Source organism: Saccostrea cucullata, unplaced genomic scaffold, assembly GCF_032062105.1.
Source record: "Saccostrea cucullata isolate Sc308-1 unplaced genomic scaffold, CSIRO_AGI_Scuc_v1 ctg3744, whole genome shotgun sequence".
NCBI classification, from domain to species: Eukaryota; Metazoa; Mollusca; class Bivalvia; order Ostreida; family Ostreidae; genus Saccostrea; species Saccostrea cuccullata.
This window is the reverse complement of record NW_026921571.1, coordinates 52,413-122,052: the sequence shown is the minus strand read 5'-3', so window position 1 is coordinate 122,052 and position 69,640 is coordinate 52,413. Positions and strand designations below refer to the sequence as shown.

The 69,640-nt window shown below is 33.3% G+C and overlaps 2 protein-coding genes across 2 annotated transcripts in view; both read right to left on the bottom strand.

Moving 5' to 3' along the window:
- Positions 1 to 31,326: 31,326 nt before the first annotated feature.
- On the bottom strand, positions 31,327 to 47,548 carry LOC134260374 (uncharacterized). Its single transcript, XM_062742944.1, has 4 exons — positions 47,216 to 47,548; positions 42,019 to 42,106; positions 41,553 to 41,726; positions 31,327 to 31,475 (listed from the first exon to the last, which is right to left on the bottom strand). The coding sequence occupies exons 1-4, from the start codon at positions 47,546 to 47,548 to the stop codon at positions 31,327 to 31,329; spliced, it is 744 nt and encodes a 247-aa protein (XP_062598928.1).
- A 12,383-nt stretch (positions 47,549 to 59,931) lies between these two features.
- Positions 59,932 to 69,640, bottom strand: part of LOC134260372 (neurogenic locus Notch protein-like) — a 20,349-nt gene continuing 10,640 nt past the window's right edge. Inside the window, exons 8-24 of the mRNA XM_062742943.1 lie at positions 69,240 to 69,434; positions 68,545 to 68,665; positions 67,395 to 67,520; positions 66,921 to 67,015; positions 66,327 to 66,448; positions 66,042 to 66,187; positions 65,828 to 65,944; positions 65,578 to 65,672; positions 65,057 to 65,189; positions 63,943 to 64,127; positions 63,676 to 63,748; positions 63,315 to 63,434; positions 62,383 to 62,490; positions 62,135 to 62,242; positions 60,715 to 60,822; positions 60,205 to 60,315; positions 59,932 to 59,945 (exon numbers count right to left, since the gene is read on the bottom strand). Coding sequence (XP_062598927.1) covers positions 59,932 to 59,945; positions 60,205 to 60,315; positions 60,715 to 60,822; positions 62,135 to 62,242; positions 62,383 to 62,490; positions 63,315 to 63,434; positions 63,676 to 63,748; positions 63,943 to 64,127; positions 65,057 to 65,189; positions 65,578 to 65,672; positions 65,828 to 65,944; positions 66,042 to 66,187; positions 66,327 to 66,448; positions 66,921 to 67,015; positions 67,395 to 67,520; positions 68,545 to 68,665; positions 69,240 to 69,434 — 1,977 coding nt within the window. The remainder of the gene's footprint in view (positions 59,946 to 60,204; positions 60,316 to 60,714; positions 60,823 to 62,134; positions 62,243 to 62,382; positions 62,491 to 63,314; positions 63,435 to 63,675; positions 63,749 to 63,942; positions 64,128 to 65,056; positions 65,190 to 65,577; positions 65,673 to 65,827; positions 65,945 to 66,041; positions 66,188 to 66,326; positions 66,449 to 66,920; positions 67,016 to 67,394; positions 67,521 to 68,544; positions 68,666 to 69,239; positions 69,435 to 69,640) is intronic.

Genomic DNA, 69,640 nt, shown 5'->3' with positions numbered 1-69,640 from the left:
TGAATCCTTTATACATCGATAGAAAAAAAACCAAAGATCTACATGTTGTGTGTACTTCAGCAAACGATGTCATCAATTAGTCAGCTGATACATTAAATCTCATTGACGGTACAGCCAGTCGTCTTTTGTGACAATACCGGTATATTTTCGCTCACCTGAGCCGAAGGCTCAAGAGAGCATTTCTGTCCAAACTTTATCTGTCGTTGTCGTCGTTGTAAACCTTAAACATATCCATCTTCTTCTCAAGAACCACTGGAGTATTTCAACTTAAAATTCGAATTGATCTAATTTAAGAAAATGCACTGCATGTTTAGAATAAAGAAATATCACCGAGAAAGCAGTGACTCTGGCCATCAACGACATTTGGCAGGTCTTCATCATGTTTCCAAGAGACCAAACTGACATGCAAACAAAACAGTTTTGAAGATTGCAGGTAACTAGTCACTCAGCGTCTGCTCTTTCTTACTTTCATTTTCAGAATATTTACAAGAGGAATAACTCTTGGACTATCCCATGCTTTGGCAATCGTACATTTAGAAGTTGACTTGACACTCGACATTGATAAAAATATTTAACATAGGATGTCATCAATTTGTGTGTCATCAATATGAATAAAGTCATGCATACAGTTTCAATGTTGTCATCTCAAAGTTCTAAAAAAATTGTTCCGAGTTATGTTATATCGTATGACACAGGTTGAAATAAGCTTCATTCCTTATGATTTAATTTCAGTGGGTCCAATGAGACAATTTTTCCTCCGGAAAAAGGCTTCAAATTCAACATATTTTAAAAGTCAATTCGTTTTTAAAATGTTACTCATCGTGAGGTACACAATTTATGTTATACAAATTTGATTAATATTTTACCCAATCAAATATTGAAAAAGAGACGAAAAATAATAATGTGTAGATTTTATGAAAATTTTATGAAATTTAAACATAATTTTCATATTATTTATGAAAAAGATCATGTCGCATAAAAATCGTACAAATAAAGTTTCTGACTATAAGATTTACGATCACAAAAAGTTGTAATTCTCTTCAAAATAGACGTGCTTCATGTTAGCGAAGGTGAGCGCGCGAGTATGAATGACTCGCTGAGCTGACCACGTGACGTTACACCTTCCATTACAATTAATCCATCAGGCAAGGCGTGGATCTGAGAGTTTTTACAATTTACCAACCTAAATGTTTTCGGAAACCTCCTAACAAATTATCGCATTAAATACATAAATACAATTATTATTCTAATAATTGTTGTTTAAATCTGCGTAATGTGCCGTAGGTCGCCATTTTTTTCTATTGTTTTATCTGCCGGTTATCTACACCATAACGCATGGACGGAGCCTTCATAACCTGTAGGTTAACCTATATGAATTGCATATGAAACAAAACTCATGTGTACATAATATATTGGCAAAAGACAACAACAAAAAAAAAAGAATTAGGTCCATTTTTTAAAATCAGAAATGATATCTTGATTTAAAATCCGTTTTAAAAATTACAAAGAAATTTTCATATATACCACACTCCCGAAAGTACCTTAGTATTCCGACACATAACATGTTCAGTGATATTTGGGATATGGCTGGCCTTCTTTCTGTATGGAACGCCGTAACTGCCTTATGTGGACTTTCATTATATGCTTGTATTTTATTATTATATGATGGTATTTTATCTTTATATGATGGTATTTTATCTTTATATGATGGTATTTTATCATTATTTGATGGTATGTTATCTTTATATGATGGTATTTTGTCATTATATGATGGTATTTTATCTTAATATGATGGTATTTTATCATTATATGATGGTATTTTATTATTATATGATGGTATTTTGTCATTATATGATGGTAGTTTATATTTATATGATGGTATTTTATCATTATATGATGGTATTTTATTATTATATGATGGTATTTTGTCATTATATGATGGTATTTTATCATTATATGATGGTATTTTGTCATTATATGCTACTACTTTTATTCTTTATACTACTTTTCTTCTTTATACTACCTTTCTTCTTTATACTACTTTTAATTATATGATGACCGTCAAGCGAAAACCACCCTTAAGTCAAAATTTTGACATTTTGAGTTGTTTAGTGATCCTGATAGACAGTTTTCTCCTTTTTCAAATGATATGTTTTTGTTCATAGACTAAATATTAGTGAAATTTTTCAAATAAAAAATACAAATTCTCCCTCATGACGCTGTGATTTATCGGATAACGTCGATTACTTTGTTCTCACATTTCCATGGTTGTGTTATAAAACATGCACAAGAAAAACCACCTTGGACAACAAATGACATTAAATAAGTGATTTTTATTTAATGATTTTATAATTGTTCCTTTTCATGAGCGATATTTTAAGCATTTTAGAAGAAAAATCAGGTTATTATTACCCCCCCCCCCCCTTAAAGATGTTTTGTTTCTTTTTACAACCATTGGTGTCAGTTTATTTTTCCTTTTAGGGGAGGAGGTCTATTGTGCATTCAATTCCCTTTATCTTTTAATATGGTCTATGCTCGTAAAATCTAGACGGAAAACTCGGATTCATCTAAACCTAGATACTTTAAGCCCCCCCCCCCCCCTCCAATACACAGTTCAGAACAGATAGATGGTTTGAATGCTTTTTTGTTTCATAAGTTTTTTTCGTCTTAGTGATTGAACAATTTGAACAATTTCATGATCATGGTATGTCGAGTCGACATATGAATGAAAGTAACTGTTGCTAATTGATAATACGTAGATGTATATTGTCGATATCTAAATTTAAAAGACCACAGAAAAACTTTCCTGTTTTCCTGAAATTATATCTGCTAATAAGGGGCATTCTGATAACAAACGGCCCTATAATTTTCCTGAAGAGATTGATTGTATACCGTTTTATGTTCCTCTTGAGAATATATTTACTCATATGGAGACGCCAATGCTTTCCAGTGGAGAAAAATTTTATCCTATACTCGGCACTTAGGGCCATTGAGCAGGTAGGGATCTTTTTTGTGCCAGCGCCTACTGCGGCTTTGGAACTCAAGGGCCGGTCTCCATGTCCTGCGGTGGGATGCGAACCCGCGACGAGAGTGAGAAAGCATATTATTTCACACATGAATTAAATCAAGGCGTTCGTAAAAAATACTTTCTATTCTTGCTTTTTTTTCAAATAAACATTCTTTTTTTAGCAGTTTGAGGAACACATTCGATTGCATCTTTCTATTAATCTCGAAAGAATGGCCTATGCAAGAGCTTTATCGAAGTAATTGTCCTCTCTGACACTACATAAAAAATGCATATAATACACATTGCTGCAATATAATTCATATCCAGTGAAACTTTAAATTTGGCACTGAACTTCCAGTAATTGGAAGGACCCCCCCCCTTTCCAAAAATGTGCATTTGTCGCGCCTTGTGGTGGAAAGCAAGTTTACAAATCAATCAACTTCTGTCCGATTCTACATATTTTACTTATTATTACCAGCATCCACCAACTTTTATCAATGTACAGGACTTACATAGGAAGTAAAATTTTTGACTGCCGGATAGCAAGTCTTCATGATGATTAAATATCTCATTCAGGAAAAGAGTGATTTGAAAATAATTGACAATGTATTTTACCTGCTTGATTGTAGCCAAGAATTTTACTAAAATTAAGACAATTACATGCATAACCTTATAATTACCTACACGCGTATTTGTTACAGCTTCGTTATTTGCAGGGTGGCTAGGTCCATATTTTTTTGATGAAAAAATGACCAGGATGAAAATTTCCTCACAGGATAAAATTTTTAAAACGTAAAATTTAGAGGCAGGAGTACTGCTCCTTTCTCTTTTAAGCACGCGTTTCGTGCACCTGGCGTGGCATTCGATCATTTTTATATACATGTATAATTGTATATAGATACATGTATGAAATATGAAGCATTGTCACATGTACACTTTAAAATAATAACCCTGATTTCGCCTATAGAATCTAAGAAGTTTCCTTGAAGTACACGTTCGCGATCGGGAACAATGACCAAAATATACGATCCTCGCACATTAATTCTCGACAGATGCGGATCTCTATTTAATTGACATGATACAATTCGTGCAAAAATCATTGAAATAATTCCTTTTGAGAGAGAGAGAGAGAGAGAGAAGGAGAGGGTTTTATATGTACATGTACTAAGTATACCATACATGGCCAAATATGTACTCAAAAAAATAATGTATATTGGTCAAAGCGTCCCCTGATTTTAGTCAAAGCGCCCCGTGATTTTGGTCAAAGGGCCGATCAAAGCACCCCCTAACATATTTTTATAGAAAAAATCCCGCCCCCAAATATTGGTCAAAGCGTCCCCTGATTTTAGTCAAAGTGCCCCCTGATTATGGTCAAAGCGCCCCCTAACATATTTTTATAGAAAAAAAAAGTATCTGGGGGCAGTATTTTTTTTTCTATAGAATTATGTTTGAGGGCGATTTGACCAAAATCATGGGGCGTTTTGGCTAATATCAGGGGACGCTTTGACTAGAATTAGGGAACGCTTTGACCGGGAGGTTTTTATTACGGGGCACTTTGACTAAAATCAGGGAACGCTTTGACCAATATTTGGGGGCAGTATTTTTTCTATAAAATTATTTTTATTAGGGGGCGCTTTGACTGGCTCCCCTAGACGCTTACACTTATAATCGCGGAATAGCGAATTAGTGCAATCGCAACTTCTCGGGCCTTTCCGGCTAGCGACCTCGAAAAACGACCTCGAATGTATATGGTAGACGCCATGACAACCCTTCTTTTTTACGATCTTTGAAATAAATGCATGGAGACCTTTTATATGTGGAATATGGAGTTTAACTTTATTCAATGTAATGATAAAGCTTAGAATATACTATAAAAGGGGTTTCTAAATTAGTCCATCCTATATTTGAATAAACACGAAGATGTATAAAATTTTAACATCCGGTGATGTTAATACATTCGAGGTTGTTTTTCCGATCTCTGACGAAAGACCCGAGATGATGCGATTGCGAATTAGTGCTATAGAGACAAGCGTCTGGATGATCGAGACTACAAATAATGACGAAAAAGAAGTAGCATATAATGAAAAGTAGTATAAAGAAGAAAAGTAGAATAAAGAAGAAAAGTAGTATAAAGAAGAAAAGTAGTAGCATATAATGACAAAATACCATAATATAATGATAAAATACCATCATATAATAACAAAATACCATCATATTATGACAAATACCATCATATAATGACAAAATACCATCATATAATGATAAAATACCATCATATAATGACAAAATAGCATCATATAATGATAAAATACCATCATATAAAGATAAAATACCATCATATAATGATAGAATACCATCATACAAAGATAAAATACCATCATATAATGACAAAATACCAGCATATAATGACAAAATACCAGCATATAATGAAAGTTCTCCACATAAGGCAGTAACGGCGTTCCATATTTTTGCGTGCTTCCACAACAAATTTACCTCTAGCTACTTTTTAGTGAGTGCAGGTTCAGTGAAATTCTCAAGTTGTGGAATTTTATTTCCGGTACCTAATTTACGCGCAGATCGCTACTTCGACCGTCAGAAGGGCCCGAATGCTGTATAATATTCTCGGGTGTAACCGGCTCTTGGGTCAAATGAAAATCCGCTTGAATAATAGATAAATCCCAAATACCATTAAACACGTTTACTTCGTCCTCTATCAATCGGCCTATCTGTGATTTGTGAATTTTGCGACAGTTCAAGAAAATCAAGATCCAAGTTCATTGCATTGCACGTTCGTCCATTGTCGCCTTATGGCTGCAAGTGCGCGAAATGCACAATAAAAAGTAATATACATCATCTTTCTGTCTTATTAAGAAATCTGAGAGTGCTATGGTACATGTGACTTGCCGTATAAGTTTTTAATTGGTTTTCTTCAGATACCCTAAAAAGGTTACAATGTCATGAAAAGACTGGGCCTTCTCGTGACCTTTTAACCGTTCTATAGGGTATCTTGAGAAAAACAATAAAAACTTGTACGGTAACTAATTCATGTATAATTTTACATGTCAGATTTTTGCATAATTTTGTTTTGATATTAACAAATTAATGCTTGCTATGTATATTTATACTATTTGTTGTACATTATCTTTAACTCTGCTTTAAATGACAATGTAATTTATATTAATATATATATTCCTAATGAATATAAACATAATGTTTAAAATGAAAAGAATTTAAAACAATGCCGATTACAAACACTACTCTTAAATATTGAATATGGCCAAAACTACTCAATAATATTTGACAAACTGCAATGTTAAAAAATACGAAACAGTAAAATTGATATCGAATTAAATTTAAAATAAGAAATTTTACATTCAACTTTTTAAAAAATACGATTAATATACGTATCACCAATTTTTATGCACACAATTATTCTTATGATAGTGACAATTGATTTTTCACATACCAAACCATAATTTTATAATTGCATGATTGATAATTCCAGATAATTATTCCCTTGAGCTATGTTTAATTTAGTTATTTACTCTGACATCGTACTAATTATAGTTAATTACTGATAGTGAGCCGGGCCTAATTTTTTTTCATGCCAAATGTCCTAATTAAAATTATAATTATAATTAATTAATACCTCCAGGAACAAATGTAAAATTATTGAGTATTCCTCTAGGTCGCAATTCAAAATTATCCTTAATTATTTTCTTGAGTATATAAAGAGTCGTATAATAATCATTCGTCAGTTGACGGTTATCTGTAACTGGAGAACAAAATCAGTATATCTGATACAGCCTGCCGTTTAATACCAAAGAAATTTATTTTTACTTTAAAGCCTTTATTTGTATATTGATACTTTAGGTATACCAGTGTAAGGGATTTTGTGATAATTTTTTTAAAGATTAAATCTTATCTGTTTATTAAAAAAGTCTTACCTCAAATAATTTCAAAATTAAAATGGCATCCACAAAAGCTAAATCCTCTAACAAGTGGATTCAGTATTGTGTGGAATACGCTTGTGAGGTAAGTGTCTTTATCGAATCTTTAGAGCAGGTCTTTATTAATGACAGGGCTGTGAAATGCCAAATACCAGAAATACCTTTAGAAGAATTGCGTTCCTTCTTGAATAAGCACTACAAGAAGCTAACAAAAGACAAAAAAGCCCAGGTATGTATATTTATTTCAGAACAAGTTAAGAAACAGTCTGGGAAAACAAAACCAGAGAAAATGGCAGAAAGAGCAAAGGTCAAGAGTTCAAAAATGCAAAGTGCAGTACGTAATGAAGAAGAGGAACTAGGGCTTAGCCCTGTCAGGGATGCAAAGAAGAGAGGCAAGCAATGGCTGACATGTTGTTATTGCTTTACGTAAGTTTTATTCGAATTATTTTACAATTATAGCTTACGTTTAGTTTCCCTCTTCACGTGTTGCAATTCGGCATGAGGTTATTAACGATCTCTATATTTCTGTAAATCACTTTATACTCACGATACCTTATCCATGAGTCACCTCTTTGGTATTTATAAGCGAGACAAATTTTTCGGGAGCTATGGTTTTTAGCTCTACTGGTCAGAGACCAGAAGAGCTTATGCGATAGTAATGCGTCCGTCGTCCGTCCGTCTGTCTGTCCGTCTGTCTGTCTGTAAACAATTTTTCAAAATGCTACTCCTCCTACAGTTTTGGTCCGATTTCAATATAACTTGGCACACAAGTAGACTACACTAAGATACATAATTTTGTGCATTGGTTTCCGATTTCGATGAACGGTGTTGCCGTGGGTACTAAAAATAGAAATTTCTGTGAAATTCTTTCAAACTGCTACTCCTCCTACAGTTTTGGTCCAATTTCATTATAACTTGGCACAAAAGTAGACTTCACTAAAATACATAATTCTGTGCATCGGTTTTTGATTTCGATGAACGGTGTTGCCGTGGTTACTAAAAATAGAAATTTCTGTGAAATTCTTTCAAAATGCTACTCCTCCTACAGTTTTGGTTTGATTTCATTATAACTTGGCACACAAGTAGACTACACTAAGATACATAATTCCTTGCATCGGTTTTTGATTTCGATGAACGGTGTTGCCTTGGTTACTAAAAATAGAAATTTCTGTGAAATTCTTTCAAAATGCTACTCCTCCTACAGTTTTGTTCCAATTTCAATATTACTTGGCACACAAGTAGACTACACTTAAATACATAATTCTGTGCATCGGTTTTTGATTTCGATGAACGGTGTTGCCATGGTTACTAAAAATAGAAATTTCTGTTAAATTCTTTCAAAATGCTACTCCTCCTACAGTTTTGGTCTGATTTCATTATAACTTGGCACACAAGTAGACTACACTAAGATACATAATTCCTTGCATCGGTTTTTGATTTCGATGAACGGTGTTGCCTTGGTTACTAAAAATAGAAATTTCTGTGAAATTCTTTCAAAATGCTACTCCTCCTACAGTTTTGGTCTGATTTTGATATAACTTGGCATACAAGTAGACTACACTAAGATACATAATTCTGAACATCGGTTTTTGATTTCAATGAACAATGTTGCCATGGTTACTAAAAAAAGAAATTTCTGTGAAATTCTTTCAAAATGCTACTCCTCTTGCAGTTTTGGTCTGATTTCAGTATAACTTGGCACACAAGTAGACTATACTAAGATACATAATTCTGTGCATTGGTTTTTATTTTGATGAGTGGCATGGATCATTTTTCTATTTATTGCTGATTTAAAGTCTCAAGTCCCAACTGCTACTTTTCTCTTCCTTTGTTTTAAGTATAAACCAGTAGAGCTACAGTCTCGTCAGAGACTTCTGGTTGCTGTATATAGTCATTACTATACAAATATACATTAACATGCAGTTTTTGTAGGCAGAGAGACTCGAGAAGTTACGCAGAAGTAGAATGCTTGCGAATAAAAAGTGTTTTATAGTATTTTGATTGTAACCATTTTGTTTATGTTCAATAGATACATAATAGATCGTCCAGACAGGCTTAAGACCCACATGCAGAGGTGTAAGGCGGGGCCGAAAGAAAGGCAGGACGAGGAGAGAGACGCCTTCATTGAACAATCCCTCTCAGATGTACGGTCAGCGACAGTAAATATGAGCAAACATCTCTATGTCAACCCGGAAGATATAGCGGATAAAAATTATGGAAGAAAAGACGTGCTCGAGATTCTTGGGAGGTATGGTCATCTTGAAATACCGACAGAGGCGCGGAAGTACATCCGAGGAAAACAAATCAAAATGACCAGGACCGAATGTGAGCCATCTACTAGTATACAGCAAGACGAAAGATTACCCTCTTCATCGGGATATTTTGGTGTGGAAAAGCAAAGTATGGAATGCTCAGATTCCCCCCCCCCCCCAAATTTGATATAACCTCTTTTGACTGCAAATAAAATTACTTTATGACATGATGGATAATGAGAAGGATATTTCTATTCGAAGTTTTTTTTTATGTTTCAGGCTTCCATCCAAAACGGGCAACAAAGGTTAATGTGGTCCCATCTAATCCCGAGGAGTTAGATAAGAACTGGAGTGATGCTATAAATTCCCCAAGTATGCGTTGGCTTACATCCCGATCGAAGCGATGTAAACATGTTTGTGATGTCTCAAAGCAAGTCCAGGACACATCAGAACAGCTTGATAACATACCCCCAAGGAAGCAAGGTAAGGCGCATATTCCTTTCGTTTCAGATGAAGAGCAATTATCCCTAGAAGAATTGAATGCATCTGATTATTCATCAGAGGAAGAGGTTTTGATACAAGAAAAGTATGAACCCCATTCTGGAAAAGGAGGTAAGAGAAAGAAACAATTCAAGAATGATAATAAAGGGCCTTCAAAGCCAGCGGAGATTGCTGAACGCGTCGACATACTTCGAACCACTGCTGAGAAAGAATTGAACGAAGTCGAAAAAGGTAAGAAATTAGATAGAGATAACACAGCTTTACTTAACAGCTACATAGCTTGTGAGATCTGCCTGCGTCAAGGGCATCGGTCGGGAAGTGTTCAGAACTGGAAAATTCAAAGCTACCTTAAAGCACTCACCAGTGAGGAAACCAGACAAGAGTTTAATGGCCAAATACACCAGATAGTTCCAGTCGATTACAACAAAAACGGTGGTAAAATTCGTGCGAAGATAATTCTTGATCTTCGCCTACAGTCCTTTTTGGAAAAATACCTGCGAGTTGTGAGGTTGAATATTGTTCAGGAAACGGGGTCCAAGTGTGAAAGTGTCCTTTTGCAGAGAAATGGCGAGGCTTTCATGAGAGTCAGTGATGGTATGATTGAACTGCAGCTTAAACACGGCTTTCAGCACCCATGGACATCAGTGGATGCTAGAAGGTGTATCATAATCTTCTCTCAATCCCTGCCAAAAGAAAAAGAAAAACTTATTGGGGATTTCCTGTGTCTTCGGGAGACCACAAGGGGCAGGGAAAACCAACAGGCTGTGCGGTTTCACAGCAGAACAAACCAACGAGAAGAAAAGTCTAAACCATGGAATGAAATGAATAGAACAACTGCAGACATTGCTGGGAAAAAAGGTAAAAAGGAAACACCAAATTGACAATGCTTAAGCAGAAAAATGGCGAATTACACGTAAGGTAAGATTTAAAGATAAAAAAAAGTAGCGTATCACACGTGGAAGACGCAACAACTAGCTTTGAAGAAGAGGGAATTCCTAAACCGTCAGCATTTAGGGGGTATGACATTAAAAAAACAAACAGAAAAAATATTCAGGGAAACGAGAAACAGGTACGGAACGTAAAGATGGTGGAAGATTTTCGCTGAAACTGGAGACATTTGCTGTTAGAAAGGAGAAAAAGACCTGGGGACACACAATATTCCCAGACTTTACAATGTTCCTGCAAACATATCCAAGAGTAAAGCAAATAATTTACTTTTTATTTCCAGATCCATTGGTTGACATATTTTTCTGTTTATGTTTATATAATCAATGTCTTAGCAGAAAAGGAAAGAGATGGGGGCCACCCCATTTGACGTGAAGGAGTGCTGGTACGCGTGCTCGTGAAAAACCGCACTTCTATTCTCGGCCCAGTTTTAGCTCCAAAGTCATCAAAGAAAGTCCACTGGAAACAGCAGGTGAGATCTGAAAATCCCTCTTTTCTCGTTTATGAGTTATTACAGTAATGCACGCATAAATTTACCTTTATTAAGGTAATCCGATCCTTCGGTCTGAAAATCAGGTATTGAGTATTTGAAAATGCGTACAAAGATGTCTCTAAATTCTCAAAGTAAAATATATTTACCAAAGGTGTTTCTTAAAACTCCATCTTTAAAATTTATCATATTATGTAGGGAAAGTTAGTGAATCTCAAATAAATTTTCAGGAAATGAGATTAGAACTACCTACTGCATATTTTCCAATTTCGTAATTGATCAATAAATACATTTTAGGATTAAAAATCATAGGTATCCAGACTTTTAAAGAAAATTGCATGATTTTTTTTTTTACTTATTCGGTACTTTTGTTTCTCCTACGTATTTCCATCGTTTTATAATGCAAAGTGTATGAAGTGTTTCCTATCAAAGAAAACAACGTAAATCATATCTATTTTCAAATCATGCTCTTATAAACATTAGTAACTAAGGCTTAATAAAACTAACTTCGATTTTTAAAAAAAATATTTAAGTTTTATTTACTTTTAAGAGGTACAAATGTTTTAATTACGTTCATAAAAACTTGGTAGAACATTGAATCATTCTTAGAAGCATAAAATGAAAATTGTTGCATGAAAAATATAAGTTTCAAGCTTTATTTAAAGACTTTTTGAATTAAATTATAAATTAGAGAGTTATCCTTCTTGCAATTGGCTGAGGATAGGATATCCTTAAGCTGGTTTTTAAGAGTTTTTTTTTTTTTTTAAATATAATTATATTTATTAAGTATGGGATAATTATAAGCTGTTTCTTTATTCCTTTCTTTTATATCTGATTATCTACGTATTTATTAATTGATTTATTTGTTCATTAGCATTATTTGATTTCTAAATTTTGTATAAAAACATAAAATTGAATAAAAGGAACCTCTTTATACCCATCTGTCTTTTTTGTTGAAATAAATTTGCAGATCTACTCTCGTTAATGGTCAGAGAGATTATGTACATACTGTAAAAGTGTTAATTTACGCTATGTACGCGGTCACAATTTTTCCGCGGAAATTTGTCCAAGCGTACTTAATGTAAATGTAAAGCATTTAGTGTCAATCTAGAAAATCCGCGTAATTTTCTACCCGCGGAATAAACAGAAATGGAGATTCCGCGGAATTATGACCCCGTGGAAAATAGTACGTCTACAGTAATTTAAATTTTTTACATGCATCTTTTTGAATTTTCATCTTTCCTTCAGACAACATTCATTTCAGTAATTATAAAGAACAAATCGAACAACCCAATAGGCAGAAAAGTCCATTCTTAAGAATTAAATTGAATTATTTTTTTTTCTTTTGAGAATGTTATTTTATTTTCATTAGATGTAATGTTGTAATTCTGCCCTATTCCGTTAGGAAGCTTTGAGCAAATCCCAAACCACTTTCTGCAGAAAGAGTGACCCCGCGCGGGCGACTCTATTCAAAATAAACTTGTTTTATATAACATTTTATATAACTACACTTTAATTTCAGATCTTTGATGGGAAGAACGCTATTTAAACTAGAAGGATTGTTTGTGTGAAAATTAAGCCTCTACCATCCCTATCATACCCACTTCATTTCATTTAAGAAATAAGGTATCATTTTGAAATATCTATCGGGATATGAATACGGGTTGGTCACGATATAAAATTCCATAAAGCCTGAAGGGGTTAATGATGAATTTAATCTCGTACCAACCCATATTTATAGCCTGATGATAAAATGATACCTTATTATTTATATTTACATTTGTGACTGATTCATACTTTAAATTTGCCTGATCACATGTGGCTTTTACTTCTTGAAATTCATTATTTTTCAAACCCAACGGTATGTATGTAATCCACTGAACGCGCGTCGGTCCTTTATGACGTCACTGACAAATTACGTCGAACGTTTATCTATGCGCACATCTATGACCTCTTGACCCAGTGTTATATAAAGGAAAACATTTGCAAATGAAAATATTTAATATTGTCTTATTACTGTGTTTTATAATTGCGTTGTATTTGCATGTACAAGACAGTTATTAGGTATGTCCCTTTTTAGTTGAACATTTATTTACATTTGAATTATATAGCAAATCTAATCTTGTTATATACCTCAAATTTTTAAAAATCTTTTTTTGTACGTGCCACATTAAATTTAACAATCATTTTGCAGTATTTTTCAATATGCCACTGCAAAATTTTTGTATGTGCTACCTTAATGTTTACATTATTTTGATATTTCATATCACAGAGAGATCCCCCTGCCATTGTTATACAAATTGTTACCTGGTGATCTCCCAGCTTCTAAATGTACATGTATTCGTCAATGATGTCTTGCTTAGTCATTATAGAGATCCCGCTGCCATTGTGATACAAGTTCCCCAATAAATCTCTGTACGTTGATCTGGGACGTAGAAGTTAAGGCAGATTATTTGTAATTAGTTGTTATCTTCGTCATTATTAAATGACAGTATTCATCAAAGTATGTCTTGTGGTGTTTTAAGGACGTAAATATAATAAAGTTGCAGACTAATAGAGAACTGGTTTACACACATTCTTTTCAGTACAGGCATTTGGCTAACGTAGGATAAATTGAGGACATAAATATATCTTTGTTTAAATATTCTGAGTGTAATGTATTTAAAGCTTAATAAACATGCTGAATTCTCATTCATTAATTATCTCTAGCAATTAAATTTCACTGACAGAACAACAAACTCTTTACAAATCTTATTAATTGGTACATGTAATACCATGCTATGTGAATATATTCAGCATCAAAGAAAAAAAGTCATTGATAATCAATAAAGCTTAGTATTTGTTTCCAAAACTCTAACAATGTTAGTAATGCGATAGTTTAAGTATTGCTGATTAGAAAAATACTGGTGGATGGCATCGAGGCTAGGTCCTTTACAAAAAAGTACCATAGCTAACTAAAGTATACAGTAACTGTTATGGAATTGGTACGAGGGAAATAGCAATTTAATTTTTTTTAACAGATATTCCGATGATAAAAAACAAAACAAAGGTAGAGGCATAACTACAAATGCATTCAGTTTATCACATTGTATGATTAGAAGTGCGTCGTGTCTTAAACAATTAAATTATTTTTAAAACTTTTTTTTACTGACATTTCGAAGAATTAACGTTGTCTTTATTTTGCTAAAATTCAACTTTTTTTTTTCAATTTTTTTGCTAAAAACCTTGAGTTTGAACCATTAATCCGCCGTATTTCATGTATAGAATATATAAATATAAATTTTTAAATTTATTTGATGGAAATTTTCAGGAAACCTATCGCTACATTTACATATATCTGTCATCATTAAATTTGGTATACAGTATCCTTTAATAAATGGCATGTTTGCAAACCTGCGGCTCAGATACAAATCAGTCAATGATGATATGTCAGTTCTGTAAAATCAATAATCAGGATACTCCACATTTGAAATGGAATAGCGGAAAGTGATCGAAAACACGAATGCGTGTTAGACTTCATAATCTTCATTACTCTATGATTGGTTTTACAATTTTTAAGCTTATCTAATGCAAAACAATGGAATAACTAACACATTTTAAAGTTAAAAAAAATAATTAAATTGAAAAGGATTTATCTTGAATCTTACGTCACAAATGTACCAAAAATTTCCCAAAATTGTAGTGCCTTTTAAAGGAATGAAATTGTTGATACAATAACCATGGCAATATTATTCAGAAATTCAGGATTATAGAAATTATTGTAGCCTGTTGTGTGAAATATTTTGTTTAAATTTAAAACCGATGAATGCGTAGTATTTTTTTAAGTAAACACACAAAGGAATATTTGGACCAGATCCCTTTTTTCTTAATGTTTTTTTCTTTCTTGATATTGCATTTCACCAAGTTTTGTTTACTTCTCCACTGCAATAACACATAATCATGGCGGCTGCCCATTTTAACTATGGCGCAGCTCGTTTAAAGCTGAACACGATTTGTAAAAGAAATGTATCCGCCATTTTAGTTCCCGAGACTCGCTACCCTGCAGACCCATATAAATAGGGCAAGAATTAGAGACTGTTCAGTTAATCAGTGGACATCGGTGTAGACAGACGTATGCTATACATAAAGGAATTGACGCGGTAAATATTAGTAATATTCTTAATCACAAAAGGGTCCAGTCTTATATTCCACCATATTTCAAGTTAAAGACTACGCCTGGTATTTCCTACAAATATACATCGACCATTGCTTCCAAACTTTTCAATTACAAAAATACTTTACATGGCCTGGATATCGACTATCTGAAAAATAATCCCCTTTCGTGTTCATGTTCTTCTTCGCCCTATAACTATAGTCCCGCTGGACACGTTATTACAGGTGACGTAAATATAGTTCGTAATGAGGAACTTACATCACTTATTTTAAAAGGTCCTAAATATAGGGAACCCCAATCCTTCAACTGGCGTCAGAATTTCATAAATATTATGGATTCTGTTGAAAATTACGCCAGACGATGGGCTAGATATGAAAAAGAAGACATTGACACCTTGTCAGAATGGATTAAATATATCAGATCCATGTTAAAGTCACGTATTAAAAGATTGAGGGGCAAAATGAAAACCATCTATCCTTCTGTGTTCAATAAACCAGAAGTGAAAAAAGAATTAGATAGATTACACGATCAGTACGTACTGGTTCCTGCCGACAAAGCAGGTAACAACATTGTCTTCGTTTGTAAGGCTCATTATATTAATTGCATTTTAGAAGAACTTGGATTTAATTCTACGAGTGGTAATCCTACTTATACATATACTACCCTTTCTAAGGAAGAAATTCTTCAAAATCACCTGTCAGTTTTGAATACTTTTAATATTCCACAGAGCCAAAATGAATTTGAACTACCTTATATATATTGGATTCCGAAACTTCATAAGAATCCTTACAAACAAAGATACATTGCAGGTTCCAGTATATGTTCAACCAAGCCTCTTTCGTTACTTCTCACTAAAATATTGACAGTAGTGAAGGAAAAACTTCAAGAGTACTGTACAACTAATATATTCAAGAAGTGGTGTAAATCAGATGTGGATACTTAAAAATTCTAAAGAACTTTTGGACAATTTGAAATCACATGACTTTACAAAAATCAACAGCATAAAAACTTACGACTTTTCAACTTTATACACAACAATTCCGCACGACAAATTAAAATCCAGGCTTTTTGATATCATTGACAGCTGCTTCTTCAACAAAAATGGAATTCGTAAGTTTACTTACCTCGTCATTGGTCATTTGAAAAATTATTTTGTTAAAACAGATTCTGATTGTACACATAAGTACTCTGAAGTTGACATCAAGAAGATGCTTGAGTTTCTGATTGACAATATCTATGTGGTTTTTGGAGACCAAGTATTCCAACAATCTATTGGAATTCCCATGGGTACAAATTGCGCTCCGTTATTAGCAGACTTATTTTATATTCATATGAAGCAGAATTTATGCAAAATCTTTTGCGTGAAAAGAAAAAAACTCTTGCTGTGGCCTTCAACTCGACATTATTAAAGATATATCGACGACGTATTGTCAATTAATAATGATAATTTCCATTCCTACGTCGACACGATATATCCTGGTGAGCTTGAGATAAAAGATACCACAGAATCCAACACATCTGCTTCATACTTGGATATTTTACTTGAAAAAGACACAAATGGTAATCTAACAACCAAGCTATATGATAAACGTGATGACTTTAACTTTTCTATCGTCAACTTCCCTTTTTTATGCAGCAATATACCTGCATCACCTGCATACGGAGTATTTATATCTCAGTTGATTCGATACGCAAGAGCATGCTCTACGTATGAACAATTTCTTAAACGAGGTAAATTATTGACAAGCAAGTTGATGAAACAAGAATATCAACAGTCTCGTTTAAAGTCATCATTTCGTAAATTCTATGGTCGGTACAATGACCTTGTCAGCAAATACAATTTATCATTGAATGAAATGCTGACTGACGTTTTTCATACCAATTGTTAGTCCATTATTTATACACTGAATTGACTACGGATTTTTTCCGTTATTTCCTGATTATGACAATGAGCACACGGCGGGTGTGACCGGTCAGCAGGGGATGCTCACTCCTCCATGGCACCTGATCCCACCTCTGATGTTTCGGAGGTCCGTGTTTGCTCTGCTCTTGTTTTGTATATTTGTTTAATGGACGTTGAGATTGAATACTGTTCGTTATTTCCATATCCTTATACAGGACTTGGTCACAGGAATAATAACGTAATACTTCATCTAATGCAGGAAAGTAAGATACCAAATAAATTTAAATTATAGGTAAATAAGTCAGTGCAGTATACAAACAACATAGATAAACGTAAATGCAATAAAATATAAACAAAGGTAAATAAATGCAAGATAACCAGCACGAACACGGGTCGCCATTCCACACCGATACCTGTGACAATAAAGCAGTCAGGTGTAACGAAAGCGACGAGTATACCCTAGTATTGATGTATCGTAGATAATGCTATCAAAAATGGCGTATGCCTATTTACGAGTCGTGTTCAGCTTTAACCATGGTGCGCATAAATTTAACAATGGCGGGCCGCCATAGTAAAACCCGTTATGGAGAATCTTATGTATAATATAATGTAACAGAGTTTAAAGTGGCAAGGTGTTGTGTTGTAAATAGTGAGGCCACGTTCCTACTAACAAAAGCTAGTGGGTTAACCCTTTAGCAGGTTGGGTTAACAAACATTAATTTGTGCACATTAATGAGCAATAAATGAGATACAAACAGGCTTGTATATCCCCGCAATCATCGGTTGCTATGTTAAAAATGCAACTTCCGTTAAAAAAAGTGCTCGCATTTTCAAGAGCAACGGTAGAAAATTTATAAAAATTCAAAACATGCAAGCATGATAGTTTTTGTTCATTGTAATATCCACCATGACGTGCGGTTCAAACGCCTTTTATGGTATCTGGTAAAATTGAGGGTATTGCTGACTGGAAATTTAACGTAATTTCACTATGATAGGACAAGTAATGTCGCATGGCCCCCAAATTTCTCAGAAAATAAATTACTTGTAAATAAAAAGACACCCCAGTCTTTTGAAAGATGGAAATACCTACTTTTTATAAAACATATTAGATTTCTTCTCATTCGTCCATAAAATGAATTTTAGAGGACTTTGTTTCTGCACGATCACGAAAAATAGCTTGAATATGCAGTATTTTCAGCATTCTTACGCTCTAAAAACTATGAGCGACTAAGAGTACCACTAAGATATTTTGTTATTTGGGAGCAATAAATAAGTACTTGCTTTGTATAAAAAATCTTTGTGGTACTCTTAGTTGCTCATGTTTAAATATTAAAAAAATCAAGAAAAAAATCGTGTAAATTTTATAAAACTCGATTGATAATGATCAACCTGCTTTTTTCCGGATTAACAATGTGACGGATATGTTACGTTATACAAGCTGCTCCTTGTCAAACGGTAGTTAATTGTAATTTTTTCGCAAGAAACATAATTTACACAAGTTTTTCAAACCATCAATCGTCTTGGATAAGGAAAAAGTTGTTTAGAATTAATAAACTCACCGGTGATATTTCAAGTCAAAATAGCTCAGTCGTGTGACACTGCTGACAGAACATGCCATAGAAATTTCGACTGGATTTCCACTTTCCTGATAGGATCATTCATATTTTGGTGAAAAATCAAATAAATAATTTCCTGCATGCAATGATACTAAACGAAATTATCCATGATAATATTTCCACTTGAGGTATTTCACGAAAATTACGATGAGTATGAAGCGTCTGCTGTACAACGCCATTTTTGTTTTGAGTGGGGGCGGATCAAATCCACCACACGCACCTGCTTTGAATAAATCTGCAATAGGTTATTTTTATCGATTTGTTTCTGCTCATATCGCTTCAAAATTATATGGAAAACCTTTTAAACTTAACATTACAAAGTGGATTTGTATTTTTCATTTTAATACTATAAAAAATATATTAATGGGAATATGAGATTAAAAAACAAAACAAACAAAAAACAACACAAGTTCTGGATGACGATAGTACAAAGACATCATAGATTCATCCTTGCAGAAACAATGTAGGCCCCTACCTGTTCTCACTTAACAACTTGCTCTAATTGGTTTTTTTTCTTTAAAAGATCACATAAATTAATATTATGAAAAATGAGGTTCTATTGAGGATGGCCGGGGGTGCAAGCTATACTTTCCTTCCAAGATCCTTTTTGCAACTCAAAGTCATTTTATAGCTACAGAATTGGAAACTGGAAACCCTGGGGCTGAAGGGTCTAAAACCTCTTGTAAAACCTTAAATCATAATTTTACAGTGAAAAAAAAGGTGAATCTGTCGTACGTTACAAATCAGTATTTCATGAACTTGTAGATTGACAGGCCCTAATCATATTCCTCATAAAATACCAATTTCGTAAGCATCTCAATAATCAGTCGTCTTATAGTTAGGAAATATTATAAAATGATCATTGATTTAAATTCTTACTGAAAATCAATGATTCTGATTCACCGATATGACTTTCTGTATCCAATTTTTTTTTCACTCGTACATTCATGTAAATATCTATTTATAGTACAACGGAAACCCCATTTTTGTTTTGATATTGTCATTATGTAACATGAGGCTACAATACATGTTTGCTTTGAGTGAAATAGAATCATCACTCTAAAATCTTTTTGATCAAACTGTGGTAGATCTAGTTGTTTTCTAGTTATATTATGAACGAAACCCTTATGAACTAATAAAAGGAGGATGTCACTATATAATGTTGAAAGTGTCCTACAGGAAATGAAATCAGACAATGAGATTCAAGTTAAATTTTAAAAATAATTTTTCGTAAACTCTTGACGATATTATAACAATGTTAATCTAGGGTTGCAAAAGCTGAAGGAATGTAGCTCTCTGCTTGGTTAAATTCGGACAGATAAATTGCCCCCCCCCCACCTTTTTAATCTTCATACCGGTATATGAAAATGCAAAAAAAACAATGTAAGACTTTTAAAAAGTACATATACGAGTATGTTTATAAGTTTTTCCACAGTTAAGAGAAATGTAGTGAAGGGGAAGAAATTTGTTGCAATATTCCACGTATAGATTAAGCTACATGTATAGGGGAGTCTGCGACAGAAAATGCATTGCGTATATTTTACAGGGAGTCTGCGACATAAAATGCATTTTGTATTTTTATAGTTTGTTGTTCTTATGTTATTTTTTTACTTGTTACCAGGTAGATCCGATATCAGCTTATTTATTCCTACCGGTGACACTGGAGGGAGCTGTTGATTTTGTCTGTGTCTGTCCGTTTTCACATTTGTACGAAAGCCTACAAGGGTCAAATTAGAAAATGAAGAAAAAAAAATTTAGTCGTAATAACGACTTTTTATCACGTAATAAAGACTTTTTATCTCGTTATTACGACTTTTTATCTCGTAATAACGACTTACTTAAGTCGTAATAACGACTTTTTATCTCGTTATTACGACTTTTTATCTCGTTATTACGACTTTTTATCTCGTGATTACGACTTTATTAAGTCGTAATAACGACTTTTTATCTCGTAATAACGACTTATTAAGTCGTAATTACGACTTTTTATCTCGTTATTACCATTTTTTTTTAGTAAGATTATTTTTAATAATTTGATATTTTTTACCTTTCCGTATTACGGAAACTTATGACCGCGCCTCGTGAAGTTGATTTATACATCAAAATGACAAAAGAAAATGAGTATCATCTGCTTATCAGGCATGTTGCAGGGTGGGGGTGGAGGCTTCCCCATTATTTTCTCAAACATAACTTTCCTGCTGATAAAAAAGTTTATTGCCGCCCCCAAAACTTTTTTGTTGCAATATAGCCAAATAAGGGTGATGTGGTAGTTAAATTTAAATCTGGTACATAAAAGAAGTTGTTAATATATGGTAAATTGGATATATATAGCATAGACTTTCACGTTGATATTTTTGAAAGTTTTTTTCTGTGAACGGGGAATGTAAAAGTACATTTGAACAGCAATTTAAACCCCTTTTTGCAAAAAAATACATAATGTAGTCTTCATAGGCATTGATAATTGGGGCTTACTGAGTAGCCCCCGAACATTTTTGTTGGTTGAGCCCCTCCCACTTTCAGTTTGCTTTCATAACATTATTTATGTATCATATATATTATTTTGAAATGATTTCTGCACTGTGCAACACTGATGTCTTCAATTTAGCGGCATGATGATTTAGATTATAAGTGTGTAAACAAAACAAGTCCAAATATTGTTAATAATTACAGATTAAAATAAATATGAATAAATATATTGTAAAACTCTAATGCAACTATTTTGAGAATTTTATAACAAAACAATCATCGCATTTTCAGCTACACGACACTGTTATACCGGGCACGTTTCCCTGTTATCTCCTTGCAGGCATTGTTTTTGAAAGTTGGAGGGGGGGGGGCCACCTGAGGAAAAAAAAATTTACTTACCTGAAAAAGTTGACAAGCAAAAAAAAAAATCGTAATAACGAGAAAAAAAGTCGTATATACACTGTACGACTTAAGAAAGTCGTTATTACGACTTAAGAAAGTCGTAATAACGAGATAAGAAGTCGTTATTACGACTTAAGAAAGTCGTTATTACGAGATAAAAAGTCGTAATAAGGAGATAAAAAGTCGTTATTACGACTTAAGAAAGTCGTTATTACGAGATAAAAAGTCGTAATAACGAGATAAAAAGTCGTAATAACGAGATAAAAAGTCGTTATTACGACTAAAGTAAGTCGTTATTACGAGATAAAAAGTCGTAATAACGAGATAAAAAGTCGTTATTACGACTTAAGAAAGTCGTTATTACGAGATAAAAGTCGTAATAACGAGATAAAAAGTCGTTATTACGACTTAAGAAAGTCGTTATTACGAGATAAAAAGTCGTAATAACGAGATAAAAGTCGTTATTACGACTTAAGAAAGTCGTAATAACGAGATAAAAAGTCGTTATAACGAGATAAAAAGTCGTAATAACGAGATAAAAAGTCGTTATTACGACTTAATTTTTTTTCTTCATTTTCTAATTTGACCCTTGTAGGCTTTCGTACATTTGCAAATATTGAGCTGCGTAATTTTTTGTATGCGGGTTTTTCTTGCTGAATTATAAATAAAGTTTGCATTTTTTCCGCATAAATGATCTTTGAATTCGGGGACTTTCTCGTTTTTTAAATACATGTAGATTAAACCTTGGGTTTAAGGGACTTGTATTGCTGGGGCAATGATAATACCCCGATGTGTATTGAATATTATAATTAAGTACTTAGTAATTAGTAATTACTAGGAAGATCATATACCTTTATAGAATTAAGGTCGCATACACGTTAAAATGTCTTTTAAACCCCTGATTAAAATTAGTTGCCCCTTTGTAAGCACACTATCATTTTCACCGTATGTTTGACACTTTTCATTCATCTAAAATCTTTAATACAACAGTTTTAAATCATAGGAGAAAAGAACCATGCCCCTTTCTTTTTTCTGCTACTTCTATGTGTGAGCCCCTAAAATGTCCCTATCCACTGAGATAATTACGGTAGCTCGTATAGGACATGGTATGAGATTTTTTTTCAATTTGTGGCCACGAAATAAAAATTCGTGGAAACGAAATAAATTCGTGGGGCTATCAGTTATATGTATTTTTTCTGATTATTCTGTAATTCACATACAGTTTTGAATGAAGCTACTAGTAAAGCATCAAGGATACAAGTTTATAATTCATCTTTGCAAACATAAAGATTATACCATCTCTGACAGATTTTTTTTTCTAGCTAGTTTTGATTTATTATATTCTCCCTTACTTCGTTCATCCAAATATGAATTTATTAAGAACTAAATAATCTACATACACATGTGTCGTAAACAGGATGCTGCTCGTTAGCTCTTTATTTTCAATTTTATAAATAATCTCAAGATAATCCCAATTCTAAATCATCTACAGAAGATTTAATTTGTATATCGTCCATTTTTACACAAAATGTTCTTAATACACAATGGACCTTACTACCTAATGATATTCAAAGAACCGAGCAAGCTTCGATAAACGCCCAACCCTGCGAACTGCTATAAGTACCAACACATTACGTGGACCTAATTTCGAACACGCGACAACTACGACCGAACATAAGTATAACTTGTATGTTCACATTCAATTTATATATTTTTATATCCACATCAAAATAAGTTTCTTTTGTAAAATAAATTCAATTTGTAGTCACAGATGCCAAAAGAAAAACTGCATTTTATGTGGCAATTGTCTAGTCTCATACAATATGTGTATGGATCAAACCTGTTACAGTGATTTTATGCGATTACAATCATTGCAGAAAAGGAAGTGCTGTTTTTTAATTTATATAAAAATGGCAGGTCATTGCTGCTGTATATTGAAACAAAAAATACTTAGTACATAAATAGATATCTTATCATAGTTTAATACATAAAAAGAACTACAAATGTTTTTATCTGCCGACTTCCCAAGGTCCATTAATCGAAATGAACATACTTTCATCCATGTATGCAAGTAGATAATTGTATGAATTTTCGCAAAAAGTACTAGTATTTGGCAAGAGAATAATATATATAACGTTATAATTTTTGTAAAACTTAAATAAACCTATAAATCAAGTTGCCATTAATATTCGATCAATTTTCAAAGAAGTGTAACATGTAGGCAGGAATCGAGAATAATCGTGCATAGTTCTTTATTTTTGATATTTTATTTGGTTACTAGAGATTTATATGGTTACTAAGGGTTTATTGGGTAACTGAAAGTTTAAATTTTACTCTATAAATCATATTTTATGTATATAGACAATGTACATAAATTACACAAAAATATGTGACTGTCACATTATTGTTTGTTATTCTGATGTTCACCGTGGTTGCATACAAACTGTCAAGAAATCTTACTACAGTTTTATATATTTTTTTAATGACTCTAACGCTGTTGCTAAGGATTTCTTTTATGCCTGTAGGATATAATTTTGAATTCTACGCAGCACAGTTAAGGTTACAGTAAGGAGGCGGGGCTTAATTTGTACGGGAAATGTTTACTATGACGTCACGCATAATATACGGTCTTCAAAATACCACAAAATGAAATTATATGCTATTTCAAACACCTTGATAGCTGTATACTACATACAAACTTACTATTACATGCAGTTTTGTCTTTGTTAAATCCCACAACACAGTATATAAACGATGCATCGATCGCAATGCACTTGTCAATGTGACGTCATCTCGCAAAAATGACGCAGCTTGTACACAGTGAAAGGCTGATCAAGTCACATTTTGTACACTGAAAAATGTCTTTTGTTCTCAAATAAAATATTATTTGCAATTAAATAAAAAGCCGTTAACTTGGATGCGATGTATATTTTAGTATTTTATTTATAAATTGTACGTACATTTTCCAGACAAGCGATACTAACGTGTGTTTGTATGCAGATTCATCGAAAAAGTAATGGTAGGGCCCTAATAAATCGATTTATTGCAAGGGCATACCCTCAATGTATCTTGTCAAGATTTTATACATAATCTCAAGAAGCATTAAGCTGTTTGAAAAGTGCTGCGAACCTCTTGAAATCTTGCAAATAAATAAATTATAGCTATATTTTATGTAGTTGACCAGCAAAATATTCAACCTGCCGTACAAAAAATTAAATTTTAGCAATTAAAAATGGGAATCTATATAGGTTCGCAGCACTTTTCAAAAACTTCATCTGGTGTTGAAAAGGATTATAAATTAAACTAAGATTTTTAACTTGGTTATGCCCTTGCAATATTAAAATTTATAGATGACCTCTAAACTGCAAGTATAATTGCTAAAGTCATGTGACGTCGACATGACATGACAAGTCTAAATAAAAAATTTGAATGTCCCCAACATGTAGATTTAAACCACATTACATTTTTTTTTTATCAGTGAAGTCCTAAAAAGAATCGCCCATCCTAATAAAGTATGTATTTTTTATCTTAAAAAATAGCCGATATTTCCATTTGTAACCTTAACTGTGCTGCGTAAAGATACATAGATCTTAATCCTTAAGATACAAACAGTGAACCTTACAATTACATATCGATCATAGTACACAAACATCCCCTTTTCTCAATATTTTATGCATTTAAAGTTGTTACTAGGGACGTTTTTGGTTGCCATGGAAAATAAAATTCTGTATTTCACCTACAATTAACAATGTTTCTAGGATTTAAATGATTTTTATCATGTGTTACTTAAAAAATACGGAATACATACTTAATTCTATAAATAAATGTTCCTGAAATTGACTTTTAATTCAATTCATGGTTGTTATATTTGATGTGTTGCTAGGCAACCAAATTACAGGGATAACACCAAAAAAATATCATTTCCTGTTAGACTTGGGTATACCCTTGGATTACATATAATATTAGTTTTTTTGAAGAGGGGGCCTAGATTGGCTCTTGTCCTATCTTATTCTTTAGCGTAATTTCACTATGATAGTGAGATACCACTATTACAGCGGAATTTACGTTTCCCCCAACCTGTTAAGCTCATTCGGTAGAGCGTTGGATTTTAAATCTGGGGTCGTAGGTTCGAGCCACAGTGTGGACACCCCTAGCTAATCGGTCATATATGCGCCGAACTACAAAACCCACATGGTGAGTGGTGTTTAGAGTTTCGTGTGTGTGAGATTTCTTAGGGGTAAGAAATCTCAAGAAAAAGAAGGGGGAAGTGTAACAGAGTTTAAAGTGGCAAGGTGTTGTGTTGTAAATAGTGAGGCCACGTTCCTACTAGCAATAGCTAGCGGGTTAATCCTTTAGCTCATTCGGTAGAGCGTTGGATTTTAAATCTGAGGGTCATAGGTTCGAGCCATAGTGTGGACACCCCCTAGCTAATCGGTCATATTAATTTTAGTGTGGTGTTTGTGTTCGTTTTATTTTCTGTATGAATGCATTTTCACTACAAAATGTAAAATCTGCTATACATGTACATAAATACTATACACTCTCATCCACAAAATCTAATCTCAATGAACCCAAGTGTTTCCCCTCAATCCACGAAAATTTGACACCACAAAAATACGTTATTTTGCAGTAATTAAAATCAGAATCCTTTCACTGAAATGTCAATAAACATTTACCATGAATATCATCCAGCTTACAATTCTAAAATGATTTTATCTATAAAAAAAGGAATTAATGGATCTTTGTATCCCTTCTAGATAAAATAAAAACATTTTCAATTTAATGTTTTTAAAATCAACTAAGCAGAGTGCTCCAATTATCGTGGGTAAAAGAAAAAGCCACATTTTGTTCAATAAAATCAAATTGATATACTGCCCTTTCGTTAATCAGAGTCATTGAATGTTTTTGCAATTAATAAGTGCTGCTTTGTTTTAAATGATAAATAATCCATTTGAAATCGACTTAATAGCATTCGTAGAAGGTTTAAAGTAAGGAATATTTGACTTCTAAAGACACATAAGAAGGGAGGTAAAATATATTTAAGATATAAAGCCTATAAACGGTCGTATAGTATATAATTAAGGATATAATACAAACACTAAGGATAATTACGTATGTAAATTTTGTTTGAAATACTGCAAATGATGGATTAGTGAAAGGAGGTTGAAAAATTTCAGGCCTTAAATCTTTTGCTTTCTCACAATGTTAAAATGTCCCATTTTTCTGATGTTATGGTGTGCTTTGTATTTCGTGGATACTGACTTAGATAAAACAGGAATACACCACTAAGAGAAATGATTGGGTTTTTTTAACTTATAAATCATATGATTCTGTGAATAATTTTTACTAAACTTTGTAGCGGTATTACACAGCAGTGCTGATTTAATGTTTTGAAAAATCTTAATTACTTGTAGTAATGCTACGATTCACCATTTGTCTGCTCCTCTGCTTTTTTTTGACTTGGACAGGGGCCTCCATCTTCCAGTCTCATTATTTTGTGGACACTGACCTAGATGATGCAGTGTTTTACGACACTCTCCTGTCAGTACACCGTTCGGAGTCTCTCGCGCTGTGTTTGGCTATGTGTGGTCAGAACTGTCACTGTCTCGGTTACAACTCCCAGACAAACACGTGTCATCTTTATAAATCATGTAATTCTGTGAATATAACTTATAACGAAACTGGGTGGAGGTATTACAATTCAAAATTAGAAGGTATGTAGCATGCAAAAATAATAATTTGTTATTTCTTAAGGACCTCTGAAAATAACAAAAATTGATGCCTGTATTGCTATTTGTATTTGAACCATATGGTTCAACATGTAACTGACTTTAATACTATATTTCTAAAATATTAAGATATTTTAAACGTTTTACAATGTATAGTATTCTTCCTTTCTTTAAAAAAAAACGAACATGTACTTAATATTTTTTTTTAATTTTAAGGAAAATCTTTCATATAATTTTATGTACATTCAATAATATCGTGCCAAAAGTATTTAGTTTTAGAGATATGATAAAATCTGGAAGTAGCAACTTGGGTCATATTTCAATGAGTAAAATTTATGGGTTTTACCTCCAAGTTTTAAATTCTTTCATCAATTTTTCTCAAAATTGGGATTCGAAGTTAAAAAAACCCCCATTTTTATAGATAATAAGGATGGTTTCAGAGTACTCCTACAAGTAAAAGCCTCGGTTAACGTCCCTACGCTCCTTATATACTCCGGAGTCTTACATCCGAAGGTCATTTTCTAACGAGCTCGTTCCGCCTAAGATTTTGGGCGGAACGTATTATGCGTGAATACTGTTTACAAGTAATTGTCAGGCACCTACGTGTTTTCATGGGGTACGAAAGTCAAAGAATTAATAAAATCCATTTTATTCAGTGTGCATTATTGTTAATAAATAAAAATTGTCATTATTCCAATTTGTCACCAGAAGTACTTTCAATTTAAATTTACATTAATTTTGCGGATTGCTTATCAGAAAACTAAATTTTCGTTGCATTACACTAGTTTCGTTTCGTCAAATTTTCTGAATTCCATTTCCGAATTTCAAACAGACGACTTGTTTCAATTTCTGCTTCGATTTAAAAAATAATGGATTTACAGAGGTTAACAGTGTTTTATGACTAAGTTTATCGTAAATATTGAGAATTTTATTATTTCGTACCATTCGTAAATATACAAAGCCTTATTTCTAAATAAAATAATTAATTTCCACTTGGGGTTTCAGCGGCGTGAATTTTTACAATGGATGCTAGAGGTTACGCGGCGCCAAGTCAAAAGTACTTCGCCGTGAACCTCTAGCATGCTGGAGTAGGTTTCAGAGAGGCCGAAGTTGGAACATCTTAAATAGTTTGAAATTTCTTTATGTTTTTTTTACGAGTAGCGCTGACTTTTACATTTGACAGCTTACTTCTGCGCTAGAACATTGTACGGAAGCTTATTTACGATAAAATATTTAGCTTAAGATTTAATTCAACCAAATTAACGGGTTATTTCAACGCATTAATCAGTTGCCCTTAAGGAAAAGGCCCACTTACCCTCAACTCCTCGTCTGCACATGAAAAAGGTGTTCTTATCTATTAACAAACTCCGTACGTATATACACAATGCAGGTTTAAATGCCAAGTAAACCGTTAACTGTGAAAGTCGGTGCTTTTTCGTTAATGTCTATTATTGTTAAAAAAAGTATTATTCGCATCAGTTTTACCGAAACGAGTCCATAAAATATATACCAAACTAGGCATCCATTTTTTTTTATTGTATCATCTGTCTTCAATTAGATATAATGTGTAAATCCAGATTCTGAATCAAACTATTTAGTTTATTTCTCCTAAGATTTGTTTTATCTCTGTATGAAATTTTATCTCCTTTTACATCCAAAGATGAAAAAGCATCTCGACTGTAAAATGAAATTGACATTTATAGGAGATGGTTGGATGTTGTATGAAATGCATTATTACTTACAAATCAAGAACAAGGTCACATGGTCAAATGCAAAGGTAAGAAGAAAATGTCAGTTATTATTTCATACATCCTGACAGTTATAAACAAATATGTCACATATATTTTAGATAGGTAGTTTTTAAGATTTCTTCCATTCAGTATTATGGTGATTAGTAAAGTTAAAAATGACTATTTCAGCTTGAGTGTGAAAAGCTAGGAGCTTACTTGGTTACCATAGAAACGGAGGAAGAAAACACGTGGTTAACAGAAACGTTTGTGCCAGTACGGGGTCCTGGTACAGTTTTTAAAAAATATAATATTTCCTATTTCGCATGCTACCCAATATATGATTGGTTAGCACACCAGGTGCTGATATCGGTATACATATATGTAATCGACTTTTGCATAGGGTAAGAAACGTGACGTCCAAGAGCATATCTAGTTCTAAATACCAAAACAAATTATATGACGTCACGGTGCTTTGTAGCACATATGTGTAGTAAATCTTGTCGATTAATTATAACGCATTTGATTAGACTTAAGTTTAAAAAGAATGTATTTGGGTAAATAAAAAATAAAAGCGTTAACCAGCCCCAAACAAAGACCAGTTTGGCCCAAAGGTTTATGGGATAAAACCCTTGATTAAACCAGAATAGGGTCTTTGATTTCGATATTTGCATTTGCTCCTCATCGGAAGGAAGTCCACATCTCATAATTTCTAACACGAACTTACTTCATTTTTTTTTTGCTTTTCTGTTAACAACTTTCAGGGGAATGCAGAATATGGTGGTTTTGCTGTTCACACTGGATAGGTGCGAACGATATTGAACAGGAGGGGAGATTTGTCTGGACAGGAAACAACCGTGACGTCACTTCCTACTCCAACTGGTACCCAGGTGAACCAGATAATAAAGCGGGACAGGACTGTGTACATATGTGTCGTGAGGGGATATGGGGAGATTACGGCTGTGATGGAACATATTCTTACATTTGTGAAAAAGATTAAAAAATTTTACAAGTCGTGATATTATGAAGCATCGGATTAATTATTGAGAATTTTTTTTAAACATTTGTAAAAAAAAAAAATAATGAAATGTTTAAGTCGTAAAATCAAAAAAATTTCGGATAATCTATTGAGAATGTTTCATAGATAAGTAGTCTTTAAGTCAACAAGTACTGAATAAAAGGTTAAGATCTACCACCGTACATGTTGTGTTATTTCCTTAAATGGTTGAGAAGGAGACCTTGCACATGCTTCTGGCACTTTTTTTCTCGGATACAACCAACAGTATTAGAGATAATCTTTCAGTTTCAAATGAACAGATCTCAATGGATGTTCTATGAGCAGACAAAAGATTTGGTGGTAAATCACTGAATTGCTTCATATCAGAGGCAAAGGATTGAAAGATGATTATGGCTTCTTAAATATAAATCATAAGATTTGAACCAAAACCAATTTTTAATTCACGAGTCCTGTTGGGACAGTTTTCTCCCAACAATCACAACCAACATAAATAAATCATTTTCACAATCAGTCCGTTCCAAAATCGCTTTAAATGGTTGTTGTTCGACGAAAATACAGGCATTAGACAAAGTAGTATTCAAGAACTATTGCCCTGTCTCGAGCCTTCTATTTACATATTTCTAAAAATTTCGAAAAAGTAAATTTTAGGCTAGAAGATTATTTACGTGCATGATAAACAGCAGTCAGCATACCTTGTTCATCACTCAATGGAGACCGCTCTCTTGAGAGTTTATGACGACATAACATCATGCAGCATTAGCCGAGGGCTCAAGTGTTGTTTTATTGAAGATAGATTTATGAACTGACTCCAATGTAATTGAACACACCATTCAATCGCCCAGTATTTTCATTTTGCACGTCAGATGAGAAGCTAAATAAGATTATGGCAGATATAGTATATAATCATATATTATGTACATGTGTTATATAGCCTATGCATTGTATCGTTCGTATACCAAGGATACAATTCAAGCACTTAGGATAATATTTTTTTTTCTTAGTAGGCAATGCTGCAATTGACAGATACCTGAATCAATATACATCATTTATATCTACTGCTTATTTCATGCTTTTATTCTTTTACACTCTCACAATGTTGGGATGCGCCATCTATCTGAGGTTGTGCTTTGTGTTGTCTACAACAAAGGCAGTCCTCTTCAAGTCTCGCTATATCGCGGACACTGACTTAGATGACGCAATATTCAATGATTTGGATTCTCTTTTGTCCTTGCACCGTTCTGAATCTCTCACGCTGTGTTTTGCTTTGTGCGTAACAGCTGTGTCTCGGCTACAACTCCCAGACAAAGAGGTGTCCTCTATACAAATCAGGGGACTCAGTGAACATAACTGTTTATCAAACTGGGTAGGGGTATTACAATTCAAAGTTAGAAGGTATGAAATATCTGCAAATACAATAATGATTTGGCGAGCATCAAGGGCATATGACAGAAACAAAAACAGAAGTCTGCATTGATAATACATGTAACATTTATTATACTGTTCACTAAATATGAACGATTTTAAATGCTGAATGAAATCAAAATTTTATGGACGATCAAATTTATATATAGGAATTTTATGGTTTGATTGTCGTTATAAAACGCCGAGTCAACATTTATTCAGAAGAATTTATTAGAAAAAAAAACCTTTATAAATCATCTTCTCAAGAATAAAAAAGACATAAATGATTATATTTATATGAAAGCATTTAAGCAATGAATTATCATTTTTTGAAAGATGCAGTCTCATAACTGCAATGGTGTGTGCAAACAAATTGAATAACGCGCGTTAGCGCGTTAAGAAAATTTGTTTGCACACACCATTGCTGTTATGAGACTGCATCTTTCAAAAAATGATGATTCAATGCTTTTATTTACATTTTGTAGCCCCTGTATTTTCCACATTTTTTTAATGAAAATTCCCCCCTTATCCTTCATGTAAGTTGCAATTGATAGAACAGCTTATGGAATAGCTTAATCCAAATTTCCCGCCAGAGTTTGTTTGCGCACAAGCCAAAATCCACAAAGGAAAATAGTGCACAATAAAACAGATAACAATAATTAAAGTTTTATTATTTTTCAATCTAAAATTATAAAATTTATTTTGCAACAGAGAAATACAAATAAATGGTATAAAAGACCTAAAGTTTTCGCTTTGTTTAAACTGTAATGACGTAGTCGCTTTATTCATACGCCAGGCACGCAGCACTGTTAAGGCTTACTATATTAGCTATGAGAAATCAACGGAAAATAAAAGTGCAAAAAACGGGAAATTTTTAAAATTGAATTTATTTTTATTCAGCAATTCTATTATCACAGAATTTTAAATACTTATGGAAATAGCATGGTATAACATACTCTCTACTGTGTAGAGTTTGGTCCCATCGATGGACAGTCACGTGATAAACGCATAGCAGGTACACGGAATGTAGGTCAATAACAAATTTCAATATCGCAAGGGCATACCCTAATTGAAATTAAAAATTCAAGCTATTAATTGTTTCTGTGTACTTTGTAGTTTATGAAAAGTGCTGCTGCTTTGAATAGAATTTGCGTTTAATAATTAAATATTTAAGTAAATAGGCCAATGTCGAAATATGTTTGAATTTTACCAAATATTTTGTGCACTTATAAAATCACGGCCTCGATTTAAAGAAAGCAGCAGCACTTTTCAAGTTAAGGAATATATCCTTTATCTATATTTAAAAAATGGTTCAGATCTATGCAGTGTATGCCCTTGCGAAAGTACGATTTTATGAGGCATTTCGATGTAAAATATACGTAAGCTATACATAAAACACGACATAATTATTAAAATACATTCTCGTTGTAGTTAATTAACAATCGCACTAAACAAAGGCTATACCTTGGTATTAATCGACTATTTAAAATCTGTAAATAATAATCCGTTTAATAATTAAACACATTTTTCGTTGATAAACAATTTCTCAATTTGCATCTCACAGCACATGAAGTACGTCATTTTTACCAGTATGACGTCATGTTTACAAGTTCATCGCGACGAGTGCTTTGTCTACAACAAGCTACATGGAATTTAACTAGCAACTTTTTTTAATGCATTGATAAGTTATAATTTTGTTTATTATGCTAATACTGTTCAGCGTTGCAAATTATTTCATTTACACGTATAATGAAAACTACATAAATGTCAAATTTTTGTCTGACGTCATAGTATACTTTTCCCGTATAAATTAGGCCCCGCCCCCTTATTCAAGCCTTAACAATGCTGCGCAGACTTCGGTTATTTGGTCTTGTGTGTTATGTGTATTTATCATGTGTAATTTTATCATGCGTTTTATTAGGGTCAAACAAAGTAAATGTAAATATTAAGGTAGTGTCAAGACAATTTTCATCATATCTTGACCCCTGGGAGTGGGCCGCAATGGACCATCAAAGATTTACCTTTAAATATATAAGGAAAAAACTGGATTGTTTTTTTTTTCTTTTCTTCCTAGCCACAATGCTCAGGTGAGGAATATGGCCCATGGGTTTTATGTTAAAAAAATCATTTACTTAACATTATATTTAGCTCTACTTGTCAGAGGCCAGAACAGCTTATACGATAGTAATGCGTGGACCGTCGTCCATCCGTCTGTCTGTAATCAATTTTTCAAAACGCTACTTTTCCTACAGTTTTCGATTGATTTCAAAATAACTTGGCACAAAAGTAGACTAAACTAAGATACATAATTCTGTGTATCAGTTTTTGATTACGATGAACGGTGTTACTGTGATTACTAAAAATAAAATTTTCTGTAAACTATCTCCTCCTACTTCTTTAAAATTTTTATTATAAACAACTCCGAAAGTTGTAGTCTTATTGTAATCTTGCAACAAAAGAGACTTATTCAACGATCATTATTATACCCCACGCAACTAGTTGCGGGAGGTATAATGTTTTTGACCCGTCCGTCAGTCAGTCAGTCAGTCCGTCAGTCAGTCAGTCAGTCCGTCAGTCAGTCCTCATTTTTTGTCAGTGCAACTCCTCCTAAACCGCTGGACAGAATTTCTTCAAACTTTGCAGGTATTTAGGACACAATGTGTAGATGTGCATATTACCAGGAAATTCCGATTCCATTATTTTTTCCGGGAAATTCCACACTTTTTAACTTAGGCATTTGGCTATACCTTGAATATAGAGATGAACAGTTTGTCAGCGCAACTCCTCATAAACTGCTGCACAGAATTTCGTCAAACTTTGCAGGTATTTAGGACACAATGTGTAGATATGCATATTACCAGGAAATTCCGATTCCATTATTTTTTCCGGGAATTTCCGAACTATTTAACTTAGGCATTTGGCCATACCTTGAATATAGAGATGAACAGTTTGTCAGCGCAACTCCCCATAAACCGCTGCCTAGAATTTCGTCAAACTTTGCAGGTATTTAGGACACAATGTGTAGATGTGCATATGACCAGGAAATTCCGATTCCATTATTTTTTCCGGGAATTTCCGCACTTTTTAACTTAGGCATTTGGCCATACCTTGAATATAGAGATGAACAGTTTGTCAGCGCAACTCCTCATAAACCGCTGCCTAGAATTTCGTCAAACTTTGCAGGTATTTAGGACACAATATGTAAATGTGCATATTACCAGGAAATTCCGATTCCATTATTTTTTCCGGGAATTTCCACACTTTTTAACTTAGGCATTTGGCCATACCTTGAATATAGAGATGAACAGTTTGTCAGCGCAACTCCTCATAAACCGCTACACAGAATTTCGTCAAATATTGTAGATATTTAGGACACAATATGTAGATGTGCATATTACCAGGAAATTCTGATTCCATTATTTTTTCCGGGAATTTCCACACTTTCCAACATAGACTTTTTGGCCATATTTAGAATATAGAGATAAACAGTTTGTCAGCACCACTCCTCTTAAACTGTTGTACATAGTTTATTTTATCTTAAAGAGTTTTGCCTTTTATTCAAGAAAATCCTCCCCTCCAACCACTTCAAATTAATGTTTGGATTTGTATAATGCCAAGAAATTTTGATTCCATTATTTATGTAGAAACTTCATTCCACATTTAAATGTCCTCATATGTGAGCCATTTTGATGTGAAGATTTTTTTGCAATTATTGCTCTTTTTGATCTATACTATGTATTTAAAGTGCACTGTGCCTTTCATAATGTGCTTCACCGTCAAGTTTTGGGGGAGCGTGGGGTATGTGAGCTAGCTCACTTTTTCTTTTTCTATTTGTTGCTTTTGTTACGTTTTATTTCCGAACTGCTACTTTTCTCTTCCTTTATTATAAGTACAATCCAGTAGAGCTACAGTCTCGACAGAAACTTCTGATTCACTAGACAATGTGAAAGATCTATTTCTCTTTGTTATGAATATAAATATAAATTCATTATTTTTCAACCTATTACATCACGGTAGGGTGGAACGTTATTTTAATAGTTCAACCCTTATTGATACAGTAGAAAAAGCACTAAGCATTCTTAATCCCCTCTGAAAAATATCTCATTAATAAGTTCGTAGTTTGACTCGTACTATCTAGTGAGAGAGCCTTTATTCCAAAGTTTTCCAATTCTTCTTAGACGGTATATATTTCATTCTTCATCGGCCCTCCACACGTTTGACTTAAGTCACCAGGACAGAGAACGTTACATTCACCGTCGGGAAGTTTTTGTCTTTTCCTTATACGATGGCCACAGAAACATGCATAGCCATTCTGAAAATATATGATGCAGATGGAAAAAAATCATTCGTGTTGTTCCCTCTTATTTTTTGAATAGTTTATGTAACATTTTTTGGTAGAAACACTTTTTCGGGTTTTTGATGTTTCTTTTTTTTTTTTGTCAAAGATAGCTTTCTTTAAGAATGTACATCTTTATCTTTGAATTTGCTTTTTTCATATGAGTGCATTAGAAGAAAAACTAGATTTCATCGAAATTGGGGCCCATCTCAATAGAGCTCGCTCTCAGAAACAAACATGAAAATGTAAGATACCTGAAAAGGCTTTATATTGATGTCATGAATCTTTCTTTGTGCTCAGTTATGCTTGAAATGAATATCCCCAAACAATTACACATGGAATGAATTGAAATGATTAATTTTGTTTGTGTGCAGTTCATATATTGAATGCTTAAAGAAATATTTTGTTTATGCTATTGTCAATTTCGAATTCAGAAATATGATATAGAGAATTTACGGTTGTTGCGAACTTGCGAGGTGCATGTAAACCCATTTTCCATGCATTCTTCTTATTTTGTTTCAAATTTTGACCTATACTCGACACTCAGGGCCATTGAGCAATGAGGGTTCTCTATCGTGTCAGCTCCTACCGTGACACGGGGCCTACGTTTTTAAGGTCATGTCCGAAAGACCTGTAACTTTCACTTCTGATGCCGAGCACTTGGCGAAGGAACAGTCACTGCCTCTTTTTACGTCTAAGGTTTGACGCAGTGCCGCGAACGAGAATCGACCACGGGCCTCCCGATCAAGAAGCGAACGCTTTACCACTAGGCTACCTTAAACGGTGGTCATGATTTGAACAATTCAGACTCTATATTACCCCAAGATTCACACAAATTTCAGCTTTTCTGGCCCAATGATTTTTGAGAAGAAGATTTTCAAAGATTTTTTCATAAATATTTAATGTAAAACTTGGTATCCCCACTATGACCCGCCCTACTCCAAAGGGTCATAATTTGAACAATTAAGAATGTACACTACCCCAGGATACTTCCACATAAGTTTCAGCTTTTTCTGGCCAAGTGGTTCTTGAGAAGAAGTTTTTTTTCCAATATATTTCTATGTAAAACTTTGATTCCATATTGTGGCCCGCCCTATCCTCTGGGACAATGATTTCTACAATTTAAAATCTACATTACCCCCGGATGCTTCCACACAAGTTTCAGCTTTTTAGCCCAGTGGTTCTTGAGGAGAAAATTTTTAAAGCTATTTTCCCAATACATTTCAATATAAAAATATGGTAAGGTATTGTGGCCCCGCCCTTATCTCGGGGTTAATGATTTAAGCAATCTACACTACCCCAGGATTATTCCACATAAGTTTCAGCTGTCCTGTCCTATTGGTTCTTGAGAAGAAGAGTTTATAATGACCCCACCCTATTTTTGTATTTTCTTGATCATCTCCCCTAGGAAAGGGACTTGACTTGATTTTAACAATTTAAGTTTCCTTTCAACCAATGATTCTTTGTACAAAGTTTGGTTTCAATTGGCCCAGTGGTTCTTGAGAAGAAGTTGAAAATGTGAAAAGTTTACAGACGGACAACGGTGATCAGAAAAGCTCACAGGTGAGCTGAAAAGGTGCCATGGACAAACGAGTTTCATTACTATAAGCGCAATTCGCTGTTATCTGTTAGATAGCATTAACATTCCCGTAATAAACTAATGGAGACTGAAGAGAGATAAAGGAATAATGATTTTATTTGACTTAAAAACTTTTCTATAAGTAATTAAGTCAACGCTATCATCTTTTTTTTTAACTTTCTTATGAAACATTTTCGGGGATTAAAAAATTATATAAAAAAGGATACACACGTTTAATACTACATATAAAAATAATGTCTCTACGAACTGCGTTTTCAAACTCCAAATGGTCTTTTTTTCTTGAATAAGAGATTAACTGTTTAGAAAAAGGAATTCAACTAAGATTATTCTAGAACAGAAATCATTTTAATGTTCAGTCGATTGCAATTTTTTCCTCTTTAAGAAATGGAAAGTGTACCTGAAGTCCGATATATTTGAACTCTTGATCAATTCCGAAGCAGTGCCTAGTGCAAAAAGTGAGATTATTTGTTATCTTAAATCTCTCAAAATCCGGAGGATCAAACACCCTGGTAGAGTAGTCTTGGAAACATCCCAGTCTTTGCCCTAAAAAAAATGGTTACAAGATAAGTAGGTATATATTATTTTGAAGGGAAAAATACTCTTTTTTTTAAAGCCGCTTGGTCCGATTTTAATCGTTAAAATATTTATTTGTTTTTCTTCTTGAAAAATATTTGTCCGTAAATTGTTCCTACTTTCGTCAAATTATATCCCCAACGTCTTTTTCTTTTAAAAGATATCAACATTCAAAAGTTAAGAAAATAAGTTTTGTAATGTTTAACAAAAAATACTCCTATTGTTGATATCGCGTGAAATTCTCCTCGAAAAATTAAATTTATCGCTTTATTGTTTATTTCATGAAGAACAAACCCGAGTATTTTTTTTCTCAACAAAGTACATACATTACCTCCGGGGTCATGCTTTGAACAAATTTGAATCTACACTACCTGAGGATGATTCCACATGAGTTTCATCTTTCCTGGCCCAGTGGTACTTGGAAAGAAGATTTTTTCTATATATTCCTATGTAAAACTTTGATCGGCCATTTTGGCCCTACCCTACCCCGGGGGGTCATGATGTGAAAAAAATTGAATCTACACTACCTGAGAATGATTCCATATGAGTTTCATCTTTCCTGGCCCAGTGGTTCTTGAGAAGAAGATTTTTGAAAAATGCCAATAATTATATCCCCTTGGAAAAGGGCCTGGCCCTTCATTTGAACATAGTTGAATCCCCTTTACCCAAGGATACTTTGTACCAAGTTTGGTGGAAAATCGGCCAAGTGGTTCTTGAGAAGAAGATGAAAATGTGAAAAGTTTATGACAACGACGAAGACAGACGACGGACAAAACTTCGGCTCAGGTGAGCTAAAAATCAGTAATCAATTCAGTGTTTAAATGATGGACTAACAATTGGTATGAAAAACGTCAGTCAGCATTTCATTCAATGATAAATTGTATTTGCTGACAAGGTCATTGTATCGACCATAGAATTTACGAAATGATGACTTTAAACGAGACTGTTGATATTCTTGTTTCATCAACTAGCTTGTCAATATTGTTGTAATAAACTTTTAAATCAATCCTATAATATATTTTTATAGATAATCTACGTAATGAACTTCAAGTACTTTTATTGTGTAAAATATTATGTGCCTGTATCGGGTTAAGCGGCCTGAACATAATTTTTCATCTTAACTTGCAAAAGATTTCTAATTTTCAAAAACCAATGGCTTTTCATAATCGAAACTGTTTAAATTACATAATTAAAAATTTTCGTTAAAAACTGATAGCGTCATTGACAGAAAATGAAGAACATCTTAATAATATACGAGTTGGTATCAAGCAAAACACAAGATCAGGCTCCGGGATCATTAAACAGTCTTAAATTTAAGTCAGAATTCTGTCTTAATTTTAGAATTTAGACTTAGCAAAAATCGCGTACTTAAGTGGATCACAAAATGATCTTAGCAAAAACTTAGTTAAGATTTGACTTAGCAAAAAAAACTTCCCATAAATCTTATTTGTCATAGTAACGAGGAACTCTTCAGTATAAAGGTAGAAAAGCCATTTGTATAGTTAGAGATAAATAAACGTCTCTTTATCATGTTTATATAAAAAATAATACATTGTGTAGTGTGTACCACGTTTGAAGGGACATGGCACCACACCCCTTCGCACAAAACTTAGATCCGCCACTGCAAGGAACTCTTCAATGCGTGAAGGTACAAAACTTTATCGTCTGCTTACATTGAAAACAGACTTAAGATCGATCTTAAAAGCTTAAGACTGCCTATAAGCAGTCTTAAAATTTTAGACAAAATTCCAGTCTTAACTCTAAGTCATTTTTTGTGATCCACTTCAATATCAATCTTAAATTTTAAGTGCAATTTTTTGAGTTAAGTTTGACTTAAGACTTAAGACAGTTTCATGATCCCGGAGCCTGTAATCCGCACTGATGATCTTGTAAATCCTCTGGTACCTACTCCAACAGGACCTTGTTTTATACGTTTTAATCCGAAAAAATTGTCTCTACGTGTCCCTGTTTAATTAAAGCACATTGATACTCTGATAACAGAGATTACTCTGAACGATACAAATGTCTATTATTCCTTTACAAATATGTCAAGTTTAATTGCCTTTTTTTTTTTTATTTTGCCCCGCATGCCATGCTATGATTGTTTTTATTTTATTCAGTATATATACGAGGGTTGTTCGAAAAGTTCGTGGACGATGTCCATCTTCGTTACATTACTCACTGGAAATTTAAAACAAGCACATTATAATATGTAAAAATATTTGTTTTGTTGATGTGTGAACTTTCCGTCCATTCGATTTAGCACAAATAAATTTACTTCATTCTAAAATCATTATGTTTTGTATCCGCGGAGCACACAAAACGGCAATGTAACGTCAACACATAGCGTCGAGAATTATAATAGATACTTTACCTATACATTTCACACAGGATATTCCAATGTCCATTCATTTAATCAATCTTTTTCTAATAGTTGATATTTATTTTTTAAGACTTGATCTCATTGTATAATTTCCTTTGTTAAGGTTTTTAATTTCTTTTAGTGCTTAACTCTGCTTTCAATTACGTTTCAAATTTTAAAGTTTTGTACAGATGTTTACAGTAAAACCGTTTCTTCACAGGTCATCATAATCCGATACAGAGTCTCTGTCAGTCAAATATTGCCTATACTATTTATACACACATGCACAACTTGCTTGTGACATATTTTCTTGATTCCTTCAACATTTTTACAGTTTACTCAGGATTTTTACTGAGAAAAACGCAAAATTGCTTCGGTATCTGCTGCTCCGTGACGTTCTAAAACGTCATCGTTTTTGTTGTTGTCAATAAGGACTATTTACTCTTCTCAAGTTGATTTTTTTTCAACAAAGCTAAATATAAAACCATAATTTGGTACATGTATCGATGTAACAATTCTTAATTTAAATCTCTAGGTAGTTTTTTGTTTTTCCTCCATTTTACAGAGAATATTGCTATAGACAATATTTATTGTATTGTCTGTAACTTACTAAATTTTGACCTGCTCCGCGATCCGATTTTTGCCTTTTTAAAACCTGGATAAGTTTTTTTATCAATCAAAAAATTTTGTCAAAATTATTACATATCATTTGGATTAATTGTTAAAATGTTTCTACCAAGTTTGGATAACATATGACGTCAAATAAAAAAGATATGACAGTTGTCCACGAACTTTTCGAACAACCCTCGTATATATGATTTTGCAAATCATAAAAGTTAAAGGAAAATTTCATATGAGTGAGCAGAGGGTATATGAACCTTAAAGCCGCGGCGTTAATATAAAATTTTACTGCAAGCCTCTAGCGACTGCTAAATTCATTTAAGAGCTTAACAAAACACGAATGTTTCACGTATATGCATAACTTCTTTTCTTTTTTTCTTCATAAAATGCAACTGAACAAATAAAAAAATATAATCAATTTTTAGCATAGCAACTATCGATTTATTGCAGGCACACTTTAAGATTAAAGCTGTTTTCAAATTTACGAGAAAAAAAATTACCATTACAACTCATATCACTGTTCCATTTCCCATTCTTGTTACATATAAAGATTCCACTTCCGTTTTGCTGGTACTCATTAGAACATTTGACATGTATTCGCCTTTCCACACCAATACCGTCCCACCGCTCCACGACGTCTGACGACATCCTACTGGTGAAAGGGATCCCACAATCTGTTATCGGAAAACATTACAAAATTAATGTAAAATTTAAAAAAAAAAGATTTTTTTTTTTAAACGAATTTTTAAGAAAACCTTTCTCTAGAATTGGCTATTTAAACCTAGTAGAATAATTATCAAACATAAAGACCAAGGCTGGCAATGTTTACATATTATGTTGCAAAAGTGTAATGAACAATCAGTTATCAATTTTTCAAAAGAATTCAAGGTAGAAATAAAACAGATAAAATAAATTTTCAATATTTTCAGTAACTTATCGCTACAAAAATATTTAAGGAGAACAAACCTAATATTTGACAGGAAGTGTTACATCCTATCTGGATACATTTTTCATTGATTTCACAGACTTTACTGGAGCACGGCCCTGCTAGTTCCTGTAATAAAATCAGCACATTAATAGGAAGCTTAATCACCAGAGATTTACTGGTTCTTAAGCTTCATGTCTTTTGAGAAAGTGTTATTGCAGAATATAAAAACAAATAGAAAAACATTTAGTTATATGAATTATTAAATGAAATAAACCATCTCTAATTAAAAAAAAATCCATAGAATATATTTGCTTTATTTTTTTCGATGCTATCAGAATGTCTTGTGTTTGCATCTCGGAAAGCAGCATTTTTCGCTGCAACAAAAGGGTAGGATGCTCATTCTTTATTTATTAATTTAAAATTTGTTAAACCAGTCACTATTTGTTATAGCTCTTTTTCTACAATAATCAGAAAAGATTAATAAATAGAGGCAAATATTTGTTAAAAGTGAAACAAAAATATAAATATAAATCCAAGTAATATATTATCTTAAATGACAAATTATGAATGATTGAATGCTGACCCAAAACCGAACAGACTTATATCACAGATCCCATTAAAAAAATGTGTGCAACAAATATATATGAGCAATAAAATGTTGTGTTAATTACAACTGCACATACCTATAAAAATATTTTTCAAATGATATCAACAAATGTTAAATTCATTATACCAATTTCTATGAATTAGTCGTAATGATTTGAAAGTGTTATAACAAGTTTATTGAATTCATCATTCTTTAATTTTTAATTAACTACCGTATATACTCGCCTATAAGTCGGTATTTTGGGCGTTAATTTTTTATCCAAAACTCTATGTCCGACTGAATTAAAGGCGAGTCATTAAATAATTGTTATTTTCTAGAAGGCGAAAAGTAGTATCATATAGGCATATTCGACGATTATCGAAGTCTGGATATACAATGTATATAACTATGTATTTATGCTTAGATTAGGCAAAAAGTACAAGTAATTACATCATAATTCGTTTCATTATTACTTTTTTGTTTAATATATGTTTTAAAATCAAATAGCATAGCCATCTTGAACAATATTATATGAAAGTGAAACCTGGATAAAACACTCTTGTGGATTTTCACGAACTGGTGAACCGAATGTGTCAAAAAATGTACCGACTTTTACGCGGGTCAATGACAAATCCCACAAAAATACGGTCAAATAATACAACCAACTTATAGCAGGGTATACACGGTAACGTCGTTGAAACGATTAAAAAAAACTGTTATAAAAATGTATTTAAATAAATTCTAAATCAAATTAAATTTATTTAATCAACTTTCAAAGTTTGTTATAACGAGTTAAATTCGTTTTATCAAATTCATGAATCAGGGCCTTCAAGACTTCGATTTAATGAATTGTCGTATTCGTTTTAACGATTATGTTTGGTTATAACAAATCATGAAACTCGTTGAAACGAATCCCTTCCGTTTTAAAAAGTTTCAGAATCTGTTAAAACGAGTAAATTGTATCAACAATTTTTTTGAATTTTTTAAAAATGAAATCAACAAATTTGTCATAACAGATTAAATTGCATCTCAAAACAATAAGTTAACAATCCATTAGTTTTTTCAGGCACTACAATTCATATCCGGAAAGTCAATATATTTTGTTCAATATATCCTAGGCACGTCGCTCTTTAGCAGCAATACATGCAACACATTTTCTACGAACATCACGTATGATTAAAATGAATATTTGATGAGGAATGAATAAACGTTATATATACAATCATTAATTGAAGTCAAAGAGAATTTTCTTTTTTCCTGATTTTTATGATTTTCTTTGAAAAGGAATGATTATATGTAGGCGATGAAATATAACAACAATCAATTTCCCATGTGCACATTCTAACTCAGCTACAAATAGATCAGCACCTCCTTTTATGTCTATGGAAGCAAAAAAATTGACAATCCCAAGACGTTCTTTAAATAATCCCAAAAAGCTTTTACGGATTCGCTATTACGCATCACACGCATATCAGCGATGATATAATGTCCCCTCTACATCATTTGCGCGAGGGGCTGATGTTAAAATAAAATGAAACCTCAATCATTCAACTAGCGTTCGAGTTGGGTTATACATGTACTTACTCAATATCGAGTCCTGCGAATTGAAGTACGTTAGGTCGATCACTATTTATTACAATGTAAATTTCGCACCTTTTCACCAGTATTGAAGTCTTTCCAGGACTGTACAGAAATAGTCATACTGAGGCAGTACTGATTGATTGATTGATTGTATACTGTTTTACGTCCCGTTCCAGAATATTTCACTGATATGGAGACGTCAGCATTGCCGGTGAAGGGCTGCAAATTTAGGCCTATGCTCGGCACTCAGGGCCTTTGAGCAGGCAGGGATCTTTATAGTGCCACACCTGCTGTGATACGGGGCCTCGATTTATACGGTCTCATCCGAAGGACCGCCCCATTTAATCGCCTTTTACGACAAGCAAGGGGGTAGTGAGGACCTATTCTAACCCGGATTCCTACGGGATGAAGCAGTACTGAAAGACGGGGTTAAAATAATCTTCCTTCTAGATTTCACAAATTTCAGTTTATAGATTTCTTGATACTGAATTTAATTTTAATCAACATACAAAAAACAAAACTGTGAATAAGTAAACTTCATCTTTTTATTCACTTTAAAATGGAAAATTTAATAATTACTAAGTCTAGAAACCTCTTTGAATTTTCCAAATTTAACGGATCTAGTCCGGATTAATATTATTCCGGAAGTGAACAATGATGTCGATTAATATCATCACGGGTCTTTCCGTCAAGATAAGAATAACAACCTCGGATGTATTAATAATATCGGATCTTAAGATTAAATTGATACATTTTCTGTTTAATTAAATATGAGACAGACGGAGTTTGAAGTCCTTTCTTTAGTATATTTTATCATTTAATTGAATAAAGGTTAACTCAATATTCCAGTTAAATGTCTCCAATCATTTATTTCATGGAACTGGAAAATGTAGGTCTGTTATGGGTTTTACCATATGCATTCGAGGTCGTGTTTCCGCTATAGTCGTAAAGGCCCAAAAATTGCGATTGTGATGCCTATGTGAGAAGAAAGAAAATGCAGATATGACCACTACTCAAGGAAGGAGGAAATCACAGACAAAGCATTAAGCATCATTGTCAAGACAAAAAACTTGCGGTACAGACTGGATACTGTAGTCAGTTTATCTACACACTTACATGACAATGCGCACTCAGAAGGTGTGATGAATCACTTTAATCAAATACAAGCGAATATTCCCCGGTAAATAAATACAAAGTACAAAAATGATTAGACTTTTAGTACTTGTATTTTAATCATGAAACTTAATCAAAACAAAATCTTTAGAAAGAAAGAATTTTTATTTTGCTTTTTATCAACTATAGATCACTTGTTGGTATCCATTGATATACAGTACGACAAAGAACAAAATAACCTGTCCTTGAAGACAAGAAAATGAATAATCTGTCCCAACAAAATTTGTCAGCCCCTTCCCTACCCTCAGCATCAAATGGTCATCCTCTAATGAGATTCAGCATTCACGAAAATCATTTCTTTCTTTCGATAATTGCGTTGGGTCCCTTTTTGTATATGTATTGATTAAGTAAAAAACAAATTTAGTATGTTACCGGTCTTTGTGTTTTTTACGATAACTAAAATCCATATGATTATTTTAATCTACTTTGATTACCAACCGTCTGATATAAACTTCAATAAAATATATATTTATGTCGCTAGTAGATTTGTTTGTTTGTATGTTGTCTAACGTCCCACTTTTTCATTCATATGTGGACGCCACCACTTACCGGTGGAGAACTGCAGTGGGATTCGAACCTGCGACATAATGATCAACTCTTGACTTCGCTTCTCTTAAGCAGACGTTCTAACCACAGTTACGGATCCAAATCTGTATTCCTGTGTCGAAAAAGTAAAATATAGATTTTTCTTGGTCTTTTGAGAAAGACTACACCCTTCAGTGGAATTGAGTAAAGGACTTTATTCGGTTATACAGTAACCAATTTTTGCCCTCCAAATCAAACTTCGACGGAGACATTTTTTATTATGTTCTAAAACAAGTGGATATATGCCGACTTCGTAGCACTGAATATTTTCATCAGCACGAAAACGACGTAAATTAAAATTTTTCATTATTTAAGAAATAAGGTATCATTTTTAAACATCTATAATGAGATTATAAGGGCTTTATTATGAATTTAATCTCGTACCAACCAATATTTATAGCCCGATAGATGTTTTAAAATGATACCTTAGTATTACTTGTATTTAAATTTGTGACTTATTCATACTTTATATTTGCCGACTGTGACTTTAATCAGGTGAAATGCGATATTTGTCAAACCCAACGGCATGTATGTAATCCACTGAACGCGCGTCGACCCTTAATGACGTTACAGAGAAATTATGTCGAATGTTTTTATGTTCTAAACGAACATCTATGAACTCTTTACCCTGTACCTGTAATTATACAGTTATAGATACGCATTGCTTCCAGTAGTGTTATATATAGCAAAACATTTGCAAATGTAAATATTTCTACAGAAAAATATATATATTACATCGATATTTTCAGAGAAAATCACCGAGCGCAGCTCTAATCATGCTCAATTTTTGATATAACATGCAGAATGATAATATTAATGAAATACATAAATATTGTTCCTGAGCAAACTTGCCTTCTATAAATTCTATAGCTAAAATTGTTGAAATTCTGTCCATTGTCTTTTTTCTAAAAAAATATAAATCAATAAACTATTTTGAAACTAATATGTTCTGTTTAAACAATAGTTTTATGCAATTTATGGAATTCGGCACTTTTCAAAAATATTTCAAAATTTGACTTTTGTTGGGGCAAGTATATGCAATATACCGCATATAACGTTTAAAAAAAAATATTTTGAAGACCTGATTATATTGCATTTACGTATATTGAATCAAAGCAGATGTCGTGTTCAAAAAGAGCAATTTCCATCAAAAAGCATTAAATGTTGGAGTGACAGCACTGAAAAAACAATTCATCTCCGAATGTTGGCATAACCAATATGTGACATAATCTTAAATACATATCTTATACTTATACAAGATAATGAAGTGTGTGTTATAGTCTTACCAATATATATAAAGTATACCCTACCTTGTCCCAGTCCTGTCTTTCGCTGTAGATCCATCCTTCATTCTCTACAAATTTCCCTGGTACACTGGTCTTGTTTTCATAATTAAGTTCACAGTAGTTTGCTCCTTTATAATAATTAAGTGAGTAACATCGAGTAGTCCGGAGACATTCTCCCACACAGTCTAGAATACTGTACTCGACGAAGGAGTCTATCATGGGCCTATCCAGTCTAAATCCATAGTGTAACTTAGAATACCCCGAAGTTAAGTTTCCAATTGACTTGTAAGGTATGCCTAAGAAAATAAGCAAGTATAAGACACATGCCCGATCGGCCATCTGTGCCCGAGCCAGCATTCTTCTCGTATGATGCCAGTTAATGATATAGCGATAAAAAGATGATATCAGAAAGTTGTGTATATTTAATGCATTACATATATTCCGCTCTCGTTTCAACTAGCTACCTGACTTCTTTTCAAAAGAATTCAAATAGAAATATACTTCGATTTTTTATATATTACATTTAATTGCTTCCTGTGAAAGTGTCAATTATAACGACTGGAAAAAATCGATGTTTAGAATCGTTATACATTTTTTTATCAATTCTACCTAAGATACTGGGGAAAAGTCAATTAAATGACTTTTTATTGACATGATTTTAAATGATTTTTTTTTAAAAATAGTTAAATGAGCTTTGGTACGAATTCTCATTAGTTATTTATTATTTACAACTCGGCATGACAATCAGAAACAGTGAAAACAGAATATCATTCCGATTAGATATAAAGGGAATTCAATATTTCTTACTGTCGCACGCGGGCCGATTGGTCGCCACACGAAAGGAAAACAAGGACTAAGTTCTTTACATTCATCACATTTATTAAGCCTAATACATAATTAAAAGTTGTGGATCTGTATGCTGTTTGGCTTCCTGATCCAATATGGGTTCTTAGAAGAGATGTAAAGTCTGGTAAAATATATAACTAGATAAGAATAGTACTAAAATTTTCGAGAAGTACTTCTGCTCTACTCAAATACTACACCCAAACTGAGATTTAAACCCGCCAAGTAAACTGTACTGAACAGATAAAATATTATAGAACACAGTTATGGCATTTTAATACTGTAGAAATACATTTTTCCGCGTGGTATTAATTTATGCTATGTACGCGGTCAGAAATAATTTTCAGCGGAAATTTCTCCAAGCGTACTTTATATAACTTTAAAGCAAATTGTGACAGTTTAAGGTCCGTGGAGTTATGACCCCGTGGAAAAAAAGTACGTCTACAGTAAGTTATTCACATAGCGGAAACGTGTATGTTAAAATATATGGAGCAATGTGTGGACGTTAATTGTGACACACTTCCACTATTAAAAGAAGTACGAATTACTTTTACAGTTCAACAATTAACGTATGAAGTGAAAGGAGTTTTCTTATATACATTTGTTTTTTCCTTTTTCCATTAAGATAAATAATAGAAACACTCTTCTTATAGTATACTCATTACTGACTGACACAGATTCACTCCTGTCGACTCAAATAATCAGCTCCAACGTTTTCCTTTCCCCTTTTTGCAATAATATGAAATCTGTAGGGCGGATGAATTATTGCCCAACCCAAAAGTCTGGAATTCTCAAGTTTAGTTCTTATTAGATACACCAATGGATAACGACCGGTCTCCAACACAAACTCCTTACCATAGAGATATCGGTAGAATTTCTAAACCGCCCAGAAATAAAATTTGCTGAAACAATACTGATTAGAAAGTTTTTATTTATTTTTTGATACATTAAAAACAAATGGCAAACACTTGTTACGACCCCCTAGTCAAAGATTCTATGATTATAGTTTTTGTCCTGTTCTTGAGTTTGTATGTCTGCCTGTTTATATGTATTTGTCTGTCGGTTCTTAAAACTAGAACCTTTCCCATAATTTTAAGTGGATGGGACTATGGCTTTTATATCTCACAGGTGTATTATTTGTGTCAACACTTTGCTTTGGGTACCACCAAATGTGACCTCGTGACCTTGAATACTGACCCACGTTTACCAGCAATTTTCAAACTTTAACCATAGCCATAATTCTGAATGGTTGGTGCTACAGCTTCCAACTTGACCTTACAATCCGATCCCTTTCAAAATATTTTAATCAAAACCATAAGCTTTGTACCGTTAATACATCAAAACAATATATTCAAACCAAACCGTTAATACTAGTGTTTCCATGTGGCACGGGTGTATTTATTGTGACTAGACATTATTTAAATACCAAGATTATTGACCTTTTAACCTTGACCTATAAGTTTGTTCAACCAACTTTGTTATACCTCTTTTGAAAATACTGCAATTTGATTGGCTTGTTAGAAGGCTTTTAAACTCATCAAAGAATCCAAATAGTATTGCTCACAGCAATATTGATCTAAAAATTCAGATCTACAGAAAATATTAGAAAAGAGTCGGTGTTAACACTAAACAATGTATTTTTAGGTGTTTAAATTTTCCCAGACTGTTTTAATCCCAAACTTAGAAAAAAAGAAAGAATCTTGTAAAGTTTTTAAGAATAGGGAACTGTATTCAAGAACGTCAATGTTACAAGTATAAGATACGGGGTATAAACACATTTTTCACATATAGAAAGTCGATATTGTTAACAATGTTGAGTTTTATTTGGCGAATAAAATTTTTAAGACTGTGTTGACCGAGACAAAAAAAAATGGGAAAAAGAAACGTACAGCATAAAGACGTGATAAGAGCTGCAGATTTTGAAAAACTCTACACATCGGGGACCGTCAGTATAAAGGGTTCCTGTGTAATGAAAATGGACATCGTTCTTCAAACTGATTTAAATGGCAGGCGATTTTACATAAACATTGTCAAGCAGGAGACAAAAAAAAATCAGAGCGGCCAGATGTTGGTGAGTTCTAATGGGAGAATTAATGAAATGTCAGGTATAGTATTATGATATGTTATGGTAGTCAAATAAATATTTTGCTTTTAAAAGTAGAAATTATCAATTTTCCTAGAAAATGATCAATTGTCCTAGAAAACCATCAATTTTCCTAGACAATTATCAATTTTCCTAAAAAATCATCAAGATTTGACAATTTTAATTTGGTTTTCTGTTTTTTTTTCATTCAGGAAAGTCAAAATACCCGGTTTAAACCTTGGAGAAATATTTCTAGAAAATTTTCAAGAATGCGACAGAAGTTTAAAGACCATGATAGCTTTTGGAACGATAATATACCAGTTTGACATAATACACATGGAGTTTCATGAAAACCGTTTCACTAAAAGTTCAACTGCTGCACTTCTATACAAATCATTTCATCCGTGCCACCTGCTTAAAGAAAGGTGTTGAAGCTTGTCACGTCATGTTGAAGCTTGATTTCTCTAATATTTCAAATTATGAAGATCAACAGGTGAATCATCTCCAATTAGTATCTGAAATTATTAATACCTTTCCTGAACAGAGAAGGAAAATAACTCTGATATTTCCGCTCGAAGTGTGCCGTGTATTTCCTGTGGGCCATTATTTTCCCATGTCAATCAGGTCAATATCCACAATCATTTGAATGACAAAGCTTGAAAAAATGAAATTTCTTTTTTTTGAATTCATGTTCTAGAATTAAATTTCTAAGACAATTTAGCGGCATAAAATTTTAGAATTGTGTATGGTCTGTCTTGTCCGCTATAAAGTCATCATTTTGTAAGTTCTTTGGTCGATACAATGACATTGTCAACAAATACATTTTATCATTGAGTCAAATGCTGACTGATGTTTGTCATAGTAATTGTTAGTCCATTATTTATACAATGATTTAGGACGTTTTTTTTTTTTTTTACATTTCCCAATCATGACAAGGAGCAAACGATGACCGGTCAGCAAGGAATTCTCACTCCTCAGTGGCACCTGATCCCACCACTTATGTTTCGGAGGTGTTTATTTGCTCTGCTCCTATTTTGTATTGTTTTATGGACTTTGATATTGTATACTGTTCGTTATCTTCATATCCTTTTATACAAAACCAGGTCAATCAGGTACACGATGACCTGACCTCGGCATCTATACGAGTTAAACATTCTCGAGAGGGACGTTAAACAATATACAATCAGTCCACGAAAGACGATAACAGATGTATAGTAAAAAGATATAGAATATAAAGTCTTAGTATTAATTGTGCATGTGTTGGAGATTTATTGAGAACAAACGACACATGATACAAACTGATGATCTACGTAAGGTGGACATGGTAAGCTACCACATACCGTCCTGATCGGATAAAGAGTTCGCCCATTATCAACATGACTGCGAGTTCCCTCAAAGAAATCTGGATTTTCATCCAATCAAACATATTCAGATTGATAATTCTATGCATCTGTGCCGATCAAAATGCCAGAGAATTCTTTCTTCCAACCAGTGGTAGTTTGTGACGTCACTTGGCAAACAGCACATGGCACGTCATCATCACATGCAATTTTACGAAAACTGAATTGATATTCACTTTCCCAAAGTGTCCTTTCTTCATCTGAAAAAGGATGAGTCGGAAGGTCGGACGGCACAGGTTCTGGATCGTAGTGTGATGACGCCACTGCCTTTTTAATAATAAGCCTTTCCACCGGTAATCCCTACAAACATTTTATATTTCCTTTTATTTCTTAGGTGATATTTATAAGTTTAATCAACAACAAATATTGGCTATCATAAGTCCAAACAGACGATGCAAACAATAAAGGAACTTCGATATATCCCCTGGAATTTTTAAACGTTGATGAGGTTCCGTGAAGGAATAAGCATTTATGCTAATCGGTCACAGTCATCATGAACCTTAATCTTTTGATTGGGTAAAGGCACCTATATTTGTATTTAAAATTGTACGAGCCTTGATCCAAAGGATAAGTCACATATCTTTTAATTTGTGGTCATATTATTAAATAAAATAGGTTTATGTACTGTTAGTTAATCCTCATATTTCATATAAAATAAGGAGATTGACAGATTCGAAATTGTGAACTTTTATAGAAAAAGTGTATTTTTTTTACTTTTTGGGTAAAGAACTAACTTTTGAATGTTCCTTAAAGACTAGGGTGGAAATCCGATCCACTAATTTACATATTGGTACGAAAGTAAAGGAAGTTATGTTTAAAGGACAAATAATGGTATAAAATTTACACACAAAGAAGAAAAAAATATCAAAATTTTTATTTACTAGCTGAAGAGCCGTAGGATGTAAAGAAAAAGATAACTGTTGCCATCTACCGATTGACGTACCCAGCAGAAATAAGATATTGGAATCTTTTTGGTGTTGGGAAATGTACAGTACATCAAGTGTGTGGGGCCATTATAAAATATCCTCTTGAACATGATACATGAAGGATAAGGAGATAACGAACAATATTCAATATAAATGTCCTCAAAACAATACAAAATAGGAGCAGAGCAATCAAGGACCTCCGAAATATCAGGGATCAGGTGCCATGGACGAGTGAGCATCCCCTACACTAGTCACACGCGCCCTGTGATAATGTCATTATCGGGAAATAACGGAAAAATCCATCATCAATTCAGTGAACATGTATACACAATTGGCTTGCAATTAGAGTGAAAAAGTCAGTCATGTATTTATGTATTTTGAAGGAGAATGCAAAGGATAAAGAAAAGTAATAGTGATCAATCTCAAAAAATCTTTGAACAATACAAATATATGAAAAGAAAATTAGAACGAACCGCTGGACATCAAGGGGTAATTTGCCAAAAATGCTTACAAATGCTTATTTTCAATGATAATGTTGAAATTTCTGTAACATTAACTTATACATGTTATTTATGAGTAGCTTACCTCGAATGAAAACAGAGAAGGCTAGAAGAAAGAGCTAAACGTTAATTGAGCCCGGGCAATTGATGGAATACATGTTCCTATCATAGCTTCGGAGCATTCCAAGGGATACAACTTGTACAATATGGGCACTATTTCCATGTGTTGATCCCATGGGACACTCATTAGCGACCACAACTATTATTTTCTTTACAGATATAAACAAAAGTTTGTCAGAAAGGGTGCAAGATGTCCTCGTTTTAGCAAATTCAAAAATTTATCCCGGGGGAAATAATAGCTCATTGTTTAGAGTTTTTCCTTTTAGCCACTATGTTTACCAATTTAAATTTTACGTACCAATGCATACGAAACAACACTTAAGGTTTTGTCAAAGGTCAACATGTCTAAAAATTATTTTTGCAATTGCTCCAAAAGTATGTGTGGTATGAAGTCAAAACGTTTACATTTTGTAAATATATTTCTGATTAATAGATAAAAAGTATTACTTGATAACAAATATTTTTTGACGATAGAAACAGTTTTTTAATTAAAATTAAAACATGTAAATAACAATCTTAATGGTATATAGTGTGTGGGTACAAGAAAAACGTATAACCGCACAGATTCTAAGATTTTACATTCAAAATATCAAATCTAGATTATGAAGTGTGATAAAAATATATAGACTAATAATTATAGTTGCAGAAAGATTGAATCCGATCATGAAATAAATCTGACATATTCCGAGTACATAAGAAATCATTTACAACTAAAATTACATAATTTACAACCAAAATAATATATACCGATCCAAACATCCATATTTTAGTTTATTTCATTTGTATTCAAAGCTACTAGCTCAAGACATTCTACTGCCCTTTGCAAAATGGCGTCATAGAACACTGTATTAAACATAGGTAATCAGAGATTACAGAGCTCACTTCAACGTGTGTTGTCTTTAAGTAAGGCAAATTAAGTCACACAATTAACCAACAAAAAGTGTACATCCAAAAATGCAAAATTTATGCAAATTTGATACTTTGGAATAGACCTATATAAAAACTAAAAACTAGTTCTTCATCATGAAAATGTAATTAAAATCCAGCATCTGAAGCAAGATTGAGAGTTTTCATCCCTTGATGCATCATTTGTGCAACTGGTTTATATAAGCCTAATAGTTTCTTGGTGATAGATTTGCACCCATAACTTTTACGAGGTCTATTATCTGGAAAATGTATGTCGAATTCAGCATCTGAAGCAAGTCCATTAGTGTGCATCCTAAGATGTATCATCCATGCAAGTTTGGTCAACAAAGGGCTTAAAGTTACTTGCAAATGAAACCTTTATAAAAAAATTAACCTTTCCACTAATCCAGAAAATGTAGGTCAGATTCAGCATCCGAAGCCAGCCAAGTAGAATGCACCCTTAGATGTACCATCCATGCAAGTTTGGTCATTATAGAGCTCAAAGTTACTTGGAAATGAATCCTGTACCATAAACTTTAACCTGTGTACTCATCCAGAAAATGTAGGTCAGATTCAGCATCCGAAGCAAGTCTGGTAGTATGCATCCTAAGATGTACCATCCATGCAATTTAGTAGTTATAGGGTTCATAGTACTGTACCTTGGAAATGAAACCTGCATCCAAAATTTTAACCTGAACACTCAACCGGAAAATGTAGGTCAGATTCAGCATCTGAAGCAGGTCTTGTAATATGCATCCTAAGATGTACCATCCATGCAAATTGGTCATTATATGTCTCATAGTAGCTTGGAAATGAAACCTGAAACAAAAACTTTAACCTGTTCACTCAACCGGAAAATGTAGGTCAGATTCAGCATCCGAAGCAAGTCTAGTAGATTACATCCTAAGATGTACCATCCATGCAAGTTTGGTCATTATAGGGCTCAACGTTTCTTCGAAATGAAACCTTCACCAAAAACTTTAACCTGTTCACTCAACCGGAAAATGTAGGTCAGATTCAGCATCCGAAGCAAGTCTAGTAGAATACATCCTAAAATGTACCATCCATGCAAGTATGGTCATTATAGGGCTCAAAGTATCTTCAAAATGAAACCATCACCATAAACTTTAACCTGTTCACTCAACCGGAAAATGTAGGTCAGATTCAACATCCGAAGCAAGTCTAGTAGATTACATCCTAAGATGTACCATCCATGCAAGTTTGGTCATTATAGGGCTCAAAGTATCTTCAAAATGAAACCATCACCAAAAACTTTAACCTGTTCACTCAACCGGAAAATGTAGGTCAGATTCAGCATCCGAAGCAAGGCTGGTAGTATGCATCCTTGGATGTATCATCCATGTAAGTTTGGTCAACATAGGGCTTATAGTTACTCGGGAATGAGACTTACACCAAAAACTGCACCAAAAATGTTAACCTGCACCCTAAACATTAGTCTGGTACAATGAAACACACTAGCAACATCTTCCATGCATGTGTAATCAATATAAGACATAGAAGTACTTAAAAAGAAAACTGCTCCAAAAAACTTAACCTTAACCCGGGACGCCGACGCCGACACCGACGCCGACGCCGAGGGTATCACATAAGCTCCCCCCAACTTCGTTGAGGTGAGCTAATAAATGACTTGTTAAGCATGTTAAGGTATCAAAGTGATAGAATATTCAACAGCATAATATCTTGAATTCTTGTCATTTATTTTCATGTTGGTATCTATTGCTATGATAATGTCACAGGAAATAGAAAACAAGCCCCTAATGTCATAACATTTGAGCAAAAAAAAAAAAAAAAAACAAACAAACAAACGTGTACGCAGTACTTGTAGCGAAGATTTATTTTTGCAATTTTTTTAGCGAAAGTGCTAGATTCGCTAAAATTGAATGTAATGGCTCTTTAGTGAGCTTTTTATAAATCGTTAAAATAACATCTCGCTAAAATAAAATAATTTTTTTTTTTTGAAAAATCGCTTAATTTTAGTTTTGCTTAAATTTCTACGTATACGGTATGATGAAAAGTTTTCAATCTCTCATAAAAAAAATTATAAAAAAAATGACAAGGTATGTGTCTAAAATGTAAAATTACTTCGAGAGATTTTTATGTCTCTAATGTTAGTTTGTATATTTCTATCAGTTGTGGGACCTTCCTTTTTATACTAAATTTGACTAGGGAATATTTCATCAACCCCATAAATACAATTGTACATAATACATTATACAGTTAGACATATTTTTTACGTATGTAACGCGTCCTATAAGCTTTTCTTTCTATACATCTGGGGCCCGTTTCAAAAACGTTTCCTAAGATATGTCCTAAGACATAACTTAAGATATGCCTAAGTTATAACTTAGGAAGTTCCTAAGATTTGTCACAACCGTTTCACGAAACAATCTTATCTTAAATTTTTCCTAAGTCGTTTCTTAAGTTGTGTATAATTTAAAGACTAATGAAATACCTCTCCGCTCTATCTATAACTCTCAGTATGCTAGTATGGGTTATATTTTTAGCTTCAAAGAGGGAGGGGCGGGAGGATTGGAGATTACCCCCACTTTCAAAGGACTTGGACAGAAGTATGTTTTAACTTTGCGAAGTTTGCTGGTAGAACTAAGCATTCACAGACACACCCTTTCATGCCCTCTTCCCTTCCGGGCACCCGATATTTGTATTTTTAAAAAACTGTTCTACGTGTTATACGTTTAATTTATTTTGCTCTTTACAAGGTATCTAATTGTAAATTAAATTAAAAAATGATTGCTTCGTAGCGAACACATGCACATGTGAGGACATTCTTTTAAAAAAAAATATTTGCCAATGACAACTCAACGTTAGTTATTCGTGCTGTATATATAAAGCTTTCTCAAATAGATAAAATAAGAATGCCACGCCAGAAAAAAAACCCAACTTCGTGACTACAGATATGAAAATACTAAAAGAAGAGGTTAATAAAGGAAATCTATTGAAATATCATGCATAGCTAGCTATTATTGTATTAAGCGGAGAGGAAAACTGGTTGGAATATCATGGTCGGAAGAACTGACGGAGCACAGGGTGGGGGGGGGGGGGGGGGTAATAATAATTTTACCGATTTATAGAAAACAAAGCTGCGTTATGCTTGTGTCCCCTCAATAAAAACGTCCTAGAGGAGATTATATGCAACCATTTTTGGGAGAAACATCTGTAAATCCGGAGCTTGGTTGGTGGTTCATCAAAAATCATGTACTTGTTATATAGAAGGTGAACAAGTGTTTCGATGCATTTATCTAAAATATCATTTTTCAAACTCGAATTTAATATTAATTAAAATACTAGTAATATACATGTATAAAAGAAATATACATGTACATGTAGATAAAAAATACATAATGTATACATGCATGTATAATAATGGATTAGATCATATGCTAGTTTTTTTTTTGTTTACGAAGACGTGCTCTACAAATGATCGAGAATTATTCTAGCATGTGTACATCTATTTCGCCAGCTCCAGTTTTGTGAACGGACATTTTCATATACTTTTGACTAATTTTGACACATGTTTGCCAATTATTAAATCCTAGTACTGAGTAATTTCATGAAAAGTGAAACAGTTGTAACCTGGAGAGAACGTAGTCATCCATATACTAGTAATCCGTTTGATTTTCTCTCAACAAATACATTCTTCTCTCCATAAGAAATCTTGGATATGAAGCCGCAATATTTAGTTTCTTCCTACGTCATCGATTTACCTGTCCTAAAGTTACGACATACAGTGTAACTTAGGAATATCCTGAGATAAGACGAGTTTAGTGAAACGGATAAGTAATGAACTTAGGAAAAAGTTCTTTCCTAAGATATTACTTAGTCCTAAGTAGGCTTTGTGAAACGGGCCCCTGGTCCAAATTGTAGTATTTTCCTACTTTATGTAATTTTTATGCTCTGTTCCAAAATTGTAACATTTACCAATTTATTTCAATATCAATCCCCGAAAGTTTTCTTCATTTTTTTTTATCTTGTAGGAATACAAATGCATAAAACTTGAAGAGCAGCTTGTGAATTTTAATATAAAAAGGTTCAATGTTAAATCTAACAAATATTGATTAAGATTAGAATTTGACTACAGAGTAAGTATATGAAAAAGGTCATTAACAATTTTGTTTCTATAAAAAAGGGGCAATTCATGATTCGTCTGTTCACGATCCATTAGTGCGCGTCACACCCGATCCATTCGTCATTAGATACAAGCTCCATTTTCCAGTACAATGTTATCTACAGCAATGTCTCCTTTAAAGCTTCTTCTTCTGTTCCCGCCAACTTTGGTTCTGATGATGATCTACAACAATTATCTAGTCACTTAATCCCTCTTATCTTTGTATCGTACAAAAATAGTATTCTGTTACACATACATACTTCTTAAAGTACTTAAGTCTACTAGTCAACAGTTCCAAATAAAATACTCTCACTTCAAACATCACCTCTTGGTGTCAGGTCATATAAAACCCGCTTATAAAGAAGAGTCAGGGACGGATGATTATCAATCACAAGTCACCTAAACCCTGACCTCTAAATAGAGTAACAAATAGTGTACTGTAAAACAAAAAGTAAAACCCGCTTATAAAGAAGAGTCAGGGACGGATGATTATCAATCACAAGTCATCTAAACCCTGACCCCTAAATAGAGTAACAAATAGTGTACTGTAAAACAAAAAGTAAAACCCGCTTATAAAGAAGAGTCAGGGACGGATAATTATCAATGACAAGTCACCTAAACCCTGACCTCTAAATAGAGTAACAAATAGTGTACTGTTTAGATTTTATGCCTTACTGGTGATGATGATTCTGTAAACTCTGTAGTAATTCCCATGGAAGCAGCACGGCTCGGTCCTGTCCTAGCTGAAGGTGTAGCTCCCTACAACCATCAAAGTATTCATATTTCAATTCACTGGCAAGTTATTGAAATGTATTTAAACAAATATGAATGCTTGGACAAGATATATTAGAATAAATTTAGATATGGATTTAACTCTTCTATAATTCTACTCGACTTCTATGAGAAGCACTGACTTTTACAGTTGTCGATTTACTTGGACATTCAAACCTGTATCATTTACAGAGGAACAAAATGATAATAGGTGAAAAAACCCTTTCTAATGGTCAAAGGTATGGGTTTGGGAGAACTCATTTGTGAAAGCCAGGAGTTATATGTACATTGAAATAAAACGTTATTTTCGCTAATTTTAATATTGAGCTAAAAATTTATATCTAAAAAGAGCTTTCATATGTAACAGGAGAGAAAATATATGGCTAGGGAGTCGAACCCGGCATCTCCAGTCAGGTATTCTACCAAATGAGCTATCCAGGCCGATATCAACGGCCCAATCCATTTCATTCTTTCCTCCTTAAATGGTCTACCCCTGACCAGTATATGTACATTAACCCAAGTTATTTTCCCTGGCATTTTTTCACCTGCAATTTATATATAAAAAAGGCATTTATCTGTAACAGGAGAGAAAATGTATGGCTGGACCGGGAATGAAACCCGGAACCCCTGCTTATCAAATCAGTTTTCTTCCAACTGAGCTGTCCAGGCCGATATCCACGGTCAAAACCTTTTCATTTACATTGTCCAAAAGCCGCCAAACGTAAAAGAAAGCACTCCTCGTAAAAGTCCACTAGTATTTTTTTCTCTTTCTTTAAAGAGGCCGGGATATAAAATATAAAAAAAAAACAAATGCATACTTTTTGGTAAAAATAGACACAAGTCTTACGCTTTTTCGCGTGAAATCAAAATCCTCATTTGTGCTCTCCTTCAGGAAACAGCCAGCTTCAGGGTCCACCTCGAAATCACAGGTGTAGCTTGTTAGTTCTACCAAAAAAGTCAATATACTACAAAAACGTGAAATAAAAAAACAAATGACTGTCTTTTTTTATCACTACGAGAATTGGGATAGGCAACTCCATAATTTGATTAATTGTAGCTAGCTAAAACAAGACACCAAAAAGGAATACATACCACACCATTATGTTTGTTATGTGGAGAATGTTTCTAACATCACTTTTAAACAGGATTCTGGGCGAATGAACCTATTACACTGAATGAAACTGTGCCTTTTAGGAAACTAAATAGTAGGCCTAACTGGAAGGTGATTTGATTGAGAACTTCTGTCATTTTATCACTTTCAGTCAAATTTAAATTTAATCAATTGTAAAATTTTGTTCTGCGTTAATTTCTAAGACTTACGGCTATCACAGAGAGTGCCCGTCCATCCAGCGTTACACTCATCACACTCTGTTTCTGTTTCAGACAGGGCAACACACTCTCCGTTAACACAGTTATTAGTTGCACAAGGATCTGAAATAGGAATTGTGGTAAATTTATAAACCGTTCAAATTTAAAGTATTCAGTATATTTCCCTGTAATGTCTGCTTCAAGCAATTGGATTATCCTGACAGGTAAACGATTTTGTGAACAGGTTATAATTATGCATGATTTATATGTACATCAAAAGTTTCCCCCTGAAATATCCACATCTTAGGCAATCAATTTGAGAAGCCAAATGAGAATTGTAGTTTGTGAAATTCATTCAGCAAATGATGTTCTATTTGCCCTTAACAACGGAAATGGAAAGGGATAGTTTCTTCTTCCGGTAACCTAATCATCTGGTAACTTGATTGCAGTCAGATTCCAAAATAAAGACATTTGGAAAATACTATTTGGTAGCCAGGGGAATATGAACTCAATTTTACCTACCAATGTCACATTTATCTCCAAACCACCCCTCATTACACTGACATGTAAACTCCCAGGCTGATACAGCAGAACAAGCTCCATTCACACAGTCATTGGTGGAACAAGGATCTGGAGTTTAAAGAAAAGAAGTACCGGTATTTCATTGTGGCTAAAACTTCACTAAATCGTATTTTTTTTTATATTTTGTTAGCTTATGTTACAGTTATCTCATTGTTAAATTTCTAATTGCACTCATCTCAGTGTTAACTTACTGGTATCACAGTTTTCCCCGAACCAGCCTTCATCACATTGGCAGGTATAGTCAGTGTCTGACAGACGTCTACAAGCTCCATTTACACACGTGTTACCGCTACATACGTCTGAAAAATACTCACATATTCAATACAACTTAGCCTTCGAATGATTCTTGAATTTGATTTTTTAAAACGTAATATAACTAATCCTTTTCGCATTCCGTGCATTAATTGGTTTTTATTCTTTAGTATATAAGTACTCTACAAGTTCACCAATACAATGCCATTAAAACTACTTTTAGTAGCATACGTATTAATCGTCTTATAAATGTTAGGACAAGCTTTTCTATATACAGTTAAACTCGGTTTAAACAATGTCACTGGTACCTATGAAATAATATCAAACTATCCGTAATTCGTTCTAACCGTAAAGAAATTCGTTAAATTCATCTAGCTAGTGATCCAAGATTACTTCGCTATTTCCGTAAATTCGCAATGTCCGTGTTCGTACTAAACGCATTTGAACACGGGACCAATAGGTCAAAACAGAGGTGTATTTAATCAAAGTATATGAAAATCAATGTATAGGATAAGGTTAAGCATTGCTTCCGTTTGTAGTGTAGGGTCTCCACACGAGTGAAACATAACAAACAGGTGTCCATTTGTAAGGAAGGTGAATGTACTGGAAAAGTAACCTATTGAATGATGAAGACTGGACAACATACCATTCTGACAGAACTGCCCAGAGAAGCCTGTTTGACACTGACACTCAGGGGTTGAACCCGAGGTCACGTGACAAGATCCGCCATTCTGGCACACTACGCCGTCACATGGATTGGGGGCACCTTAAAATGATATCAAATATTATTCATGAAAAATGCGTCTTGACGTAATGAAACTATGAAATGAATTGTAACATACATTCTGTCAATATTCCGCATTATTGCTTAAAATCTAGTAAGACTCAGTAAGAACAAACAATGATGACAATTTTTTTTCTTCTTCTTTTAAAAAAAATTAATTATGAAATTTTCCGTTTATCTTTTTATCAACTTTCCAACAAATTCAACTTCTTCACCCCCAGTCGGGAAAGGACAAACATACATTATTGAAATATGGTCTACATAAGTTACTTTCAGGGTAAATGTGTTTGCTTTTCATTTTACTGGGTCTCGGTATTCACTTACCAATGTCACATTTATCTCCAAACCACCCCTCATCACACTGACAGATGTACTCCGTGGCTGATACAGCAGAGCAAGCTCCATTTACACAGTCATTAGTGGAGCAAGGATCTGGAGTAAAAAAAAAAGAAAGAAGTATTTCATAATGGCTAAAACTGCACAAAATCACATTTGCTTTTTTTATTGTTAGCTTATGTCACAGTTATCTCATTATTAACTTTCCAATTGTACTAATCTCAGTGTTAACTTACTGGTATCACAGTTTTCCCCGAACCACCCTTCATCACATTGACAGGTGTACTCCGTGTCTGACACACGTGTACAAGCTCCATTGACACACGTGTTACCGCTACACACGTCTGAAAAATACTCTCATGTACTCAACTTAGCCTTCAAATGATTCTTTAAAAACGAAACACAACTAATCCTTTTCGCATTCCGTACATTCAATGTTTTTTTTAATACTACTAGAAACGATAGCAAACTCATGTAAAATGGACTAAAATACTGATTATAAGACATAAGTACTACAGTATACAGGGAAATTTTCGCCCCCGTTTTATTTTTGCCCCTTTCGCCCTCTTCTTGATGGGGCGAATTAAAATTACACCTCATAATTTCTTAAATAGAACTATGACTGGACAAAATTTAAAATAGGGCGAAATTGTTTACAAGTTCAAAAGGACGAAAACAACCCTGTATACAGTGTACACGTTCAGCAACATAATGCCATTAAAACTACTTTTAATGACATACGTATTAATCGTCTTATAAATGTAAGGACAAGCCTTTTCTATATACAGTAAAACTCGGTTTAAACAATGTCACTGGGACCTATGAAATTATATCTTAATATCCGTAATTCGTTATTACCGAACAAGAAATTCATTTAATTCATCTAGCTGGGAATCCAAAATGACTTCGCTATTTCCGTAAATTCGCAATATCCGTGTTCGTACTAAACGCATTTGTACACGGGACCAATAGGTCAAAAACATTATACGTGTATTTAATCAAAGTATATGACAATCAATGTATAAGATAAGGTTAAGCATTGCTTCCGTTTGTAGTGTAGCGTCTCCATATGAGTGAAAAATTTTCATAACAAAAAAGTGTCCATTTGTAAGGAAGGTGAATTTACTGGAAAAGTAACCTATTGAATGATTAAGACTTGACAACATACCATTCTGACAGAACTGTCCAGAGAAGCCTGTTTGACACTGACACTCAGGGGTCGAACCAGCAGTCACCTGACAATATCCGCTATTCTGGCACACTACGCCGTCACATGGATTGGGGGCATCTAAAATGATTTCAATTATTATTCAAGAAAAATGTGTCTTGACGTAATGAAACTATTACATGAATTGTAACCTACATTCTGTTTATAGTTTTTTTTTTAAAGACTTAAAACGAATAATATTAATTAGATTACTTTTTAACATTCTTGCTAAAAATCTAGTTAGACTCAGTTAGAACAAACAATGATGATTTTTTTACTTCTTTATTTAATAAATATTAATGAAAATTATCTTTTTGCTTACTACAGAGCAAAGGGGAAATTCTTATATTGTCTACTGCCAATTCCTCATCACCGAAAGAGGCTTCAAATTCAATCTGCATATACATTATGAAATGCTTTCATTTATGTAAAATTCAACATTCTCCGCCAAATCTCATATTGGGATTAATGATTTGTAATAATTATCATCTTAAGGATGAGTATTTCGAAGAATATTGACATAAATTTGTCGACAACCTACCTTAAAAAAGTATACCAAAATTTTATTTTTTAAACCAATATAACGTACCTTTAAGTTGGAGGCTGCGGGTAGATTTATCTCTGCCGTGGTCCATACATTACCAGTGCTTGTAGAGAATTGATGTGGTGTGGTTCCCGAATCACTCATCACTTTTACTGTTAATTTAGTTACAAAAGAGGAGCCTAGATCTCTGTTGGATAAGGCATAATCAAATCTCAGGCAACGTTTTGCACCTGTAGATAAAAGAAGTAAACGACCAATCAGAGATCTTGACACATTTAAAGATATAAAATTACTAACCAATAAGATAACATCTACTTGAATAAAGATTTTTAAAAAAAACCAGACCTATAGGCTCTCAACATTTAAAAAGATTAAGTGAGTAACCAATCAGAGCTGAAAGTGTTATCTCTGTGTAGAGAAAAAGTAAAGAACAATTTAATTACATGGGAACAGAAATATTTGCCAAAAATATTAACCAATCCAAAATGTTGAACTTTTATCATTGTCCAATCGAATATAGATGTAAAACCGTCATTCAGACCCCGAGAAAAGTGCTAATAATAAACAATATCGAATAGATATCAACATTAATAATGATAAAGTCAGTTACTGAATATTACAGAATTTGACATAAATAAAGATAAAGTAACTGACAAATTAGATTTCGACATATAATAATTTCAATTAAGTAGCTGACCAATCAGATCTTGACACACATAATTGCATAAAGATAAAGTAAATGATTTCAAGCAAGATATAACAAGATAATATAACTGACCAACCAGATCTCGATGTGTATGAAGATAAAGTAAATAACCTATCAAATGTCAATATATAGAAAGATATTGAGATTGACCAAGCTTAGATCTTGACATATACATGTATAAAGAAAAAAAACTGAAATCAGATTTCGATATATGTAGATAGAGTAAATAACCAATAAAATCTCGAAAAATACAAAGAAGGAAAGCTGACAACTCAAAGCTGAAAAGGGGATATTGACCTTTAAGAGGTTCAAGTAATAACCCGGTCAATTATTTGCTGATTATCTCTCTATTGCAGATCAGAATTTAATGTCACTTTAAACTGAGCTGATAAAAAATTCCTTTTTTTTATTTTAATGCAACACTAATAAAAAAATCAACTATAAAAACCTTACTTTCAAATTTTGCTGATGTTTCCATCTTAGCAATGCTTTCGTAGTAGAAAGGCGTTTTAAAGTTGGGGTTGATCATTTGTGCCATCAGGTGACCATCTGAAGCCTGTATCTGGTTACGGTTCATATCAAAGTACTGGTAAGGAGAAAAGGAAACGGTCAACTGTATGCCAGTGCCCCTCTGATCCTCTATCAAACTTATTATTAATTAAACTTTGTATTTGTTTATCATTTAAATAAAAGTACTGATAAAGCAAAGAGAAATCTGTACACTTATGAGGAAATATATGACCCCACCCCGATCTTTTCAATATTTGTTATCGATGATAACAAATATTCTTGAGATCAAACGGCAGAGACTTTTTATCTATCTTTTAAATGGTTGATCTTCTTTTGATTTAAACTCTTACTTTCTCAATTACTAGCTTTCAAAACGAAAAGGAATATTCATTTATTGTAAGACTTCTTGGAACAGAGGAGTCAGAAAGAAATATTCACAACAAGGGGAGATAATTCACACATACTAGACCTGTTGACCACTGGAAATCTACCCCCGTCGTCACGTGTCTCATTAATGTCGTAAAACCATCCTCAAAACTATCAGTAACTTCAGCGGAGGCTGCAATATAGAATTTACCTGTAATACATTAATTTTCATGAAGAAATTCACTTTTGCATTTTCTTCCAGGGTTCTATTGTTTTTGCAATACACATTTGTTTTTTTTTCTACAGATTGATTTCCTTGATGGTAAATTATTCACTATTGATACAGACCTGAGACAGTGTCGCAGTTTGTGCCGGAGTATCCTGCCGTACATTGACATGTGTAGTCGTCCGTCGTCGCCCCGTCCACACAGGTAGCTGGATACTTACACGGGTTACTGCTACAGGCTACAAGACAAAAATAGCACGAAAACATACACGTTAACAAACTAAAACTACTTTGTTTATTAAAAATATCTAAAACCTTAAGGGAAATTCTCTTCACCAGACGGCGCTGCTTCCACTGTAAAAGCGAATCCACTTCCGGGAGCGATGTTGTCGTATGTATCGCTATCAAACCGGACGACCATCATATTAGATGGACCCAGGCACTTCTTTGTAAAAACCCCACCACCAGAATTTCCACAAACTCTGCAAAAAAGAGGTTGAATATGAATGATTATTTAATTTTAGTGATTTATTTTTGAAAATTGGACGTGATGATAAATATTGTCATATTGTTACACTAACTGAAATATAAATGTGTTTTTTGCCGCCAAGTGTTACATACAGTTTCCCCGGGGCCCCAGACAGGTAATCCCGAATCTCCAGGAAATGATTACAGGCGTCCTGGTCATTGACTTGTATGTCCATTGAGTCAACGGTGAGGCGGATCTTAGTTTTATCAGCTCCCTATTTAGGTTAGAAGACATTATTTTACATTTCATTTACTTTTTTTGTTGATAAAGCAATATTATAGTCCCTCGTTTCTGATGTTAAACTGAATTAAAAACAACTATTACATGGATTCATCTATAATAATTCATTTAATATTATCATCACATAACATCTAAACTATGGGATGTATTACTCTCAATTTGAATGTGCACACACCATCATAACTAATTGCAATTTAAATCTTTCTTTTTATCATATGGATATAGCTTCTCAAATCTTCAGCTTGGCTAAAAATAAAACTGTCAGTTCCTGAAATTTGTTGTTATAACAAAAAACAATATAGAAATTAATGCTAAAATAATTTCAAAGCTTTATTTATAAACTTTTTGTTATCGAAATTAAAACTGTCAGTATTCTATTCCTACACAACCTGACTTTACATTAAGGAATGTGGGGGTAAAGTAATACTGGAACGTAATCTCCCTACCTGGACTAGCCATGTACATTTCAGTCCAGTTGTGTAAGGTGACATGGAAATTTGCTGAGATTCTCCACTGTTCAGATTAATGGTTTCACCACATCCTAGAAAAAATATTTTATTTTTTTAATTGTTTTTACTTAAGCAAGGGTTTCAAAAAAAAAATATGTATGCAAATTCTCAACCAAGTCAAATTCTAGGTAAATATTTTAAAAGAAAGTCCGCTGCCAGTCTATGGAATGAAAATACCGTTACTCAAAACTTTTCTTTATATTCTGGAACACGATTAATTTTCATCCGTTTTATCCCGTCAACAAATACATGTTTATTGAATTATTTTTCGAAATATATCCTTGCACCTTACTACCGACCTAATAATTTACTCCTCAGTCAGCAGAGCGAAAATCCAAATTATTTTAAAGACGGTCTGATATAAAAACTCTTGATGAAGATTTTATGATAAAGTTCTATTTGTGTACTGACCGGGTGAGGTGTCCAGTTGTGAGCAGTCGGCCCCCGTGAGTCCGTCCACACACACACAGCTACACACTCCCCTCGTCTGCTTCACGAAACCCTCATTCTGACAGGTGGGTGGGTTAACACAGTCATCTTGAAATTTAATGAGACATATTTAATTCATTGTTTTTTGTACAAGGTTCCAAGGGCTTAATTTACCCTTTTGGTACAGAGTCCTGTACCCTTTCAATTGGTAGTTTTTAATTGAGAAAATTTGAGATATAATACAGCTCATATTAAGGACAGATTATACGTCAAACAATTATTTTCTTTGGAGGAGACTTAATATCATGTCACAACTTTGGAAATTGGATAATTCTCAGAATTTTTCTTAGAATTTAACTGTAGAAGGAAATAGACTTGGAAAGTATTAGTAATATTTCAATATAATTACAATTATGGACAAAACACACTCAGTGCAGGTTTACAGATGAAAACAAATTTTAGAATATGTTACATTGGTGCTAAAAGTGTAATTTAAACTTTAGAAAAATATACCAATTTAGGTGAATTTTATCAAGAAAATCAAAATGGTAAAAATAAGCCTATTTGTTATTGCTGATTTTTTGTCAATTTGTATTTCCTAATAAAATTCACCTGGCTTGGTGTATTTTTTTAAAATAGATATTAACATATTCTGAAATGTGTTTTCACCTGTAAACCTTAACTGAGTGTTATTTGTATATATATTTTTTTCATTGAAATATTACTAATATTTTCCAAGTTTATTTCATTTTCCAGTTTTTAAGAGAAAAAAAATTAAGAATCATCCGCTTTTCTAAATTTGTGACATGATATTAAGTCTATTCCAAAGATAAAAAAAATGTTTGTATCATCTGTCCTTAAGTTTAACACTTGAAGAAGAGGTACTTTGAAAATTTATTCCCTAATCACATCATTATTCATCAAAATCTTATAATTCAATATAATTATTTTGATTTAAAAAGCACTTTTAAAATTAAATCTGCCCGTCATCAAGTAAATTGTGTCTTAAATTTTTGAGAAGGTGCATTTTTAATTGGGACGGTTTCTATTTACAGGACCTGATAAAAATGTTTATAAAGCTCTGGAACCTCTGAAAAGTTTTAAACAGTTTGTATATACACAGAGTACTTGCCAGCACATTGGTAGAAAGCATTCAGCTCGGCCTTGTCGTAAAATGATAGATCGGACTTGATTTGTCTTGGCAGGTAGGCCAGATCAGGGTCGTTAGAAATCATATAAGTTGTAGAGCCAAACTGTAAAAGAGAGGGCGTATAGTACTGATTTCCATAACAAGGTAGAATCAGAAATGCGTTAAAGCGAAGCATCCCATTCGTAAAAGAGAATATCTATATACAAGTATAAGAGCAGCATTTTACATTAATGCAAATCATTTTTTTCTTTTACGCAAAAAGAACAAACTAATTTACCCCACCTTCCCACCCACAAACCTACACATACAAGTGTGTTACTTTATCCCTCTCCAACACTAGTCTGAGTGGATATTAAGCTGTGTATTAATATGCCGAATTATTCGAGATTTCATAACAAGTAAACTTTTTGAATGAAATTAACCTAAAGAATCTTTCTGAAAAGACAAATTCATATTCTACCCACAAGTAATATAACCATAAAACCCTGACATCTCCCTTGTAAATATTATTCAGCAGTTCTTTTACAACATTAAATAATGATAGTCCATATATAAGCTAGACGATCGTGCATAGATATATTCGTATGTAAGGGATTTCGTCTACTTTTTCTTTTTTATAAAGATTTATAATACCAATGACGTTCTCACTGAACAATAAACTGTGTTAGATTTCCTACCGTCAGTTCATACTGTAGAACAGAGCCCAGATCGTATTGCCTTGCGTTGCTCAGTCTGACCCCTCTGTAGTTGAATTCATCATCCCTGCTGATGGCGTCCCAGTTATAGGTAATGATGGGATCGCGGTCCGCCTCACGTGACTGCTCGTGCATCGCACCCGCAGCATGTAACATTTCGTGTAGTACAATATCGACCTTAAAGAAACGATTACTTTATTTTAGTACCACTAAATTAATAGTTATGTTTTTTTTTGTTTTTTATTACTTATATAAGGTCAGTATATCCGATTTAGTAATAAGGGGACCATTCTTTCAGCTGGTTGTTTAACAAAATAGGAAATGTTGAAGAAACATGTTCAAATGGAAACAATAGTCTTCACTTTATAGCCCTGTCATTTTCT

Bases quoted from the DNA above. Each gene is read 5' to 3' on its own strand.
- LOC134260374 (XM_062742944.1), bottom strand. From the start codon at position 47,548: ATGCTGGCTCGGGCACAGATGGCCGATCGGGCATGTGTCTTATACTTG. The intron at 42,107-47,215 runs GTAGGGTATACT...ATTTTATTACAG, and splicing joins AAAGACAGGACTGGGACAAG to GAACTAGCAGGGCCGTGCTC. The intron at 31,476-41,552 runs GTAATTTTTTTT...TGATTTGTATAG, and splicing joins CAGTGATATGAGTTGTAATG to AGGACACCTCTTTGTCTGGG.